General features: G+C 48.5%; 5 protein-coding genes, 1 non-coding gene and 1 pseudogene across 6 annotated transcripts; all 7 read right to left on the reverse strand.

The window, feature by feature from the left end:
• Positions 1–30,707: 30,707 nt before the first annotated feature.
• LOC125535270 (uncharacterized) lies at positions 30,708–33,338 on the reverse strand (annotated as a pseudogene).
• A 305-nt stretch (positions 33,339–33,643) lies between these two features.
• LOC147984169 (uncharacterized) lies at positions 33,644–34,835 on the reverse strand. The gene has a single exon (XM_087543414.1). The coding sequence runs from the start codon at positions 34,527–34,529 to the stop codon at positions 33,828–33,830; it is 702 nt and encodes a 233-aa protein (XP_087399540.1). The 5' UTR covers positions 34,530–34,835; the 3' UTR covers positions 33,644–33,827.
• Positions 34,836–34,982: 147 nt separating this feature from the next.
• On the reverse strand, positions 34,983–37,227 carry LOC125536129 (RNA-binding protein CP29B, chloroplastic). The gene is made up of 4 exons (XM_048699272.2): positions 36,802–37,227; positions 36,043–36,144; positions 35,435–35,752; positions 34,983–35,310 (listed from the first exon to the last, which is right to left on the reverse strand). Exons 1-4 carry the CDS (start codon positions 37,147–37,149, stop codon positions 35,242–35,244), a joined length of 837 nt encoding a protein of 278 aa, XP_048555229.1. The 5' UTR covers positions 37,150–37,227; the 3' UTR covers positions 34,983–35,241.
• Positions 37,228–37,735: 508 nt separating this feature from the next.
• Positions 37,736–41,652, reverse strand: RRP41L (3'-5'-exoribonuclease family protein). The gene is made up of 7 exons (XM_048699273.2): positions 41,369–41,652; positions 40,163–40,241; positions 39,263–39,365; positions 39,040–39,160; positions 38,486–38,574; positions 38,241–38,390; positions 37,736–38,105 (listed from the first exon to the last, which is right to left on the reverse strand). The coding sequence occupies exons 1-7, from the start codon at positions 41,523–41,525 to the stop codon at positions 38,016–38,018; spliced, it is 789 nt and encodes a 262-aa protein (XP_048555230.1). The 5' UTR covers positions 41,526–41,652; the 3' UTR covers positions 37,736–38,015.
• Positions 41,653–45,423: 3,771 nt separating this feature from the next.
• Positions 45,424–45,505, reverse strand: TRNAI-AAU (transfer RNA isoleucine (anticodon AAU)). The gene has a single exon. It is a non-coding gene; the product is annotated as a tRNA-Ile (tRNA).
• Positions 45,506–47,803: 2,298 nt separating this feature from the next.
• On the reverse strand, positions 47,804–48,776 carry LOC125541195 (putative calcium-binding protein CML46). Its single transcript, XM_048704661.2, has one exon. The coding sequence runs from the start codon at positions 48,622–48,624 to the stop codon at positions 48,004–48,006; it is 621 nt and encodes a 206-aa protein (XP_048560618.1). The 5' UTR covers positions 48,625–48,776; the 3' UTR covers positions 47,804–48,003.
• A 16,680-nt stretch (positions 48,777–65,456) lies between these two features.
• Positions 65,457–66,524, reverse strand: LOC147984171 (putative calcium-binding protein CML46). Its single transcript, XM_087543415.1, has one exon. It carries the CDS (start codon positions 66,333–66,335, stop codon positions 65,724–65,726), a length of 612 nt encoding a protein of 203 aa, XP_087399541.1. The 5' UTR covers positions 66,336–66,524; the 3' UTR covers positions 65,457–65,723.
• Positions 66,525–70,598: the final 4,074 nt, after the last annotated feature.

A 70,598-nucleotide genomic window follows, 5' to 3' on the forward strand; every position in this document is an offset into this window, starting at 1 on the left:
TGTAAATAACTGGAACTCCAGATTCCTCTAAACATGGAGCTCGGTTTGCCTCGCTTCCAAAAATTGCACTAGGTCCCAAGTTAGCTTCGTGAAGTTTAGCTTGTTGGAGCTTATGTGTTTGGGTTGGTTTCTCGCTGAGAGTTTATGAAGTTGGGAGTTGGTGGACATCAGAACATGTCCTAAGTGGCTTCATATAAATGGTTGGAGGGAGAAGTATTTTAGAACCTTCAACCTCATCTACATTCATAAAATCACACTTGACATTTCCCACCACACCAAAAAGGATGTTGAAAAAATTGTTTCAGAAAATTCCACCACTCAAACACACTTCCCTAAAATATGGAACTTCCTCTACATCAGAACAAATTTTTAAAAAGATCTATTCACATGATTTTTTTAATCATAGGGGCTTCCCCTGTCCCAACTTTTATTAAAGCCAAGGCAACTTACTAAGGCGTCTAGCTTAGACCAACATGTTGCTTGCAGGCTAAAGTGTGATCCTTCATAGGAAGCCACCTCCCGCTTGACAAAAGTGAGAAAGTTGAGAGAAGGGGGGAGAAAAGGTAAAGCTGAATATGTCTTAGGTGGGCCAAATGAAGCAACTAGTTTGGGTGGTTTGAGGGCATGTATTATGTGATTGCCTGTATCTGCGTTGGTATTTCCCCGAAGAGGAGAGGATGATGCAACACAGCAACGGTAAGTATTTCCCTCAGTTATGAAACCAAGGATATCAATCCACTAGGAGAACAAAGCAACACTATGTACATGTTACATGTACACAAATAACAAATACTTGTAACCCAACGCGTAAGAGGGGATGTCAATCCCTCCTCGGTATTGAGATAGATTAAATTCTATGAGATTAGATAAATAGATCTAGCGAAAACACAAAATAAAAAATAAAGAAAAAGTGTAGCAAGGTATTTTTGGGTTTTTGGAATGATAGATCTAAAAACAATATGATAGAAAATAGACCCGGAGGCCATAGATTTCACTAGTGGCTTCTCTCAAGAAAATAGCATACGGTGGGTAAACAAATTACTGTTGGGCAACTGATAGAAGAGCAAATAATTATGACAATATCCAGGGCAATGATCATGTATATAGGCATCACGTCCAAGATTAGTAGACCGAAACAATTCTGCATCTACTACTATTACTCCACACATCGACCGCTATCCAGCATGCATCTAGTGTATTAAGTTCAAGGAGAAACGGAGTAATGCAATAAGAACGATGACATGATGTTGACAAGATCTATTCATGTAGGAATTAGACCCCCATCTTTTGTTCCTTAATAGCAACGATACATGTGCGTCATATCTCCTTCTGTCACTGAGATTGAGCACCGCAAGATCGAACCCATCACAAAGCACCTCTTCCCATTGCAAGAAAAATCAAACTAGTTGGCCAAACCAAACAAAAGTTTTGGAGAACAAATATGAGGCTATAAATCATGCATATAAGAGATCAAACAAGACTCAAATAATATTCATAGATAGAACTGATCATAAACATGCAATTCATCGGATCCCAACAAACACACCGCAAAAAGTCATTACATCAAATAGATCTCCAAGAACATCGAGGAGAACATTCTATTGAGAATCAAAAAGAGAGAAGAAGCCATCTAGCTACTGCCTACGGACCCGTAGGTCTGTGGTAAACTACTCACGCATCATCAGAGGAGCACCAATGAGGATGATGAACCCCTCCGTGATCGTATTCCCCTCCAGCAAGGTGCTGGAAAAGGGCTCTAGATTGGATCTCGTGGTTCTGGAACTTGCGGCGGCTGGAATTGTGTTTCATCGACTCCCCTATGGTTTCTGGAATATTTGGGTATTTATAGAGTTGAGAGGCAGTGGAAAGGACTCCCGTGGGCCCCACCACCAACATGGGTGCCCTGGTGGGTTGTGGGCCCACGGGCCTCCCCTCTGGCACTTCCTTGGCTCCCAAGTTGTCTTCTGGGCAGAAAAAATCTCTAAAAAGTTTCATGGCATTTAGACTTCGTTTGGTATTGATATTATGTGAAGTAAAAAAACAAGCAAAAAACAAAAACTGGCACTGGGCACTATGTCAATAGGTTAGTCCAAAAAATGATATAAAGTTGCTATAAAATAAATATAAAACATCCAAGAATGATAATATAACAGCATACTAGTGCAGAGACATGATATACAAATGGTTTTTACCCCCTTTCCATGACGGAGTTTTAAACCGTCGCCTAGTGAGTATGTGCGATAGGGGGGTCCTTCCCACACGACCCAGAAACCGTCGGAGATAGGCCCTTCGGCCACACAGGCGGGGGCGAAATGAGCTCGTGTGCGATCGGGCAAGGCATCGAAACCCAATCATTTCCGTTCGTATGTACATCCCACACGGTGAATCCCAGAAAAACATTTATGTTCGTATGTATATCACACACAACTTTTTTGTGTGGAAACGTTTGTGCAAGGTGGCATAATGCAAACAGTTCTCTACCGGAAGCCGTGTGTGATTGTTAGTTGATCCAACACGCCTACTTTCTAGATAACGTGTGGGTTGTTTGAGCTCATCGCCCATGGTGTTCTCTGAGTAGCCGTCTGTAATAGAAAACCCCAATTGGCAGGGTAATTAGCCTATTATTGATAATCCATGTAGTAATCAAATTGACATTTCTTATAAAATACACCAGATATTTCATATTCGTATAATAGCAACCAGGATTTCATAATTGAATTACATCAGATAGCTTCAGCACTCAGTTACGCCATTACACGACAGCACCAAGTTTCACATGCAACATCGAAAACCTTTGGAAAGTAGCATCATACACGGTAAATAGAAAGATGAATCTCATCTAGGAAACTGCAGAAGCGGAAGGCAAATATTGAGCCTTCAGTGATGTTGAATGTCCTTGTAACTTTAGGCCACTGGCTATGGATAATTGCCCGCCCAAACTTCGTCCTCTTCGGGAAGACTTTAATATTGTACCGTGGGTGTTGAATGAATACCTTCCTCGCCTCTTGACCATGCAGGTGATTTGAGAGGTAATAATCGGTGAACTGCTTTGAAAAGTACTGAAAACAAAGATATGCATAAATCATCGTTATAAATTTTGAAATGACGCAAGGGGTAAAAACAAGGAAAAAGAGTTAGTACCATCCTATAGTTGACTGATGTCTTCTTCATTGTGCAAACAAAGATATTGCTGTTATTTGTCGCAAGTTTCTTCATCCAAACAATCTTTCTGAGTTTCTTGACTTGACTGATATTCATGGACATCTCATTTCCCATATGCAAAATGGGTCGAATAGTGGGTCTAAGCCTCTGACAGGAGGACCTACATGTGCAAGACCAAATTGTAAGACACCTAAATATCACAATGATTCCTTGTCGGGGGTTTGGTGCGACATATGCCAACGGATGGCTTATCATGGTGGGGGCGAGTAGAACGTCGCCGGTGCCTGGAAACGGGATGAGGTGAAGACATGCACGCGGGCGAATCTTACCCAGCTTCGGGGCTCTCCGGGGAGATAATACCCCTACTGCTGCTCTGCGGGGTCTCCGCATGATCACTATGGCCAAGTGTTTACACGGTGGCTCCTTGAGCTGTTTCTGGTGGTAGAAGAGGGCAAGGCTAGCTCTCTCCTTCTATCTGGTATGGTCTAGAACTACTGGGATCCAACCCCTTGCATGGGTGCCCTGGGGGGTTTATATAGGCCTACCCCCCAGGAGTACAATGGTAATTCGACTGGGCGCGGGCCCATTCGTCAGTGCCTCCGACCTCCGACTTCTCCGCCGACTGCTGGGGCCCGCCGACTGGTGGGCCCCGCCGACTGGTCTGGTACGGAGCCGACAGGCCACGTCCGCCGCGGGCGGGTCTTGCCGGCTGCTGATTACTGTAGCCGTGCTTCTGATGACGCAGGCTTGGTCATGGGGTCGTGGCAACAGCCCCGCCGCCTGGCGGGCGATCACTGTGGCCACTCCCCATCTCATCTTGATTAATGGCGCATGGGCCCCGGGGGAGGGCTCGGCCGACTCCCCCGGGCCGACTCTCGACGGGTCCGACTGGCGGTCCTCCCGCCGTCTCCCGAGGTCTCGCTGACTGGTGGGCCCCGCTGCCTCCAGGCCGAACAGACAAGCCGTTGTGGGCGCAGGACTTGGTACTGTGGTGCTGATGTCAGGGCCGGGCGGGCAATAGTGCCACGCCGCACGGAGATCTTCCCAGGTACGGTGTGCTGTGGCCATGCCTGCCCTTGGTAAGGGGCGGGGAGTGGGCTTCACTGTAGCCACGCCCCTGCCCGTCCCCTCTGATGAGGTCATGGTTTGTTGGAGTCTCCGGCCGACTCCCCAAAGCGGGCTTCTCTGGAAGTCGTCCCTGGAACTCGGCCGTGAGGAGGCAGTCGGCCGCCCTGCCGTCGACTCCTCAGGAGATGGCTCTTCGTCCTGGGGTCTTGAGGGGCGCAGCCTGCCCCGATGTCTTGAAAGGTCATGGGACCCGGGTTGGCCTACCCGTGGCCCATTACTCCGATAGTAGTCCCCGAAGCTGGTGAGGCGCCATGGACGATCGGCCGAGAAGCCTCAGCAGTTTCTCTTTCCGGGCGCTCAACGCATGGTCTTGATTGACTTCTGCCGGGCCGTCTAGAAGGAGTCGGACTTGCTCAACTCGGACTTCACTCAATTTCGACTTGCTCGGTATTTCGAACGTCGTGGCGGGATTTTAAGTGGCATGCTAGCTAAGCCTCCAGGCCGCCGCCCGTTCTTGGCCTGTCACGCGAGGGCACGTGGCTAGGCCGTCCTGCCAGCCCACGCGTGCGACGGGACAGGCCCACAGGCGGGGCCCGCCACTACCGCGCCTCAGCGCCCGAGCGGATCCGCTGCGGCCCCGGTGGACGGTTGGGATTCCCATGGAGTTACTACGCGCAGTAACTTTACGTGGATCGTGGGGGTCGCGGGGTTGTGGGTGCAGTAAATCCCCACGTCCGCCCCCTGGGCTTCGCAGCCCACAGGGCTATAAGTAGGGGGAGAGGGGGGCACGCGCGCCCCTCCTTCCCACTACTCCTCTCTCTCTTCCTCCTTGCCGCTCCTCGCACTCCTCCTTCCTCTTCTCTTCTTCGCTCCGCCGCACGCCCAAGCTCCGGCGAACGCCGCGGTGACAGCTCGCGATGAGTTCTTCCTCCGCTGTCGCGCCTCCCCCAGTGCGTTCCGGCACCTGGGACGGTTCTGAGGTTCATGAAGACCACATCGAGTTCCTCCGCCGGACCCGTCGGCTTCCCGGAGAGGATCGCGTGCAGGTGCGTCTTGCGCCAGAGGGGGAGATTTCCCCCGCCCCGCAGGAGGGCGAGCGGGTCATCTTCCGCTCGCACTGCCTGCGCAGACTGGGGCTGCCGGCGAGCAGCTTCTTCCGGTCTTTCTTGGAGTTCTACGGCCTCCAGCCGCACCACCTCACCCCCAACACAGTGGTGCTGCTGTCCGCCTTCGTGGCCTTGTGCAGAGGCTTCCTCGGAGTCCTCCCCACCCTCAAGCTCTGGGGGGAGTTCTTCTTCTCCAAGCTCGGCACCCTGGCCGCGGGCGTGCCAGCTCAATGCGGTTCCTTCATCGCCGTGCGAAGGTCAGGAGTCGACAACCCCTTCCCCTCCATCTCGCTGATAAAGTCGGTGAAGATGTGGCAGAGATCCTACTTCTACGTTAGGAACGTCGCCACAAGGGGCGACTGGGTCAATCTGCCAGCTTTCGAAGCCGGCCCGCCGGCTGGGAGACTGCCCAACTGGTCGTACCGGGCCAAGTCGCTGACGCCAGTGGGAGCCGGCGCCATCATGCGACTCCGAGTGCTGATGCAGTCGGAGGGTCTGACTGGTCCGGACCTGCTGGCCGCCTTCGTCTCGCGCCGAGTTCTCCCACTCCAAGGCCGACCTCGCATGATATGCCAGATGAGCGGGCACCGCGACCCGAGTCGGATGTGCACCAAGGACATGCCTCAGGAAGAGGTGGCCTTCATGGTGAACTACCTCTCGGACAGCAGGCTCCTGGAGGACTAGCGATTCGGCAAGGAGCCGTACTCCCGCGCCAACCCCCCGCCCGTGGTGAGTCGCCTTTCTTTTCTTTCTTTAGATTGTCTTCTTCTTGCCGAGTTTTGTTTTGACCAGTCAGCTTTGGTTAGAATCCCCTTCTTCACCCACCAGCCGGCACCTTGGGGCCGGCCCGTGAGTTCGTCGCCGACCGGGCGGAGAGCGACGTCGACAACCCCGATCTGGGGGCGGCGGCTCTGGAAGACGACGCCGAGGGAGGAGGAGGGACAGCAGGCGACTTCAGGCCTTCGGCTACCTTCGCCGACTGGCCTGAAGACAGCGCCGAGGGAGAAGTCGCCCCTCGCCATCGGCCAGGAGCCAGCCAGCCTGGCGCGGGCTCTTCAACCGCGCCGGGCGCTCCAGGCGGCGGGAAGAAGCGCAGGGCCATGCCGACCTTGTTCGGCAGTCGACCGAAGAAGCCCAAGGGCTCGGCTGCGGCGACCCGGCGGGACGAGGCAGCCGCGAAGGCCATCCGCTTCCGTAAGGAAGTGAAGAAGCCGCCGTTGGTCTCCGCGTAAGTATTATGTCTTCAAAGTTTTATTCTTTCTTCGTGATTTGTCTAAGTCTCTGCTTGCCCTTCTTTCTTCAGGGCTCCCCTCTCTCTTGAGCGGGTCGCCGCCGACTCCGTCATGGGGTCAGCGGAGACGTCCGCCACCACTCGGCGGATTGACCCCGCTGCTGACCTCCGGGAGGCGACGGAGCGGAATGCGCAGGACAGGCGCAACGAAGAAGAGGCCCTCCGCCTGGAGAAGGCGGAAGCCGACAGGGCGGAGGCCTCCGCTAAGAAAAAACTAGCGGAGGCCGAAACCGCCGCCGCGGCGAAGCAGCAGGCCAAGGAAGCCGCACGCCGCCAGTCGGCCTTGCTCGTCACCCCGCTGAACTCTGCGTCGCCGCCTCCGGAGTTCACGGGGCCAACTAGAGAAGCCGGCAGGGAGAACCTCGTCAAGGAGAGGGAAGGCGGCGACCCCTCTACTCCTGACGCGAACGTTCCGCCGCCGCCTCCGCCGCCGTCTGAAGGCGCCCAAGGTGAGCAGCCAGCGGACCCTCCGGTGCCGCCGACCGAAGACAAGGCCGTGGCGAGGCTACTCCTCCAAGTCAGCTCACCAACGCGCCGTCGTTTGGAGAAGGCGACTTCGGCACCTCACCCCCTGGAAGCCGGCACCGCCAGCTCGGCGGCCCCAGATGCCGAAGCGACGAGCGCCGCACCTGTTGGGTGGGTGCGAGGAGGCGGCACAGGGCCACTGAACCAGGCGCTCCTGGACGTCCAGGCGAAGCTCCGTGCTGAGGGCGACGCTCTCCAGAGTTGCACCAAGGCGTTCCTAGTGTCGCGGGCAGCCGTCCGGGTATGTTTTTTTCCTTTGGTCTTTGTTTTCTTGCTCCTCTCTGTGGGGGCGCGCCAACGCACCCACTGGGTGTAGTCCCCGAGTTTCGGGCCGGCTACTGAGCAGGTGGCCCAGAACTCCAATTGATGAACTTCTGGGTACTAACTTGTCTGAAATGCTTGTCGCAGGATTACCACAACCTCCGCGTCACTGCCTTCAACCGTAACGTTGAAGAGCTGGGCAAGCGGACCGCCGACTTGGCAGAGAGCCAGAGTAGGTCCTCCCTTTTTTTCTCTGCGGGGGCGCGCTAGCACACCCGCGGGCTGTAGTCCCCGAGATTCGGGCCGGCTGCTGAGCAGCCGGGCCGGATCTCCTCGGCGACCTATTTTATTGACGATTGTTGTCTTTCTTCCTTTCCTTCAGGAGCCAACGCTGCTCTTCAACAGCAGCTGAGCGAAGCCAACTCCGCCCTGCGCGCCAAAGGGGAGGAGTGCAGCAAGCTCGCCACAGAGCGCGATCTGCTGGCCACTCAGTTGGCAGAGCAGAAGGAGCTGCTTGTGAAGTCGCAGAGGGAGGCGGAGGAGACGGAAACCGCCCTCTTGGCCGAGTTCGCGAGCGAGCGCTCCTCCTGGTCTGACAAGGAGGCGCTGTTGTCCTCCGGCTTCCACGAGATTGAAGACATCGTTGATGGTGAGCCTATTTATTTTCTTTCTTTGAGCTACCGACTTAGATCGTGTCGACTCCTAGTTTTTGACTTGCTTCTTCGTTTCTTCGTGTCTGTGCAGACTTCTTCCCTGGGCAGTCGTAGGCCGCCATCCAAGCCATCGAGGCTGACCGTGAAGGTCGGAGGGCGGAGGGCGCAGAGATCGCCGCCGATGCCCCCCGAACACTTGACGAGCACATCCCGAGCATCGAGGCTCGCCTCTGGCCGGCTCACCGAATGTTGCGCCGGCTCCAGCGCGTTGGTGCCCAGGTGATTGCCGCCCTTTGGCCGGATGTGCAGGCTCCGCGCACCCCCAGCCTGACGGCCAACTGGCTGGAGGTCGCGGCTGGTCGTCTTGAGGCCTAGAAGGGCTCTTCGGCCCGGGCTGGAGCGTGCCGGGCCTTGGAGTTCGTCAAGGCGTGGTACCCGGGGCTGGATCTAGACCGGTTGGCCACGCTTCGGTCGGAGGCCCACCCGGAGCTGGCAGCTGTGGAAGACGCCCTCGTCAAGCGTGCTGCGGCGATCGCCGAGTACACCGACACCAGCATCTTCGTCCCCGAGCGGTCTGAGGACGGCGAGGAGGTACCGCCGGAGTGGTTTGGGATGAACCCAGACTACGGCGAAGACTCGACGGAGGTGATTGGCTCAAGCGTTGAGGAGGAGGACGAAGCGGAGGATGGAGGCGAGGCGGAGGCACCAGAAGACGGAGCAGACGGCCAGCCTCAGCCCGACCGCGCCTCCAGCAACGAGCCGCGTGCGACCGAGTCAACTGCCGCCGGAGGTGATCAAGCCGAGACTAGCCAGCCGGCTGCCCCGACGCCTGACGCTGGCGCCTCCTCCGACCCTCCAAATCCGTCTGCTGCCTCCTAAGCTGCCGCTGTATCTTTCATTTTATCTGCTTCAGTAGTCTTTGAAGAACTTGTTAATTCGCACAATTCCACCCGCGGGGTGTATTTTGAACCTCTACTCGACAATTTGGCCAAAGGCCTATGTTATGTAAATATATATATCTATCTTTTCTTGCTCATTGTTCTTTTGGCTTTTTTCCTTTGCCGCTTTCTCTTAGTTGCCTGCCTTGCCAATCGCACAGCCGCTCTGCGGACTGTTGCTGGATCAAGTGCTAGGCTACTTTGGGGAAGCAAGTACTTAGCCGATTTCAAGATTGTTTGAGCAAGTTGGATAGAAGACGACAATCCGACTATCCGACAGTCGGTTTGCGAGAAAGGCTGGAAGCCGTCTTGAGCTATGTTTTATGCTTTGAGTCCTTAGCCATTTTTCATGCGAACACCCATTCTACCTTACCTCTACCCACCGTACAATCGCTCTACGAGCTGCGGCTTTTGACAGAAGACGGTTTGGGTGTTACACACTACTTGTCCGGCTGCAGGAAGCATTTCATAGTGCAAGGTGGAAAGTCCCCGGGCCGACTTGTCGAACCCGGTGCCAAGCGGCATGACAAAGAGTAACATGCTTGTAGGCATAATTTTTATCATACAGACAAAAGAGGGCAATCCCCGAGCTCGTCTCGAGGGGCCCGAAGTCTTGGTACTTTAATACAAAAGGTAGCATGGTACATACTGCATCAACTGTAAAATCTTCGGAGGAGATTTGCATTCCATGGCCGCTCTGTCTCCTTGCCGGAGTCGTCCCTCTTGCATGCTCGGGGCTTCTGAGCGTCGATCAGGTAGTAGGAATCATTGCCCAGTACTTTGCTGATGATGAAAGGGCCTTCCCAAGGCGCCGACAGCTTGTGTTGGCCGGCTATTCGCTGAATCAGCCGGAGCACAAGGTCGCCTTCTTGGAAAGATCTTGGCCTGACCTTCCTGTTGTGGTATCGGTGCAGGCTCTGCTGGTAGATGCTGGACCGGCTGAGTGCCAACAGCCGGCCCTCTTCCAGCAGATCGACGCCGTCTTGTCATGCTTCTTCTGCTTCCTCCTTGGTGTACATGGTGACTCGTGGGGAGTCAAACTCTATGTCCGTTGGGATGACGGCTTCGGCACCGTAGACGAGGAAGAAGGGCGTGAAGCCGGTTGACTTGTTTGGAGTCGTGCATAGACTCCAGAGGACGGCTGGTAGCTCGTCGAGCCAGCAGCCAGCCAAGCGCTCCAGAGGCTCGATCAACCGAGGCTTGATGCCGGACATGATGAGGCCGTTTGCTCGCTCCACTTGGCCGTTTGACTGCGGATGGGCGACGGACGCTAGGTCCAGTCGGATGCCCTGTGTTGCGCAGAAACGAGCCAAAGCGCCTTTGGAAAAATTTGTGTCGTTGTCGGTGATGATGCTGTGTGGTATGCCGTACCAAATTGTGATATCGGTGATGAAAGTCACGGCAGTCGGGCCGTTCAGTTTCTTAATTGGCTTCGCTTCCACCCACTTGGTGAACTTGTCCACTGCGACAAGTAGGTGAGTTAAACCACCTCGTGCTGTCTTGAATGGTCCCACCATGTCTAGACCCCAAAATGCGAAAGGCCAGGCAATGGGGATGGTCTTGAGCGCAGAAGCCGGCTGGTGCGGCTTGGAGCTGAACTTCTGGCACCCTTTGCATTTTTGGACCCACTCCTTGGCATCTTCCAAGGCAGTCGGCCAGAAGAAACCGTGCCGAAAGGCTTTGGCGACGAGTGCTCTTGAAGCCGCATGGTGGCCGCATTTGCCTTGATGGTTGTCTTTGATAATCGCCTGGCCTTGCTCTGGCTCTACACAGCGCTGGTAGACACCAGTGACGCTACGCCTGACCAGCTCTCTGTTGACTATGGTATAGGCTGCCGCCCGGCGTTGTACTTGCCGAGCTGAGGTCTCATCAGTTGGTAGCTCTTTGTTCACCAGGAATTTGAGGATGGGCTGAGCCCATGAGGGTGCTGCTATTTCTTCGACTATCAGAACTGTGACTTGGACGAGGGTGGACGGGATGGGAGGCGGCGGGTTGGAGTCAACAGCCGCTTGCTGGGTTGATGAAGTCCCCAGGCCGACTGGCGCGGTCCTTGGGCTGAGTTCTGGAATCTTCGAGTCCGCCACCCCAGTCCCCGGGCCGGGCTCGACTGTGGCGGCTTTGGAGTCATCCGCCAAAGTCCCCGTTCCGTCTGCCGGAGCTCTGGAGTCGGATCCGCCGTCTTCGGGAGGAGCCGGCACAAAAAATGGAGTCTGATTCTGGTGAAGGCTTGACAGACAGCTTGAGGAGGCGTTGAAGGGCGACGCCAGATGGTATTGCTTGGCGGGTAGAGCCGATTCGTGCCAAGGCGTCTGCTTGGTCGTTGTCGTTTCTTGGCACATGGAGGAACTCGCACCCTTTGAAATACCCGCTGAGTTGCTGCACGAGGAAACGGTAGCTCGCCATGTTTGCGTCTTTCGCGTCCCAGTCGCCAGATGACTGCTGGACCACTAAGTCCGAGTCGCCATAACACAAGATCCGGCGGATGCCAAGTTCTTTGGCAAGCCGGAGCCCGTGAATGAGCGCCTTGTACTCGGCAACATTGTTGGAGGCGGCAAAATGGATTTGCAGTGCATATTTGAGCTTGTCTCCTTTTGGAGAGGTGAGGATGACGCCGGCTCCCAAGCCGGTGCGCATCTTGGAGCCGTCGAAGTGCATCCGCCAATGGGTGGAGTCAGGCGCTGGAGGCAGGTACTGGGTCTCGGCCCAGTCGACGAGGAAGTCGGCCAGCGCTTGTGATTTGATAGCGGTGCGGGGCTGGTAGTAGATGGTGTAAGGAGCCAGCTCTATGGCCCACTTGGCCACTCGACTAGAGGCATCTCGGCTACCGATGATCTCGGCAAGTGGGGCCGTGCAGACCACTATGATTGGATGCTCTTGAAAGTAAGGCTTCAATTTCCTGGCAGCAAAGTGTACGCCATAGCACATCTTCTGGTAGTGGGGGTAGTTCTGCTTGGAGGTCGACAGTACCTCGCTCAGGTAATATACTGGTCTCTGGACAGGCAGCGCCTTGCCTTCCTCCTTGCGCTCCACTACCATGACTGTGCTGACTACTCGGCTGGTGGCGGCGATGTACAGGAGCATAGGTTCCTTGGGAGTCAGAGCCGCCAGGACGGGTGGAGTAGTCAGCATCTTCTTCAACTGGTGAAAAGCTTCGTCCGCCTTATGGTTCCACTCGAAAAAAGTGGTCTTCTTCATGAGTTGGTATAAGGGGAGGGCTTTCTTGCCCAGTCGACTGATGAATCGGCTGATGGATGCTAAGCAGCCGGTGAACTTCTGCACATCCAGCAGTCGGCTGGGTACCTCCATTCTCTCGATGGCCTTGATTTTTACTGGGTTGCATTCTATGCCGCGTTCAGAGACAAGGAAACCTAGCAGCTGGCCGGCTGGTACTCCGAAGACACACTTCTCGGGGTTGAGCTTGATCTGGAACCGGCGCAGGTTCTCAAAGGTCTCTTTGAGGTCTTCCAGCAGTGTTCCATGCTTTTTCGTCTTCACCACCACGTCATCCACGTAAACGTGGGCGTTCCGGCCGAGCTGCTTGAGGAGACACTTTTGCATGCAACGCTAAAAGGTGGCGCCGGCATTCCTCAAGCCAAACGTCATGGTGAGGTAGCAGAATGCTCCAAATGGCGTGATGAAGGCGGTCTTCAATCTATCAGCCGGGTTCAGCTTGATCTGGTGATATCCTGAGTATGCATCCAAGAAACTCAACAACTCGCATCCGGCTGTGGAGTCTATCACCTGGTCAATTCTTGGTAGAGCAAATGGGTCCTTGGGGCAGGCCTTGTTGAGGCTCGTGTAGTCGATACACATTCACCACTGCTTGTTCTTCTTTAGCACCAGGACCGGATTTGTCAGCCACTCCGGGAAGAAAACTTCCATAATGAAGCCAGCTGCTAGGAGTCGGGCTATCTCTTCTCCGACAACTCTTCTCTTTTCTTCTGATAAGCGGCGCAGGGGTTGCCTGACCGGCTTTGCACTAGATCGGACATGTAACTTGTGCTCGGCGAAATCCGTCGGTACACCTGGCATGTCTTTGGGAGACCATGCGAAGATGTCCCGATTCTCACGGAGGAAATCGACGAGCTCGCCTTCCTATTTGCTGTCGAGGTTTGCACCTACGACGGCGTACCTCTCTGGGTGCTCCGGATCCAAGGGTATCTTCTTTGTCTCTTTGGCCGGCTTGAACGAACCTTCGGCTTCCGACTCCTTCGGGTCGGGCGATATCTCCGGCTGCTTGCCGGCCATCGCCACAACTCGTTCAAGGAGTCACTTCTCGGCTGCGATCACCAGGGACTCGGCCAGCCGACTGCTCTCAGCCACGCAAGCGGACGACTTCCGGTAGTCGCCGGCCACAGTCGGAATTCCCCTGGAACTGGGTATCTTCATTGAGGTAGGCGTAGTGGGGGACCGCCATGAACTTGGCCAAGGTGGGCCGGCCAAGTAGCGCATGGTATGGGCTCTCAAGGTCCACCACCTCAAACCAAACAGACTCTCTTCGGAAGTGATCTTTGTTCCCAAAGAGGACGTCAATCAGGATCTTGCCGATTGGTGAGCAGGAAAGCCCGGGAACAATGCCGTGGAACATAGTCCGGCTGTTCTGAAGCTGTCTTTGCTTGATTCCTAACTTCTCCATGGTGTCCTTGTACAGGATATTGATGTTGCTGCCCCCGTCTATCAGAACTCGCGAGAAACGCGCGGCCCGTTTGTCTGTGGCAAAGGTGGCGTCCAGGACCAAGGCGTAGGAGCCCGGACTCGGCATCACTTCTGGGTGGTTAGCCCTGCTCCAGCTGATGGGCCTCTCAGACCGGTGCATGAACTCTGGCGTCTCTAAGGCTACTACGTTCACCTCTTGTCGCTGCAGCCGCCTGCTGCGTCGATCATCAGCCACACTAGTGAACACCACATTGGCTCCATGCTCTTCAGGATATTCGTCTTGTACTGCGCCGACTGGCCTGACTGCCGGCTGCTGGGGCGGAGGCGGCTGCCCAGCAGGCGGGGGTGGCAGGAGGTCGTCTCCCTTGGCGATCCTGGTGAGCCAGTGGCACTTCCGGGTGGTGTGATTCGACGGCTTCGCGCCGCTGTGGAACTTGCAAGGTCCATCCAAGGTCTGCTCATAGGAGAAGGCCGGCAACCAGTTCAGCTTGCCGCCTTTCTGTCGCTTGGGCGGAGGATGCTCTTCTGGCTGCTGGGCTTCAACGGTCGCGACCTGCCGGCTACCGAAAGCCGGCTGCGGGGCCTTGTGCTTGTTGTCGCCCTGCTGTTGTCGCCGCCCGGCGTCTGCCGCCGGAGTTCTTGGAGCCTGAGGAGCTACTTTGCCAGTCGTGCTGATTTGAATTTCCGCCTTCATGGAGGAGTCGGCCGTGGCGTACTTGTCCGCTATGATCAGCAGCTCGTCGAGGGTTTCTAGCTCGTCGCAGAGGAGCTTGTGCTTGAGGAGGGTGCCTTCTTGGCACCCGGCTGTGAAGTACTCGATGGCCTGCACCTCGTGCACGCCCTCGCAGGAGTTCCGGAGCTCAGCCCAACGCGTGAGGTAGTTGCGAGTCGACTCGTCAGGACCTTGCACGCACAAGGAGAGCTGACGAGGCTTGGGAGGACGCTTGTACGTGCTGGTGAAGTTGCGGACGAACGCTTTAGTGAAGTCGATCCAGCTGTTGATGCTGCGGGGCTTTAGGCTGTTCAGCCATGTCTGGGCCGTGCCCTGGAGCATGAGCGGAACGTATTTTACGGCGACACGCTTGTTGCCGTTTGCTATGCTGACAGCCGTGGAATAGTCGACTAGCCAGTCTTCCAGCTTCACGGAGCCGGTATACTTGGGCGTGTCTCTTGGGAGCGTGAACCCTCTGGGAAAGGGCCCGTCCCAAATGCGGGGCCCGAAACAAGGCGGACCCAGCTCGTCTTCTTCCAGCGCCAGGGACCGGTGAAGTCGGTCGATCCGGTGGCGGGCATCATTCTCTCCAACTCCCTCTCGGCGGCCAAGGCGGTCACCGAGAGTCAGATGATCAACAGGCGGCAGGGAGACTCGCCTCTCCTTGCGGGGAGGGGGAGGCGGACAGTCGTCCCGTCATTCCACTGCTCTCGGGCGGCCATGTCGGTGGTGCTCTATGGTAATGCGAGTCCGACTGTGGCTGACAGCCAGCTCCTTGTCTTTTCTTCCTCGGGCGCCGCCAGTCGGCGTCCGAGACGTCGCGCCTTGATCTCGGTGCGGGTCGTCGTTTGGCCGCTGCGGCGCCTCCGTGCGGCAGCCGGCCTCGTTCTGCGCGGCGGCCGCGTCGAGGAGCCGCTGGACTCGCTCCATCATGAGGCGGCGTTCTTCGCCCTCGAAATTGTCCGGCTCTTCCGCCGCTGCCTGGGCGGCTCGGATGTTCTCCGCCGGTGTAGCGTACACGGGGCGGCTAGCCCCAAACAGGCTGGCAATGGCTACGCCGTGCTGCTGGACCGTGCCAAGGCGGCTGGGCCCTGCCGGGGCCGGCGAGCCGCCAACGGCACGATCCATCTCCCGCTAGTAAGCTTCTGACAAGCGTCTCATGCTGGCCAGCTTCTTCGCGCCTTCAACGAGCTGAAGGCGGCGCGCTTCTAACGTTTCCGCGTCAGCATCTTCCGGAATGGGCGCAGTCAGGTCTTGCAGCGCTGCGCCGAGTGAGTCGGGCGCTCCTCCGCCAGGGAACTCATCGTGACTGATGACTAGCACCTCAGTGACGGTGCTTCCATCGCTTTCTGCGTGGGGGAGAGGTTCATCATAGACCACCACGTTGGTGGGGAACACGTCGATCGACGCGGTGTCGGAGTCGACCAGCATCGGGTCGGTGGAGCCTACGGACTCCAAGTCTACGGCAGGCTCACCAGAAACGTGGAGTTGATCGAGGAGGCCCGTGAGGAGGTTTTCAGGGCCGCCCGCACCTGCGTCGGACGCAGGTTCGTCGGAGAGGCGGACCTCGCCGACAAGTTCGGCCAAGGAGCTGGCTGCGCAGGCGATCTCAACACCGCGCAGCGCGTCGATGCAAACTTCGCCTGGCGTGCCTGGCTGGCTGCGCTCGCCAGGGAGGAAAAGGGTTCCTGTCCAGAACAGATCTCTGGACGGCGGTGCACCAGGCCCCACGGTGGGCACCAAATGTCGGGGGTTTGGTGCGACATATGCCAACGGATGGCTTATCATGGTGGGGGCGAGTAGAACGTCGCCGGTGCCTGGAAACAGGATGAGGCGAAGACATGCACGCCGGCGAATCTTACCCAGCTTCGGGGCTCTCCGGGGAGATAATACCCCTACTGCTGCTCTGCGGGGTCTCCGCATGATCACTATGGCCAAGTGTTTACACGGTGGCTCCTTGAGCTGTTTCTGGTGGTAGAAGAGGGCAAGGCTAGCTCTCTCCTTCTATCTGGTATGGTCTAGAACTACTGGGATCCAACCCCTTGCATGGGTGCCCTGGGGGGTTTATATAGGCCTACCCCCCAGGGGTACAATGGTAATTCGACTGGGCGTGGGCCCATTCGTCAGTGCCTCCGACCTCTGACTTCTCCGCCGACTGCTGGGGCCCGCCGACTGGTGGGCCCCGCCGACTGGTCTGGTACGGAGCCGACAGGCCGCGTCCGCCGCGGGCGGGTCTTGCCAGCTACTGATTACTATAGCCGTGCTTCTGATGACGCAGGCTTGGTGATGGGGTCGTGGCAACAGCCCCGCCGCCTGGCGGGCGATCACCGTGGCCACTCCCCATCTCATCTTGATTAATGGCGCGTGGGCCCCGGGGGAGGGCTCGGCCGACTCCCTCGGGCCGACTCTCGACGGGTTCAACTGGCGGTCCTCCCGCCGTCTCCCGAGGTCTCGCTGACTGGTGGGCCCCGCTACCTCCAGGCCGTACATACAAGCCGTCGTGGGCGCAGGACTTGGTACTGTGGTGCTGATGTCAGGGCCGGCCGGGCAACAGTGCCACGCCGCACGGAGATCTTCCCGGGTACGGCGTGCTGTGGCCATGCCTGCCCTTGGTAAGGGGCGGGGAGTGGGCTTCACTGTAGCCACGCCCCAGTCCCATCCCCTCCGATGAGGTCATGGTTTGTTGGAGTCGCCAGCCGACTCCCCAAAGCCGGCTTCTCTGGAAGTCGTCCCTGGAACTCGGCCGTGAGCGGGCAGTCGGCCGCCCTGCCGTCGACTCCTCAGGAGACGGCTCTTCATCCTGGGGTCTTGAGGGGCGCAGCCTGCCCCGATGTCTTGAAAGGTCATGGGACCCGGGTTGGCCTACCCGTGGCCCATTACTCCGACATTCCTGCAGTTGCACAATAATGTGCTATTAGCAAAAAGACCATGCATGAGCAAACCTTGATGGTAAATCGCAGTGTCTCCCATTGTTTCCCTACAACACATATAAGGAAGATCTTGATCAGGTTAACTGAGAGTTGCCATACTATCAGTAGAATATGTATTGAGTACAGCCAAATTCGATTTATTTCTCACATGCATAACAATACAAAATTGTACCCACGGCAAATGAAAATCAAATTGCAAAATTGAACCAGATAGTTAAATGGACAGTAGACCAAATGAACCAAAATAGTTAACTGAGCATGACATTGCAGAATAGAAACATGTACTAGAAGATAAGACAGGTAACAAAACAAAGAATGCTTGAGAATTGTACTACAAAATGTAGCAATTGTTGGACCAAACTATTAACTGAACATTACATTTCAGAGGACCAAACTTTTAACTGAACATCAGATTGCATATTAACATTACAGAGGACAAATCACTAGAAGGCACTGGCGGTGGCCTCGAGAAAACAGCACGAACTGTATTTTAAAGTAGACAACCGTGTAGCGGTGTCCACGGTGGCCTCGAAGAAGATGTGCTCCTCCAAGATCTGGTGGTCGGCACGCATGGAAGCCATAGCGACCTCGTGCGCGCATGCGGCCACGATTTGCTTCTCCGCTGCCAGATGCAACCAAGCTCCATGTTATACTGTGTGCAAAATGGCTATGTGTGGCACTTAATTGGAGGTCAGGGCCAGTGATTTCGGCGGAAGGTGTCGCGCCATCGAACGGGGCATGTGGGACGGGGAAGAAGGAGAGGTGTGGGTGGGGTGTGGATTACCTGACCATATTGACGAGGAGGCGAGGAGGCCGCGCAATAAGAAGAAGGGTCGGCAGCAAGGAGGCGGCGCTGCAAGAAGAAGGGTCGCCAGCGATCGAGGAGGCGACGCTGCAAGAAGAAGGGACGCCAGCGAGGATGTGGCGCTGCAAGAAGAAGGGTCGTCGGCGAGGAGGCTGAGCTGCCAGTAAGCAGTAGTGAAGGTTTGAACTTGGAAAGCAAGGAGGAACAATGGAAATGTGGCTTTTGGTGGGAGGGAGGGGCGGGCAGATAGATATTTTCGCGGTGGTACAAAAAATTTGCTCGGTGCCGCAAGAGACTAGCGCACAAGTGTGGTTCAAGAGCGAGCGGTGGACTGTAGACGATGAAGCTTCGGCGTAAGCCAGACAAGACGGTGCACCAAGATATTTTATATCGCATCCCACACGATTTTTGCTAGTAAACTGTTTGTGGTATACCTTATTTTTTCATGATGTTTTGAAAGACAAAATGGTGTTATGGTGGGAAAGGATGGTGTTTGAATTGCTAAATCATTTATGTACAGTGAACATGCAACTACATGAGTGTCATGTTTAAATTTGGAATTATTCCAGGTTCGCTTGGCATTTTTATGCATTAATTGAGTTTCTAGGCATTTAATGTGCATAATTCAAATTTGAACTACAAGCACATGCTCTAATGCACCAAATTTGAACTACAAGCACATGCTCTAGTGCACCAAAGTTCGGAGTCCCGGATGAGATCCCGGACGTCACGAGGAGTTCTGAAATGGTCCGGAGGTAAAGATTTATATATGGGAAGTCATCATACGGTCACCGGAATAATTGAGGGGTTACTGGTATTGTACCGGGACCACCGGAGGGGTTCCGGGGGTCCACCGGGAGGGTCCACCTGCCCCGAAGGGCCCTATGGGCTGTATGTGGAGAGGGACCAGCCCCTTAGTGGGCTGGGCGCCTCCCCCCCTAGGGCCCATGCGCCTAGGGTTTGGGGGAACCCTAAAGGGGGGGCGCCCCTTGCCTTGGGGGGCAAGGCAACCCCCCTTGGCCGCCGCCCCCTCCTCAGATTGGATCTGAGGGGGCCGGCCCCCCTCTCCCTTGCCCCTATATATATGTGGGGGTTGGGAGGGCAGCCGCACCCAAGTTTTGGCGCAGCCCTCCCCCTCTCCCAAGTTCTCCTCTTCTCCTACGCTGCTTAGCGAAGCCCTGCAGGATTACCACGCTCCTCCTTCACCACCATGCCGTCGTGCTGCTGCTGGATGGAGCCTTCCCCAACCTCTCCTTCTCCCCTTGCTGGATCAAGGCGTAGGAGACGTCACCGGGCTGTACGTGTGTTGAACGCGGAGGTGCCGTCCGTTCGGCACTAGGATCATCGGTGATTTGGATCACGACGAGTACGAATCCATCAACCCCGTTCACTTGAACGCTTCCGCTTAACGATCTACAAGGGTATGTAGATGCACTCCCCTTCCCCTCGTTGCTAGATTACTCCATAGATTGATCTTGGTGATGCGTAGAAAATTTTAAATTTCTGCTACGATCTCCAACACATGGCACTTGAAAACTTGTTGCTCCAATGCCTCGAGCCTTGTCTCCATGCTTCCGGTCCTCCTTGGTCCCTCAACATCGCGGATATGCAGCAACCCCTCACACATATCAATAGTTTGAGGGTGTTGCAGCACCTCCGCGAGGTAGGGGTTGATGACCTTCTCGAAGAACTTGTCCTTGGGGGCACTTGAAGACACCGTGGCGATCTAGATTTGTCAGAAAAACAGCTCGAAACAAAGACAGAGGATATTTGCGTGATACGGTGGTCAAAACCTTCAGGAGATTATATAATGAATTTTTACCGACCAAAAGAAGAATCGTGCAAGAAAACGGAGTCCGGAGAGCACACGAGGTGCCCACGAGGCAGGGGGCACGCCCTCCACCCTCGTGAAAGCCCCGTGTCCTTTCCGGTCTGCTTCTTATTTTCCTATTTTCTTAAATATTCCAAAACGGAGAAAAATTGCCATTAGAACTGTTTTGGAGTCGATTTACTTATCGTACCACGTACCTATTCCTTTTTGGATTCTAAAACGTTCTGGAAAGTGTCCCTTATGTATTCCTCCGGGGTTACGGTTTCAATAACATTGGTTTCAACATTTATGGGATTACCTGACATATAATGTTTGATTCTTTGACCGTTCACCACCCTCGGATTTGTGCCTTCGAAGTTGTTGATTTTTATGGCACCAGAACGATAGACCTCCTCGATGATGTAAGGGCCTTCCCATTTAGAGAGGAGTTTGCCTGCAAAAAATCCTAAACGAGAGTTGTATAACAATACATAATCACCTACATTAAACTCACATTTTTGTATCCTTTTGTCATGTCATCTTTTAACTTTTTCTTTAAACAGTTTAGCATTCTCGTAGGCCTGAGTTCTCCATCCATCAAGTGAGCTGATGTCAAAAAGCATCTTCTCACCAGCCAGTTTGAAGTCATAGTTGAGATCTTTAATATCCCAATGTGCCTTATGTTCTAATTCAAGAGGTAAGTGATATGCATTATCATAAACCATTTTATACGGAGACATACCCATAGGATTTTTATATGCAGTTCTATAAGCCCATAATGCATCATCAAGTTTCTTGGACCAATTCTTTCTAGATCTATTGACAGTCTTTTGCAAAATTAATTTAAGCTCTCTGTTGCTAAGTTCTACTTGACCACTAGACTCTGGATGATATGGAGATTCAATTCTATGATTAACATCATACTTAGCAAGAATTTTACAGAAAGCACCATGAATAAAATGTGAACCACCATCAGTCATTAAATATCTAGGGACTCCAAACCTCGGAAAAAATAATTTCTTTAAGCATCTTAATAGAGGTGTTATGATCAGCACTACTAGTTGGAATAGCCTCTACCCACTTAGTAATGTAATCAACAGCAACTAAAATATGTGTATACCCATTAGAGGAAGGAAAAGGTCCCATATAATCAAAGCCCCGGACATCAAATGGTTCAATAACAAGTGAATAATTCATAGGCATTTCTTGACCTCTACTAATATTACCAATTCTCTGACATTCATCACAAGACAAAACAAACTTACGGGCATCCTTGAAGAGAGTAGGCCAATAAAAACCGGATTACAATACCTTGTGTGCAATTCTGTCTCCAGCGTGGTGTCCTCCATAAGCTTCGGAGTGGCACTTGCGTAGGATCTATTCCTGTTCATGCTCAGGTACACAACGTCTAATAACACCATCTACTCCTTCTTTATAAAGATGTGGGTCATCCCAGAAGTAATGTCTTAAATCATAGAAGAACTTTTTCTTTTGCTGGTATGTGAAACTAGGTGGTATAAATTTAGCAACAATGTAATTAGCATAATCAGCCTACCATGGAGCAGTACGAGAAGCATTTATGACAGCTAGTTGTTCATCAGGAAAACTATCATCAATAGGTAGTGGGTCATCAAGAACATTCTCTAACCTAGACAAGTTGTCTGCAATGGGGTTCTCAGCTCCCTTTCTATCAATAATATGCAAATCAAATTCTTGTAGCAAAGAGAACCCATCTAATAAGTCTAGATTTAGCATCTTTCTTTTCCATAAGATATTTAATAGCAGCATGATCGGTGTGAATAGTTACTTTAGAATCAACAATATAAGGTCTGAACTTATCACAAGCAAATACAACAGCTAAAAATTCTTTTTCAGTAGTAGCATAATTTCTTTGGGCACTATCTAGAGTTTTACTAGCATATTGGATAACATTTAATTTCTTATCAACTCTTTGTCCTAGAACAGCCCCTACAGCATAATCACTAGCATCACACATAATTTCAAATGGTAAATTCCAATCAGGAGGTTGAACAATAGGTGCAGAAACCAAAGCTTTCTTAAGTATTTCAAATGCTTCTACACAGTCATCATCAAAGACAAAAGGGACGTCTTTTTGTAAGAGATTAGTCAGAGGCCGAGAGATTTTAGAGAAGTCCTTAATGAACCTCCTATAAAAACCGGCATGACCAAGGAAACTTCTTATACCTTTAATGTCCTTAGGACACAGCATCTTTTCAATAGCATCAACTTTAGCTTTATCAACTTCAATACCTCTTTCAGAAATTTTATGCCCCAAGACAATACCTTCATTAACCATAAAGTGGCACTTCTCCCAATTCAAGACAAGATTAGTTTCTTCACATCTCTGCAAAACTCGATCAAGGTTTCTTAAGCAATCATCAAAAGAAATCCCATAAACAAAGAAATCATCCATGAATACCTCAACAATCTTTTCACAAAAGTCATAGAATATAGCAGTCATACATCTTTAAAAGGTAGCAGGTGCATTACATAAACCAAAAGGCATACGTCTATAAGCAAAGGTACCGAAAGGGCAAGTAAAAGTTGTCTTTTCTTGATCCTCTTTTGACACAGGTATTTGAGAAAAACCAGAATAACCATCTAGAAAGCAAAAATGTGTATGTTTGGATAATCTTTCTAGCATTTGATCAATAAAAGGTAAAGGTAATGATCCTTTTTAGTAGCTTTATTTAATTCGCGGAAATCAATTACCATTCTATAACCTGTAACAATTCTTTGTGGGATCAATTCATCTTTATCATTAGGAACAACAGTAATACCTCCCTTCTTAGGGACACAATGGACAGGACTTACCCACTGACTATCAGCAACGGGATAAATTATACCTGCCTCCAGAAGCTTTAGTATTTCTTTTCTTACCACTTCTTTCATCTTAGGATTTAACCGTCGTTGGTGATCTACAACTGGTTTAGCATCCTTCTCCAATAATATTTTGTGCTGGCAGAGAGTGGGACTGATGCCCTTAAGATCATCGAGAGTATATCCAATAGCAGCACGGTGTTTCTTCAGAGTTTTCAATAATTTCTTTTCTTCATGCTCTGAAAGGTTAGCACTAATAATAACAGGATATATCTCTTTCTCATCAAGATAAGCATATTTAAGTGTATCTGGTAAAGGTTTAAGCTCAAACACAGGATCACCCTTAGGTGGAGGGGGATCCCCTAGGATTTCAACAGGCGAGTTGTGTTTCAAAATAGGTCCCTGTTTAAAGAATACTTGATCTATTTCCCTTATTTCATTCATAAACATATCATTTTCATGGTCTAGCAAATATTGTTCTAAAGGATCAGTAGGACCAATAATTTCATCTTTAATAGGCAATTCTTTATCATGGGGTTGTCTACGAAATTTAGCAAAATTAAACTCATGAGACATATCCCCTAAACCAACAGAAACAATATCCCTATTGCAGACTATCTTAGCATTAACAGTATTCAAGAAGGGTCTACCAAATATAATGGGACAAAAGTCATCTTGTGGGGAACCGAGAACAAGAAAATCAGCAGGTTATTTAACTTTCCCACACAAGACTTCAACATCTCTAACAATCCCAACTGGTGAAATAGTATCTCTATTGGCAAGCTTAATTGTAACATCTATCTCTTCTATCTCAGCAGGTGCAATATCATGCATAATTTCTTTGTATAAGGAATGAGGTATTGCACTTGCACTAGCACCCATATCACATAAGCCATGATAGCAATGTTCTCCTATTTTAACAGAAATAACAGGCATGCCTACAACAGGTCTATGTTTATTTTTAGTATCAGGTCTAGCAATTCTAGCAGATTCATTGCAGAAGTAAATAACATGCCCATCAATATTATTGGCCAAGAGATCTTTAACCATAGCAACACTAGGTTCAACTTTAATTTGCTCAGGAGGTTTGGGTGTCCTAATATTACTTTTGTTGACCACAGTTGAAGCTTTAGCATGATCCTTTATTCTAACAGGGAAAGGTGGTTTCTCAATATAAGCAGTTGGAACAACAGGATCATTATAAGTAATAATCTTTTCTTCAACTTTAATAGGTGCAACTACTTTTACTTCAAATGGGGGATTATATTTAAACCACTTCTCCTTAGGGAGATCAACATGAGTAGCAAAGGATTCACAGAAAGAAGCTACTATCTCAGAGTCAAGTCCATATTTAGTGCTAAATTCACGGAAAGCATCGGTATCCATAAAAGATTTAACACAATCAAACTTAGGTGTTATACCTGACTCCTTACCTTCGTCGAGGTCCCAATTTTCAGAGTTGCATTTAATTATTTCCAATAAATCCCATTTGAATTCAATAGTCTTCATCATAAAAGATCCAGTACAAGAAGTATCGAGCATGGAGCGATTACTGAGAGAAAGCCGAGCATAAATTTTTTGAATAATCATTTCTTTTGAGAGCTCGTGATTGGGGCATGAATATAACATTGACTTAAGCCTCCCACAAGTTTGAGCGATTCTTTCTCCTTCGCAAGGCCAAAAATTATGTATATAATTGCGATCACGATGAACAAGATGCATAGGATAAAACTTCTGATGAAATTCCAATTTCAATCGTTGGTAGTTCCATGATCCAATATCATCACATAGCCTCAACCATGTCAATGCATCTCCCTTCAAAGATAAAGGGAAGACCTTCTTCTTGATAACATCCTTGGGCATACCTGCAAGCTTAAATAATCCACAAACTTCATCCACATAGATTAAGTGCAAATCGGGATGTAATGTTCCATCACCTGTGAAAGGATTAGCTAGCAGTTTCTCTATCATACCCGAAGGAATTTCAAAGTAAACATTTTCAGTAGGTTCGGTAGGTTGAGGAGCAACTCTTTGATCTACTGGTCGGGGTGAAGATACCCCGAACAATCCCCTCAAAGGATTATGTTCCATAGTAACAAGTGATAGTAAATTTCAGCACACTATATAAATTTTTCCTTACCAAATTCCACCTACCAAAGGCGCTTCACTCCCCGGCAACGGTGCCAGAAAAGAGTCTTGATGACCCACAAGTGTAGGGGATCCATCATAGCCTTTTTGATAAGTAAGAGTGTCGAACCCAATGAGGAGCAGAAGGAAATGATAAGCGGTTTTCAGTAAGGTATTCTCTGCAAGAACTGAAATTATCGGTAACAGATAGTTTTGTGATAAGGTAATTTGTAATGGGTAACAAGTAATAAAAGTACATAAGGTGCAGAAAGATGGCCCAATCCTTTTTTTAGCAAAGGACAAGCCTGGACAAACTCTTATATAAAGGAGAGCGCTCCTGGGGACACATGGGAATTATCGTCAAGTTAGTTTTCATCACATTCATATGATTCGCGTTTGGTACTATAACAATTTGATATGTGGGTGGACCGGTGCTTGGGTACTTCCCTTACTTGGACAAGCATCCCACTTATGATTAACCCCCATTGCAAGCATCCGCAACTACAACAGAAGTATTAAGGTAAACCTAACCATAGCAAGAAACATATGGATCCAAATCAGCCCCTTACGAAGCAACGCATAAACTAGGGTTTAAACTTCTGTCACTCTAGCAACCCATCATATACTTATTACTTCCCAATGCCTCCCTCTAGGCCCAAATAATGGTGAAGTGTCATGTAGTCGACGTTCACATGACACCACTAGAGGGATGACAACATACATCTCATCAAAATATCAAACGAATACCAAATTCACAGGACTACTTATAGCAAGACTTCTCCCATATCCTCAGGAACAAACTTAACTACTCACAAAGCATATTCATGTTCATAATCAGAGGGGTATTAATATGCATAATGGATCTGAACATATGATCTTCCACCAAGTAAACCAACTAGCATCAACTACAAGGAGTAATCAACACTACTAGCAACCCACCGGTACCAATCTGAGGTTTGGATACAAAGATTGGATACAAGAGATGAACTAGGGTTTGAGATGAGATGGTGCTGGTGAAGATGTTGATGGATATTGACCCCCTCTCGATGAGAGGATCATTGGTGATGGCGATGGTGATGATTTCCCCCTCCCGGAGGGAAGTTTCCCCGGCAGAACAGCTCCGCAGGAGCCCTAGATTGGTTCCGCCAAGGTTCCGCCTTGTGGCGGCGGAGTTTCGTCCCGTGAGCTTGCTTATGATTTTTTCCTCGACGAAAGACTCCATATAGCCAAAGATAGGCATCAGAGGGCCACCAGGGGGCCCACGAGGCAGGTGGTGCACCCAGGGGGTAGGGCGCGCCCCCCACCCTCGTGGACGGTGGGTGGCCCCCCTCTGGTACTTCTTTCGCCCAATATTTTTTATATATTCTGAAACGTGCTCCCGTGAAGTTTCAGGACTTTTGGAGATGTGCAGAATAGGTCTCTAATATTTGCTCCTTTTCTAGCCCAGAATTCCAGCTGCCGGCATTCCCCCTCTTCATGTAAACCTTGTAAAATAAGAGAGAATAGGCATAAGTATTGTGACATAATGTGTAATAACAGCCCATAATGCAATAAATATCGATATAAAAGTATGATGCAAAATGGACGTATCAGGGCTCAGGCCCACGATCGAGTCCACGAACAGCCCACGGTCCAACGTCTCGGACAGTGGCACTTCCGTAAGCGACTCGTTAATTAATTTGAAATTAATTAATCATTCCTGATCGGAAAAAATAAGCTTCGGCTCGGCTCATTCCCGCAACCTGCGGCGTGACGAGGCATGGCGAGGCGGGTGGTGGAGGAGAAGGAGCGTGTGTGTACATCTCCTATTTCCAAGCTCACAATAGCAAGTGGCAGACCAGCCCTTATAAAGAGGTCTCACTTTTCTTACTATAACAGTATGGTACTAACTTCCCACCACTTGTCGTGCACTTTTATGGACCTTAGATATTAACTAGGGATTATTGTCTTATATGGACCTAGGCCCATCCATAATCCATCAACATGGACTACCAGGTCGATTTGTCTAGCATCTCTCGAGCATCTAAGATGGAGGTGGAGGACGATGCCCAAACACCCTTGCACAGACTCCACGTAGGCCTACCCAACCTAAGCCTTCAAGATGATTATGTTGTTTACTACCTTGCCAAGATCGACTACCGAGACAGCGAGCGCGGGCCACGGGGCATGGGTGTTGGCTTTGAATTCAGGAACAATGCCATACGGGAAGTGACGAAGTATAATGCCATGCACACAGGCGGTTTGATCCTCGGCTACGGTGCAAGTAGGACCTCCAAATATCTCAAAGATGCTCAAGCTACTTGATCATTCTTTGTCGGTGCCTAACTCTGCTATTGCTTTCAAAGATCTTCCGCCCCTGTCACGCATTCTTTCCTCCTCCACAAAAAAAATCACATGCTCTCCTTCTCCTGTCGGTGTCGTCGCCGGTCTGCCCTGTCTTCGACGGCCTACGGGCCATGGAGATGCAAAGGACCTGGGCCCCTCCAGCGCCAGGCAGGAAGAACCCCTCTCTCGTTCTTCCTAGGTTTAACGTTGGTTGGGGTTGTGCGGCGACGGCAATGTCCCTTGATAGAAATAATATCTCCCATGTTCAATCCCTATCCCGGTGGTGCGTCTAGCGACGTCGGAGTGTGTGTGAAGGCGTGTCTCCGTAGGATCTCGTGAAATACGGTCTGTGTTGGTCATTGGTGGATCTGTTTAGATCTGGTCTTCGTTTGGGTGTATAGGTTTGATCCTTTCAATCTACGACTCTATTTAATGGCCATGCCCGTGCCCTGTCTCCAGCGCCACCACAACAGACACCAAAGAAAAAAATGACGGATCGGCTCCTCACCCGATCTCGACACGGTTCCATCACTGATATGCAACTTTATGGACCTCCAAAATGGCTCGCCAAAGACAAAGCCATTGTCGTTGAACGAATCAGACCAGGGCAACACACTAGACATGTTGGGTTCTACGGTAGGGTGCGCGATTGCAAATTGAAAATTCCTACCCATAGAACATCCAAGAACATGCTATGAGAGATGAATCATGGATCCTTACCACTAGACGAGCAGTATCGTGCAGCGAAAGTAGAGCTGGTGCAGCGCGTCCACGTGGATCATCTCCTTGTCTGATCTCCCTCGAACAGCCGGTCATTGGATTCCACATATTGGTTCGCCGGAGTGGCGCAAGTGCACCGCCCCTAACGGTATCCGCGCATGCAGGAGGAACACCGTGCATCGGACTGCTAGGTCCGATCACACAGTCGTCGGCGAGTGGAGGTGGCTACTTGCAACACATGCAAAGCCCTAGTGGTGGCGCCGAAGTGATCAACCCAATGAGTGTGTAGCACCTCCCTATATATATAGGCATCCGTCATGGGCTCAATACTTGGGCCTCACACGGATCCTAAAGCCCAAATTATGTTCGGCCTAAATCCGAGTCCAAGTAGGATCACATCTGACTTGTGGAGTTTGATCCAGCCTCACAGGTTCCTTCCCTTAAGCGTGCGACCCCTTAGGTTCAAGTCGGCTTGGTCGCAGGTCGGATCACCTCCGACCTGCTCGGCCGATAGCGGCCTCTAGCAAGGCGTGCCGACCACCAAGTAGACAATGAAGCCGGTTGGCGAACCTGTACAACATGTCACAGTTATGTTCCCTTTGCCACACGATATATGTTGTTAGGCTTAAGGCAGTATGTCATTCTTGTGCTAGCCCAACATCTTTCTCGTTCTAGTGATGCCGATCACAAACCGGATTATCTCATAATCCTTGTCGCCTGACCATGTTTATCTTGGTTGGATCACACGAGGGGCCTAGAGTATATCTCTTCTGATCGGAGGGGCAAATCTCATCTTGCTCGACCATGTCTCGCAGCATGGGTTTGGAAAAGCCTGAAACCTACCTTTGTAACTACCCAGTTACGGAGTAACGTTTGGTTGGCCCAAAGCAGGGTTGTCACCATCACGAGTACATGCGCCAGCTTAGGTCTTAGGACATAGAACGTATGTTGTACTAGAGACTCATAGATGATATATCGTTGCGTCTCATAGTTGGGTCTGCCTGACTCAGATCCGACTATGTCGTATCCTACCAGATCCTTCGGAGTCCATATTATCCGGTTAGCATCAAATGCTCCATGACTAGTGAGACCAAGCCATCGACCATGTCATATGCTAGTCTAGTCGACTGCATGTCCACACAGCCCTTTCGAGTAGGGACCTTTTAGGACAGTCATCATATAATGCATAGTCTCACAAACAAGTCACGTACTTGTTGATACACATCATTGATAATGTTTAAGGACTATCTTTATTCATAAACACATAGAAAATATCATCATACATGATTGCCTCTAGGGCATATCTCCAATAAGACATGCCATCAAACTCCAGATCTGTCACCCCCGTATGACTAAGACGTCGGAAGAGGAAATCATACATGCCTACCACGAACCACAATCCAGACACATGATACAACATATTCCAGATGCCGACGATGCATACCACAATTTGCATCTGCTCCTCAACTACCTCCCAAGCTCCACACTGGCGCTGGAGCAAATGTTGGTGCAACGGCGGAGCCCGAGGACACAAGTCCACCACGAGGATGCCACCGCCGCCAAATCATCATTGCTTGAACAGACTGGTTTCCAAATTCAACCCCGACCATATCACGGATCGCCTCGTCGGGAAAGGATCTAAAGATTCTTTATTCAGCGCCGCCATCGCCATGGCCGAGGCCATGTCATTGAACAACCCAAAAACCTAAGCTACTAAAGCCGAAAATGATCCACAAGCGTGGATCCGATGGCCCCCCTCGGCACCGATGACCGAGGTTGCCGGGGGACGGAGGCAGCAGACAAGATTGCCTTTCTTTCTTCTCCTAGAAGAAAGAAAACGATCGAGGAAAAAATTGCTTTGTGTCTTTGCAAACCTAGTCGTTGAAAACCATGGCATGATGATAAATGCGAGTGCCCCCCCCCCCCCCCCCGCCCACACACGCTTATTTTTAATGCGGTGTCTACATGGTAAGTTAAGTCAATAAAATTCCAAGTGAGGTCAAAGGAGAAAGCTCATGAAGAAAGAAGCCCATCATAGTGGATGGATGAAAGTGTTGAAAGTTAGATGGTTTTTAGGCACATATAACAAATAATCTCTAGATAAATCGCATATGCCCATTTGTAGTTTCATGATTCTCTGGGAAAAAAATGTGGTTTCACTTCCATGACATGATGTGAAGTGACTAAATCTCTCCCTAATAATAATAAAGCACGGATTAACTTTGTCGGGTTTATCGTCCCAATACGCTTTCTTCTCATGTCATAATACGCTTTTACGATTTGTATAGACAAAATCATAATATAAACGAGGTGATACTAATAGCATGTTCGTCCGTCCGTTTCATGGTTCGTTTTTGGTTTGGTTTCATGGTTCGGTCCGTGATAAAAATTTACGTACGTCTCTCACACGTACGCATCGCAAGCTTCTCGCCCGATTCACACACACACGTCATACCCGTTTTGCTAGCGTGGCTATTTTTTATTTTGTAGGCCCAGATCGTCTCAATCTCATATCAGTCCATGGACCAAGACTGCTGGGCCTTAAAATGATATCCGCTCATCCTCTCGCTCACATCTATCTCTCCTTAAAATCTATAAAGAAAATTTTGTCTCCCCGTGCGATCTTCTCCACGAGCACGGTGCCCTACCGGGGCCGACTCGATCTCCTCTCCCGTCGACCCCGACACAAACTCCTATTCCGATTTGAGCACACGCCCATGGGATGACCGGCAGGGGCTCCTTTTCCCGTTTCATAGGCCGACGGGGGCATGTATAAATCAAACCCCTGCTCGTTTGCTTCTTGTGCTTAACGCTGCTTCAATCTCGTCGTTGCGGCAGTGCTCAACATTGATGTGTCGCTGTTCTTCCAACCTTACTAGAATCTTGCCGTTCTGACCTTGCAAGATCTTCGTAGTGAGGGCTACACCAAGTAGATACGTATACGCAGTTGTACGCAAGATTTGGATCTCTGTTCTCTCCGCCGCCGCCGCCTCCTACGACCGGAGCAGCGATGCCATCCGCAATCCCGCATCTGTCCTCCAACGGCTGGAGCCGCACCACTGCCTTCCATCCCCACGCTCCACACTGCTGCTCTCGGCTCCATTGTCGCTCGTGCCTGCCTTTCACTCGTACAACGCCGCAGCATTGATGGCTTCAGAGACCACGGCACCCCGGCTGAGACGCGGGCATGCTTGGCGCTGGTTGGAAGGGGACCGGCAAGGACGTCCTGGTCCTCCCGGCTGAGCTGTTTCACGGCACCCGCAGTGCGACCGGTGCTTACTTGGCCGTCGGCTGGAAGGGGACGCACATACGTCCTAATCCTCTAGGCCAATCTCCTTCATGGCGCATGTGCTGCGACCCAGGCCTGCTTGGCGCTGTATGGGGGGACTCTGATGGGTGAGGAACTAAGGACAAAGGGAGCTCGGTAGGCAAGGAATGATGGATCTGTGAGAAGAAGGGAGCTCCATTATAAAGAAAACAAAACTGAGAGATAAAAGGATTATGGGTTATTCTGATGGTTGTTGGTAGTAGCAGGGATGGTGAAAATAAATCTGCGCCATGTCCTTTTGAGGGCTGCATGAAGGAGCTGAAAGCCCCGTTCAAAAATGAAAGGAACTGAAAACTCCAGCCCGGCCCATCTGTGTGCGAGAGAGCAAAACCAAGTTTAGCAAACGATGAGCAGGTGAGTGTAAGATGTTGCAACACAAGATTGAAATCTGGTATTCAATCAGTCTTGTATCACGATTGCTTCAGTGGACAGTTTAAATTACAGTCTACTTTTATTCGGATTTTTTTACTGAAGTTGCCCACTATTTGTTACGTGAGGATCAACAAAGTTAGATCTTTGTGGGAATAGTGAATTTCCTTTTTGTTTGCATGAGTTACACTTACACTTAATTAGTATGGTCAGATTAGGTAAAGTACACATGGTGATTTTATATGCTCTGACAAAGAACTTTTAAGTGGGTCAAATTATCTGTTAAGTTAATCTATTTTAGAGATGAACATAATAGCACATGTATCTCTAATTTAAACATGTTATGTCCGTTTATTTCCATCTACTGTGAAAGAGACAAAGATACAAGAAGAGGATCTGTCGACATATGGACTTCCAAATCTTCGGTTCAAACATCAAGAGCGGACAGGATTCATTATCTCGTCAGCTCAGGAACATTATACTCACCCGCTCTAAGGTCGCCAAGAATGCAGGGAAAAAGATGACGAAGGTACTGGTCATGACCCCCGTCTTGTGCGGCCACCATGGTGACAGTACACGACCGGGATTCACAACGGGGCTGAGGTGGATCCATGGCAGGATCTTAAGCAATTGTGCATCTCATGTCATGTCGATGTACACGTTGCAGAGTGGAAAGAGTGTCAACAGCGACACAGTGAAGAGCTAAAAACATACATAAGGGCATCTCCAGCCGGCCCCCCAAGACGCCCTCCCAGGCCACTTTTTAGACGCCGGCGGGCAAAAAAACACCCCACTCGGGGCCCCCAGAAAGCTGTTTTTCGCCGGATTTGACGAAAGTTAGCGCCGGCACACCCACCCCAATCCCAGACCCCTGGGGGCAGCTGGGGATGCCGGCATGTCTTTTTTGCATGCACAGGCCCACTTGCCAGCCCCTCTTTCTTCCCTCTCTCTCCTCTCTCCTCTCCTTTCTCTTTTTTCTTTCTCTTCTCTCCTCTTCTTTTCCATCCGCCACCTACCACACACACAGCCAGAGCGGAGCACGCATGGCCGCGGAGGGGCTCGTGCCCGGCGCGGAGCGGACAGCGCATGGCCGGGGCGGGGCTCGCGCTCGCCGGCCATCTTCGACGTCGCCGGCGAGCAGTCCCCTTGCATCACCACCAGCAGCTTCCCCACCGCTTCCGGCGCGGCTGCCAGCGCCTCCCTCATCTTCCGCTCCCCGCCTCCCGCGTAGCAGGACAGCCACAGCAACGCCACCACGGCCTCGCGCCCCATTTGCCCATCACGGCCGCCGGCGCGGCTGCAGTGGGCCGCCTCTACTACAACATCAGCGCGGACTCCGCCGCGGCTGTGGGCGCGGCCGCCACGGCGAGCGCGAGCGCGGGCACTGCGTCGGCTCGGACCATCGACGCTCGGGCGGGCCACGCGCGTACCTGCACAGCCGCGGCCATGCACAGGATGGCTGCCGGTGATGCGGCCTCCTTGAGGATCCTCACCAGATCGGTTTCTTGGCATCTTCGCTGACTCCGCCCGCAGACAAGACGGCAGCCATGGCCTCCACGGCCATCTTGACCCGTCCATGCTTCTCCGTGTCGTCCCGGGTCAGGTAGGGCACCATCTCCGGCGCCATGGTGGCCAGGATCCTCACCGTGTCGACGTGCGCGTCGGTGCCCCTGCCCGCGCACTCCGGCGCCATGGTGGCCAGGATCTTAAGCAATTGTGCATCTCATGTCATGTCGATGTACACGATGCAGAGTGGGAAGGGTGTCAACAGCGACACGGTGAGGAGCTAAAAACATAGAATAGTCCTTTCATGTTTTCTTCCTCGTTCGTTTTCATAGCGGTTATGTTCTAATAGTATAACCCCGTTGCTACACATGGGCAATTTTCCTAGTACATGTCAAAGGATGCAACTTATATACAACAAAACCAGACAACTTACAAATATCAAAGAATATTGCATAAAAGTTGGCCGCTTTTTCTAAGAGCATTTATAACACGAACCAAGTAGGCGTCGCTTACAGATATTTGAGCAATTTTTCATGTTGATTTTTACAAAACTTCCCCCTTGGATGCTAAACTATAGCTCTAACTGAGTCAAATACCCCTAAAAAAATCGAAATACAACATCCATGACAAACACAATCGATCAGAATTCAGACTTCACATAATCTCAGTCCAGCAATTTAAAGCCAGACGCTTGTCAATGAGCGCCCCAGTAGGGTATGACGCCCGCGTTGACGCCGACCATAAAGCCAACCCACAAAAAGAGAGCCACGTAAAACAGGCCGGTCGCCAGCGGCGAGCAGAGCCACGGGCACGCCGGCTCGAAGCCGTCGCCCTCGTCGCGCACGCCGTCCTCCGCCTTCGGGTACGCCTTCCTAGCCGCCTCGTACTGCCGCTCGTCGTCGAAGTACGCCGCCGAGCCGCTGTGGTACCAGTAGCCGCCCACCGGTCCCTGGAACGCGCCCAGTGGCGACAGCCTGGGGCACGCCCGCGGCCCGCCGGCGCCGGACCTGGTGACGAGCACGGTGGGGCAGGGCTCCCTACAGATGCAGCACCGGCGGCTGGCTTGCTGGGACTTGGAGCCGGCGCGCATGCGGACCGCGCAGTCCGAGCAGACCTCGCGGTGGCCGCACGGCCCGATCGCCACCCACTCGAGCGGCTCCATGCACACCCCGCACTCTGATGGCTCGGCGGGCGCCGCGTCGACGTGGCAGGGATAGGCCGGAGACGCGAGCTGGTCGCCGACGTGCTTGGCTCCGCCGACGTCGATGTCGATGACGTGGCTTGGATTGCTTGGAGAGGCGAGCTGATGGCCGGCGAGAGGCCCCGTGTGCTTGGCGCCTCCGCCGACGTCCATGTCGATGGCGTGGCCGCCGTTGCCGCCGTCGACCTGAGCCATGGTCGAGTTTACTACACGATCGATGGAGAGTGGTTACGTCGATGTACCTCACTACCTCTATGCCCTAGACTAGCAGAGCCTGGATTCCCATGGCGCCGCTTGCTAATTGCACCCAATGTCACGTACGTACACGCCATATATAGGCTCGTGATCCGACATCCGGCTGAACTGGCTTCCGGTTCGAATTGACGTGGGGAAGAAGCGTTGATGATCGGAGTAGGAAGAGGGTTAGACCATCGATCCGACTCGACCGTGTCACCAAAGCTGACCGCAGTGCGCACGGGACGAAGGGGATCGATGACAATTTAGTGGATTTATTATTACGTTTATTAAAAAAAGCACAGCAATTCAGTGGATTTACGAGTCTTCCTTTGCAAAAAAATAGGAACTTCATCTAGAAAAAGACATTCAGAGAAACAGTGGGCATTATATCGAGGGGGGTAGAGAGAGCCATACACAGCATCAACAAACATTCAGAAGGGTTTTTAATGGTATCGTACATCATCTCTGCTGCTAAGCATATAAGAATGACTTTGACAAAATTTCTACTTTTTCTATCAAGAGGCGCAACGAGTTGCACGGCTGACAAAAATCTTCCGGTATACAAATTCACTTCCCAGTCTCTCTCATCAACCGCGAGAAAATAGTAGTAGAAACTACAAACTAACACTTACGGAACACATGATTAATCTCTAACCAGCGTCAGGATCTCTTAAAACCGCCTTTGCTCCCTCGGCTTCGACTCTGCGACGGTAACCCGGATCTGCCTGCCGTCGAGGTCCTACAGAACAAAACCATGTGCTCAATTAGCATAGCTATTCAGAAAACATTGTGAAGGAACTGTACAATTCACATCAAATTATTCAAACTTGACACTATGAACACAGTAATATACAAGAACTTACCACGCCGTCGAGGTTTGAGATCGCATTGTTGACCTCGTCGGCAGAGCCATAGGTGACGAAACCGAAACCCCTCGACCTGCCACTGTCGCGGTCATAGATGACCTTAGCATCAAGCACCTTTCCTTGTTCGCTGAACAGGTTCTCGAGCGTTGAGTTGTCAACACCCCAGGATAGGTTTCCGACGTAGAGCTTGTTAGCTGAATCAAAGCTGCCGCCGCCGCCACCGCCGCCGCCCATGGTCCTCGGTGTTCTGGGTGCGAATTCATCTCTGGGTGGTGGTGGTCCGGAGTTAACCCTGAGAGGTCTTCCTTGGAACGTCTAATTTGAGAGATAAAAATCAATTAGTCAACAGTCTAATACTCCAACAACTGGACTACATATACAGAAAAACAAATAGTCCCAAACAATCAGCAAAGTTCGCACTACAATGCTTAATTATGCTGGAAATCAGATTTCATGTTTGTATCAGTAAGCTGAACATATCTGAGCATCATTGCTACATAACACTACATGAAAAACAAACACCCAACAATGTATACACACATAGTCATTTAAATCCATGTAATGTACCAAGATAAGGTGGTTTAAAACAGATGAAGTCTGCTTACATAGCCATTGAATTGCTCAACGGCGGCAGCAACTTCCTCAGCTGAACCCATTGTGACGAATCCAAATCCACGGCTCCGTCCGGTCATTCTATCATATACAACCTGCAAGAAATGAGATAATATATCATTCTGAAAAAATAAACTATCCAAGGCTTAGGGTGCAGCTCTGCTACAATTGAGCATTGATTTGCAGAAGTAATTTACTGAAGCAATTCAAGCTTAGTTCAAGCCAAGACCATTTTAGAACATCTTATCTTATCCTGAAGAAAAACAACATATACTAGTATAACAACTCCACGACCATGCGCAGCTCTGCTGCAATGGGGCATTCATTTGCTGTAGTGATTTACTGAACCAATTCCAACTTAGTTCAAGCTGAGACTATTTTACAACATCTTATCTTATCCAGAAGAAAAATAACATATACCAGTATAACAACTCCACGTCCATGCGCAGCTCTGGTACAATTGAGCATTCACTTGTTGTAGTGATTTACGAGGCCTCTGAAGTACTGAACCAACTCCAACTTACTTCATGCCGAGAAAAATTTACAGTACCTTATCCTATCCTGAAGGACACAATCTACACACCAACAATTCAACATCCCTTGGACAACCTGACACCACACTGAAACAAAACGTCCCGACTCCGAAGTCTCTATCCTAACCATGCAATGCCCAGCGGAATTTCAATTTAGCCCGTTATAATTCGCGCCAATCTAACTGTTAGTCAACAAGAGCAGAGAGTGTGAATTTATACCTCGACCATCTCGACGGAGCCGGCCTGCTCGAAGAGCCCGGCGAGCTGCGCGCTGTCCACGGTGAAGGGGAGGTTGCCGACGAAGACCTTGAGGTCCTCGGAGTACTCGGCCTCGGAGTCGCCGCCGCCCTCGCCCTCGCTCTGCTCCTCCTCGGCGTCCTCCGTCCCGAACTCGGACGACACGGCCACGGCCACGGGCAGCAGGAGCCGCCTCCGCGGCGCCAGCAGCGCCGACACGGCGCGCAGCGGGCCGCAGGCGAAGGAGGCCGAGGCGGCGGCGGGCCTGGCGGCGGAGGGGAGCGGGATGAAGTGGTGCGAGAGCGCGGTGGAGAAGAGGGTGGCCGCCATTGCAGAGGGGGATAAGACTCGCAGGGGATAAGGTTCTGCCGCTGGGGTTTGGAGGCGAAGGGAAAGGGGTGAGTGTGGGAGTGAACTGTGGAGGGGGTTTTATAGTGTACGGGGACGATGGATGGACGGCCAGCCGATGAGCCACACCAACGGCTGGATATTTCTCTGGGGAGATATTTCTCTGGGGTTGGGATAAGAGGGGCTGTGACCCACTGGCAGTGTGAGAGGCCAGCCAAAATGTTTAGCTGGAACCTGGCTGTATTAATATTTTGGAATTGGATGGGATAATGCACTCTCATCAAGATCTTCTATTTTGCGGCTTCATGATAATTCACCAGCAAGCATCATTTAGCACCAACATTCTTGTTGAAAATGTTTCTTTTCCTTTAGAATTCACAAAAAAAAAATGTTTCTTTTAGAGGAACTCTTGCTGAAACTGCAACTGGAAGGTGAAGTGGTAAATACAAGCTGCTCGTACCAGCCGAACAGCAACGAGATACATCCCAGGCTCCCAGCTCAAAATTTTATAGCATCCCAGGCTCCCAGCCCAAAAATTTATAGCATCCCAGGCTCCCAGCCCAAAATATAGGGCAATAGCTTTGACATCATAAACAATCCATGGAATAATACAAAGTTCCGAAAAGTCTCAGGTTCCGAATTCATAGTACTCTACAACACATGGCATGTAAACCTAGGAAGCGTTTTCTCTTGCCTTAACAACAATTTGCTCTTTTGCCAAAAGAAACAATCACCACGGCCATGTAAAATGTGCTCCTCCAAACATCAGGCCTGGCCTCCCTTGCCTACAGAATTTCTACAGCTAAGGATATCTGTTGTGATTCTGAAAACATGTGTCTGCTCAAATGTCATTCGCTCGCCAAGCTCGCAGGGTCTTTCAAGCGCTCCCGCAATATCTCGCAGAGCTTACTGCAAGCATCCATACAGAGCTCTACTGCCTGTTGATGATCAAAGACAAAGAAGTTAGTATGATTGTTGTTGCTTTGGCATTTCTATATATGAGAGTCAAGCAATTCTAATCGAAGCATCAAGAAATTGTGTATCTCAGATAATGCAGTAGATAGATAACACACATTGGTGATTTTGCCGTCAGTCCACTCCCCAGTCAGCGTAAGTTGTGTAATCTCCTTGCGGGCCGGCATGTAAGATACCATAAGGCCTCCGTCTTGCCATGCCTCCTCGTCTGAGGTTGGATCGATGAGAACGTTCTTCCCTAAACAGGACTGGCAGATCGAAGTTGAAACTGATCAGCTTCCAGTTTAAATATCTCTCGGCAGAAGTACATGTGTCATAAAGCAGAGAGAGTGTGAGGGCATACCACGGATACTGATGTAACAAGGTCATACATCATAATCCCAGCATCTGCCAGTGCAAGACTAGCACAAGATATTATAATGGGAAGATCGCCTGAAATAAAAGAGAGTGGTAAGGATGACAGTAGTTTCTTCTTTTTATCAGGAAGTATGGTACCGCGGAAAGAAATGGTGGGGGATAAAGGCTTCTGTCAAATAATATATGGATAGAGAATTAGAGATACAAAATGTATCGACAAATGTGATGAAATGCAGACTCAAAAGTAATAACTCATTACTTACCTACCTAAATATGTTCACTTTTCCTCAAATTAGTAATGACTACGAGAAAACAGCACATTCATACTATGAACTTGTGAGTAATATAACTCAGCTTTAACTTATATTACAAGACCAAGAACATACTGCGTCAGTGACGCTAAGATGAGTAAGAATATGAACACAATTTCTGAATAAGCACTGGAAAATTAATTTAGGAGCATTTCCAAGTAGAAAGATGCAATATGCAACTAGTGTAATATACTGAAAACCAAAAGCAAAGCCATGAATAGTATCATACTGCCACCAGACTCAAGAACCAACGCAAAAACATCAACAGTTGTCTTCGGAAAAGTATGTAGCATTACTGCGCCTTCCAGGGCTTTGTGAAGCATTCCAGAGTACTCCTTGTTTTCCAGCCCCTGAAATGAAGATGCATGCTATCAATCTTTACTTTCAAATATATGTGATTGACTAAGAATATTCTCCAAATAGAATCGATGAGAGCTAATTAAACAGCATACCTGTCCACGTATACCAGTGGCAAATGTTGTATAGCTCACACTGCAATTGAGCCTACCAGTGTCACTGTACAGCATTGCTTTCTTGCTCTCCCTTGGGCCAAACCTGCAAAGATGATAAATAAATAAGCATGACTGACCAACATAGTTTTAAATAGCAGGATATGCCTCTTAGCGGTGGACCTCTTCTAAACGCTATAGCATGCTATAACAATGCTATAGCACGCTATTAAAGTGTGTGTTCATGTGTTTAGACCAGTGCCCCTTAGCACAGGACCTCTTCTAAACACTATAGCGTGCTACAGCATGCTATTTAAAACCATGCTGACCAATCAATCAATAAGATAAATCCAACAAGACTGCACAATCCAATACATCGAATTGACTACAAAGCTAGGAAGCACATGTTGAAGCTAAAGGACTTCAAAGTTCAAGATATCTTTGTGAATTTGAGATTTTGCCTATTGAGAAAGATTTAGCCATGTAGTCAAAACTCTGAAGTGATAACTGATGAGAGCACAAGATTATAAAATACTTGCATGTCTTTGCACACTCAGAATGATAGGAAATAAATGGATTCAAGATGAACATGCAATGTTCTCCGTTGCTTAGCAAAGTATAAGCATTTTCGAGTCCAAACAAAGAGCTTGTAAATATATATCAGTTGACCTTAACTTGGTGATATTTTATTCCATCAACACTCAGATAACTACTTAAATTGTCAATCTGGAATAACCTCCAAGGATGAATTTGGCATACCTCTAAATTTATGTTGAAATAGAAAACTGAAGTAACGGAAGATATATTTTTTCTAGAATAAAATATAAGACATTTATTTCACACTTGCAATCAAAACCATACAACATACATACAATGAGAAAAGAAAAATGCTGTTAAACTTACACTGACACAATGACCTTTGTCTTCCCAAATTCTGCATAAGCAGACCCTGATGCAGCAGTAGTTGGCCCTGTTTGCATAACTGCAACATACAATTAAATCAAAAACGACTTAGAATTGAAGATACAAACGCAGTTTCGACAAAGTTTATAGAACAATAAGCAATATTTTCTGGTCAAGGTTACGAGAAGAGAGAGGGAGAGGTTGTGAAGCAAACTTTCAGATAATATATCAAAGAAATGTGTGCAAGCATGTTATATATCATAATAATACACACACGCAAAATTGTATTCAGCCCTGAAAATTGTACGGTGTTTTACTACAAGCAAACTGGTTTAGCATATATCTACAAATCACCATGTTTTGAACATTTTATAACTAAAATCAAGCATTGAGAAAACTGGCACAAGGCTAAGCATAAATCCGTCGTGTTCAACACTTTGCAAGTTGAATCCATGCATGTTTTTCGTTCAAAGCAGAAAAGCACAACATCAGTGTAAGGCGAGTGAAGGCTAGAAAAGCCAGCAGGACACATCTAGAATGCTGTAGAAAATCATCATCTAGGGCAAACTGTCTTACACCTTCAGTATTCCCCAAGAGCAATAGCATTATAGCATCATCTGCAGAAACAGATAGCAGAGTACAGATTCTCCGAAGGAACACCGTTGAACATAACATATAACCCTTTGGCTGAGTACTGGAGAAGCACCACGAAAGCATGAAATCCAGGAGTTCCATCATCTAGTCAACTGAAAGTGCAAGTGGCCCATAGTCATGGATCCAATTCAAATTAACAAAGCATCTGTCCAGGAGTGCACAAGGAACGCCAGGCGACAAGCCATGACAGGTTTAGCCTGAATAAATCACTAGCCCAGGAGTGCACAAGGAACGCCAGGCCGCAAGCCATGCCAAGCAACATGTCTGTCAAGAGATACGGCAGCATACATGACACAGGACACACAACAAAACGACGTGGTCACACAGGCATTCCACAGTACAAATCCTAAAAGACCGCAGAACCCAAAAGAACTGGATATCAGCGTTGCATCAGACATGCGCTCACTGCTCATGCATAACGTCGAACACCACAGGTGCTGTCCAAGCAAAGGGACAGGCGCTCAACGGAGATTGTTGAGCACGAAGCAGAGCATTATACGGAGGTGCGCACGCAAGGAATGACATAGAGAGATGCAGGAGTGGGGTAGTTACATGCGGGGCGGCAGTCGTGCAAGGAGCGGCCGTCGGCGCGGGGCCAATCGGCGTCCTCGGCGAGGTGGCGCCGCAGCTCCTCCCTCCTCTCCCGGCGCTTGCTCCCAGCCTCCGCGGCCGGGGAGTACGTGTCCGCAGCTGCCGCCGCCGCCGACATGGCCGGAAAGTGTGTCTGCGTCGCCGGCCGCGCGCTCGAGCAGTGCTAAAACCCTAGGGCTTGTCTGTGCTGTTACGGCGAGGGTGGAGGGATGAGGTCGCTGCTTTTAGATTCGTATAAACGGAAAGCATACAGCTCCGGTTCGACCCAGTGGAACGGCGACCGCCCAGGGCCCCCGGACCTCAGGCCTCGACCCAGTTTTTTCTTGTTTTTCTCTTTTAGAAAACCACTGATTTATTCATTAACTGTCAACGTAATACAAAGAACACCAGAAAAATCCGTAGACCATCTAACAACGACTACAAGCACTGAAGCAAGCCAAAAACGCGTCACCGTCTTCGTCCCTCTCTCATTAAAGCCGAATTGTAATAGACAGCCGGAAAGTCATGGTGCTAAGGCCTTATAGGAGCAGCACACCAGAACAGCAATCGCCGCCGATGAAGAAAAGCGTTGATCAAAAGGATTCAGCCTACAGACACACACACATAGACGAATGAAGACAAGATCCACGTGGACCCACTGAAGACAAATGCCGGCCGAAATCCCGCAAGATCCGTCGGAGACAAATCTTCACACTCCCTTCGACTATGTTAGAAACACCACCGGGACGGGGACTAGACGGGGAGAATTTTATTTCATCTTCAGAGAGTCGTTGTCGTCTCATCTCTCTAAGCAGGACACAAACTCTTAACAAAACCAAAAAAAACATGAAAAACGGAGTTCTTCCATCGGCAAGGACCGGGATCCACCATACCTCCATGGTCCTGAGATCACAAAAGACGAGGTAGACCGGTGGTGTCACCGGCGGAAGGCACAAGAAACTGTGAAAACTTTAGACTGAGATTACGCGTGAAAAGATAGACTTTTTACGTTTAACAAATTTCATATACATTTTCTAATACACATTTAATAATTTTCACGGTTAAGGTATTTTTCCCAAATAAGGATTGTCGACATGGCAAGTCGAACCCAGGATTGTTCAGTTCGGCAAGCCCTAGGATGGTCGGTTGGGCGCGGCTCGTGCGTAGAAGTTGGCCTGGCCATAGCGATCCACCCCGTCCATCCTTATTTTGTGTATATTTGGAATATACATATATATTTATATTTATAAATAAGGAAAATACATCCTATCACCTAGTAGTAATTACCATCATGCCCCATGTCCTTTATAAATATATATACATTTGACATGAAATTTTGAAAAATGGTAGACATGTACAAAAAAATGTTTCTACTATATACAAAAAATGTACAAAGTATATAATATACATATATATTAAAAAAATATGAAAAAATGGTAATCATGCATTTATATTTTTTAAATATATATATACTCCCTCCATCCAAAAATACTTGTCATCAAAATAGATAAAAAAAAGATGCATCTAGAATTAAAATACATCTAGATACATCCCCTTTCATCCATTTTGATGACAAGTATTTTCAGACGAAGGGAGTATAATGTTTCTCATGTATACAAAAATTGACAAGGTGTGTGTAAATGTACAATGTGTTTTAAAAAGGTAGACATCAAAACATAAAATGAAAAATGCTAATAATATATTTAAAAATGTCAAACATGCGTAAAAATGGTTATAATGTATATGAAAAATGTACAACATGTATGGAAAAAATAGACATTAAAACATAAATATGAAAAAATGTTCATCATGTATTCTAGAAATATTAGACAATGCTCCTGATGTATACAAAAATGTATAAGGTGTATGTAAAAAAGTAGATATAAAAACATATATAAAAATGTTGATCATGTATTTGAAAAATGTTAATTATGTGTATAAAAAATGTTCCTGCTGTATATAAAAAATGTATGATGTGTATGAAAAGGGAAAATTGGCATCAAACATATATTTGTAAAAAAAAAGGTTAACCGCGAAATTGTTGAACATGTGTTAAAAATGTACTTGATGTATACGAAAAATGTGGACTTGTGTTGAAAAAACTCAAAGAAAATTGAAGCAGAAACAAAAGAAAAACTAAGAAAGAAAACATAAAAAAAACACAAGAAAAGGAGAAGGAAACAAAAGAAAACAAGAAAACCAGATAAAACCGAGACAAAAATAAAAGGATATAACAAAGAAAACATAAAGAAAGGAAGAAAACGGCGAATAAATAAAAGGAAGTGAAAATGAAAGAAAAAAAGGGAAGCCTGAAACAAGGAGTAATCAGAACAAATGGAGGAATGCACGACTCAATCAATGATCTTAGGGTTTGACTTGCCACATTAGTGAATACCAGCTAAACACTCTTAAGGTTCAAAATAGACCGAGATAATAGAGTTCGGTTTGCTAATTTGGGGGATTAGGTGTTCAGGGGTCGATTTAGCTTGTGTCTACAAGTTCAAGATTTGTTTTCAACTCTTTTTGTATTGTGTACACCAACATTCGCTTCTCAGCGTTCGTGGCCGAAGGTGATGTTTACTATTGGGTTCTTCATGCTCACTCACGATCTCCTTGACTAACCATAGGCGCATGTTCACCATGACTTCACTCTTCAATATCACGGACTACACCCGCTCAGTCCACACAACAATCATTCTTTCATGGAGATCTTGCAATAAAACATGGAGCTTTATGACTAACCCGACCCAGTTGTGTAGCCCGACCCAATTGCGTACATACAACAATAATTTGTTGGGATCCAAGTACTACGGACTACTCCCTCTGTCCCACAATATAAGAACATTTTTTGCATTAAACTAGTCTTAAAAATGTTCTTATATTATGGGACGAAGGGAGTAGTAACGAACAACAAAGACAGTGGTTAGCACCTTCTCTGACTTAGATAGACTAGAATTCATGTTTCGGGCGAAAGTGGTCATAGGATTGACTCAGACAAAGCGTTAGAAGTCGATCTCCGAATCTATAAGCATTGGTCTGCCATCTTCCCTTATCTAATCTCTCAGGCAATAAGAAAGTTGATCCATGTGGCCATAATATTCATACTATTAAAGGCAGATATATATGTCGCCTCATCCATCCATCTCCACTCCAACTCATGACCTCCATATCCTCACCGTTTTTTTTCTAGCTAAACTGCACCTCCCGTTTTGGTTTTCCTACTTTTTTTCTCAAACCAAAAAAAGAAAATGGTTCATATTTTTTTGCTCCCGTTGCAACGCAAAGGCATTTTCGCTAGTTGAGAACAAAAAGGAAAATATATAAATTTTTTAGAATCAGGAAAATATATAGCTTTTTTAGCAAAGATTATTAGGGGAGCAAAGAAAAAAAATATAGTTCACTGCAGTGCATTGGCTCACCTTGTGCTAAATGGGCCGGCCCTCCGAGCTCTCCTTGTGCACGAGAACACTGAACTTTGATATTGGGCTCGAACTGCACCTTCTGTTTTGGTTTTCCTACCTTTTTTCTCAAACCGAAAAAAGGAAAACGACTGATATTTTTTTGCTCCCGCTGCAACGCACGGGCATTTTTGCTAGTGAGGACAAAAAGTATAATATATAGTTTTTTTAGAATCAGGAAAATATATAGCTTTTTTCGCAAAGATTTTTTAGGGGAGCAAAGGAAAAATATATAGTTCGCTACAGTGCATTAGCTCACCTTGTGCTAAATGGGCTGGCCCTCCGAGCTCTCCTTGTGCGTGAGAACACTGAATTTTGATATTGGACTCGGCCGGCTCTTAGAAATATGAAGAGGCTGAAAGGGAAACTGCTAAAAAATTATGGAAAACTGTTACAAACAATAATATTAAGAAAATAATAAAAATTTCAAAAAATGTTGGCACATGCAGGTCTCGAACTTCGATATTGGACTCGGCCTGCTCTTAGAAATATGAAGAGGCTGAAAGGGAAACTGCTAAAAAATTATGGAAAACTGTTATAAGCAATAATATTAAGAAAATAAAAAAAATAAAAATACGTTGGCCCATGCAGGTCTCGAACCTGCGACCCTGCGACCTTCGCGTTATTAGCAAGACGCTCTAACCAGCTGAGCTAATAGGCCTGATTGATTTAATTTATTTAGAGATTTTAAAACAGTGAACTGGCGATGGCAGGGTCATTTAGAATTAGCTGTTGGATTCCTTCGTGCTATTTAGATCCCTTGGGATGTGATAAATCGACTAGATAATAACTTTTGATCTGATCTCCCACTAGACTGGACCAATCCAAGATCTTTTGAATCAGCAGCCTTTGCAAGGGTTTGATTGTCTGTAAGAAACGTGACTTCTTGAATCCATAATTCTTGAGCAGTTTCTGCAACAAGGTGGAGCGCTTTCACCTCAGCCAGCATAGGGGAGTTAGCAGCATCTTTATACATGCACTTAAGGATGTCGATTTTGGATCCATCGGCTTTCATAGGAACTCCAATCCATGCATATGTTGGATTGAAATATTGTGAACCCCTGCCTAAGATGTGCCTGTGCAACCTGAAAATTTAGTTTCCTAAGATGGCCCGGTTTACGTCCTCAATTTTTTTATTTGATTATGAAGATGAAAAAAATGTTCACACAAATACAATTGAATATTGTTATATATGAAATAAAATACTCATCACATATTTAAATAATATTGTGTATACAAAAATAAATTTCATTATTTAAAAAAGTACATGTACTTTTAAGAAGGAAAAAAACATATTCAAAAAATATATTCATGCACGTGTGGATATATGTTCATGTACTATAGAAAATTTTGGAAATTAAAAATTATAAAACATAAACAAAGATAAAAATAAAAAAGTTAAACATGGGTAGGAAAAAGTGAAAGGAGAAAAACAGAGGAAAACCACCTGAAACCGGCAAATGGGCCGGCCAAAGGACGCAAACGATGAAAAACAAAAGCATTGCTCGTAGTCGTTGTGCCTTTCTGGCCCAATTATATCACAAGAAAAGATGGTAGTCATTGTGAGGTGCATGTATGTGGCGGTTTAAGAAGCTGGACCCCTTAAATCTCCTGTACATATCCGGGCGGACAGTACGATTACTATCAAGTCACGAAATTGCCACTTAACCGGACCCACATACTCAACTCAAACACCCGGACTGTCCGACACCCTTCAAACCCGGTCCATATGTGGGGGCAAATATGGAAAGGCCAGACACATCCCAAATCACTTCAAATCGTCCGACCTGCCATATTCCTCTCCTCTCTTCTGCCTTGTATGCACTGACGCCAGCATAGCTCCGACGCTCCGGCTGCAGTCAAAGTCGGTGGTGGTGCCTACGGGTGTCATTCCTTTTTTAGAGGTGTCAATGTTGGAGTCCTCCCCCCCCTGAACATATTTTTAGGGAAACCTTAGATCCGGTCTCCCAGATCGAAAGATGGCGATGTTATTAACTTTGCTCGGCATCATTTCGCTCTTGGGGACATTGTCATGGAGTTGGATTCAGCTAGAGAGACTGGGGCTCGCAGAGGTTGTCGGCGACTGCTAGCATGACATCTCTGTGAGGGCGGTAGGAGGACCCTCCACATGCAAGAAGGCAAGGAACGTCAAGCAAGTTATATTTGCCAACCTTGAAGGATTGGGGCGGCATAAGTTCACTCTATCGGACATATCAGTCCTCTCCGGTATTGTCGAGGTTCGCAAACATGCTTGTGTCAGCTTGGTATAATACGACTATTTTTTAGTGTGCCACCTGGTAGCGGCGAAGTCGCTCGAGTGCCTAGCCGGGAGTGACATGGGCGTGTTGGCCTTTTGATATTTATATGTATTGTGATGTTTTAGACCTAGTTTAGCTAGGCGTTGTTTAGCTTCTCGTCCTGTTTTGACTCGATAAACCGAGTAAGCCTTTTCATTTCTATTTTTTGGCACTCGCCTTAATGTTGTGCAATCTTTCTTTGGGGAGGATGTTCTTAATACCCCTATTTTTTTGCGGTTGCTTAATACCCCTTTCTAATGGCTTTTTTTTTTGCGGGGTGCTTCCACACACTTAACGGGGGTGGCTGCGCAGCCTCGGACCCTTCTGTAGGTGTCAACCTCACCAAATTTTCCTAGTTCGTACACCGCGAGCAGCTCCGAGGAAGCTTCCTTGTGATGGCGGGACGAAATAGCAGCCTGCTCCGAGGAAGAGATTCGCCGGGAGTCGGTGGCCTCTTTGTTTGTATCGTGTTGCACAGGGACCCAAATAATATGCTCTCAGGTCTGAGGATTGAACTGTCAGGCTTGATTTATCGACACGATTTGGCAGAGACAGATTCGATGACTACGCCAAAAGGCAAGATCATTGGTACGTGAAAGTGAAGCAAACCACCGGTCGATTTTGGGAGCAATGTGTATAATCAAAGATTTAGTTATGATCAATTGGCGAAATCAGTTCGATTCCATTAATAAGCTCGAGAATTAGTGCGTTAATTTGTTGCACAATCCATCCACCCCCAACTCGTCGCGTGGCAGAAGGAAAAACAGGACAATCAAGAACCCCCATCTTCTGCCGCGCGCCAGCTGAGCGGCGCACCGTGCACCGGAACGAAAAGAGAGGCTGCCTCGGCTCGGCCGATCCGTCAGCAGAGGCCGTCCTCGAGGAACCTGACGAACTGGAACAGGTTCATCCTGCCGTCCCTGGACCCGCAGCTCGACGAGATCATGGCCCTGCACGCGGCGGCGTCGACCTCCGGGAACCCGAGCCTCGCCAGGGCGCCCTGCAGGTCCGCCGCGCCGATGAACCCGTCCGCGTCGCCGTCGAACACGGCGAACGCGCGCCGCACCTCCGCGAAGCTCGGCTCCTCGGCGTCGAACAGCCGTGACACCTCGGCATGGCCCAGCGTGGCACTCAGACCGTCCCCGGCGGCGGTCACTCCCAGCCCGATCCTGGCCATGATCGCCTCCACCTCTTCCTTCCTCAGCTCCTCGTCCTCCTCCTCCTCCTCAGCGTGGACGTCCTCGCAGCACGGTGCGACGTGCGCCGCCGACGAGGTTGCGTACGCGCACTTGGCGTAAGCGGCCGGCGACGGGACGACGATGGACCTGGCGAAGGACTGCAGGAAGGAGGCGTAGCTGTGGAAGAAGGCGGACGCGACGGTGCCGAGGAAGCCGACGAGGTAGGGGATGAGCTGGAGCTGCAGCGGCTCCCGGAACGAGAGCACGCGGCGGAGGAACGGTCGCGGCGCAGTCGCGTCTGCCATCGCTAGACTTGAGAGTTCACTGGTGTCGAACAAACAGTTGGCGCCGGCTAGAATGGACAATGCTGCGCGCGTGTACAAGGTGAGGTGAGGACGAACGATGGTGTGTGTGAAGACGGAGGGAGGGCGGGGGGTTTATATGAGAGGCCCGAGCTCGATCATGGAGTAAACAAGTCGTGGAGGGAGGAAGCTCCCTTTGCATTGCATATTTGCATGGTGTTGTGGAGTTGGCAACTTGGCACGGCGCGCTCGAGGGAAGCTGCGTGCGTGCTTCCCCAGGCGTGAGAGTCATGGTTAGAGCATCTCCAGCCGTTGACCCGTAGGGGGCGCCTAAAATCGCCGTCTGGGGTAGCTGGTGCAAAAAATCGGCCCGAGGACGAGTTGGTCCCCAGCCGTCGGCTCCAGGGCTGCCCCAGGCGCGTTCAAAAAATAAAAGTATATAGCAAAGTTCGGCGAAGTTCGGCTAAACACGACAAATTTTGGCCAACTAGGGCATATATTTCGACAAAGTTCATGGATTTTTATTACATATCAAATATATAAACTAATTTAAAAAAGAAACTGGCTGAACGTCGAGTAGTCGCCGTCGTCGCCGCCATCGTCACCGCCGTCGTCATCGTCGCCCTTCTCCTCCTTGACGCGGGCGCCCCTGCTGGACCCGGCGTCGCCATGGCGGACTGGTGGCGGCGGCGACGCGTCGTCGTCGTCGTCGCTGTCGTCGATGACGACGACTCCTCCTTCGTCGCGGCCCCGGCGGCGCTCCGCGAAGCGCCGCAGGGAGGCGCACTGGCGCTCCCTCGCCATCTTCAGGGAGTCCCGGCGTGCCCATTCAAGGGCCGCGTCGTCGTCGAGCTCGACCTCGTCGTGCTCCGTCTTCATGGCGGGGAGACCCGGCTCCGCCTTCACCGGCGCGAGCCCCGGCTCCGTCTTTGCCTTGACAAAGCGCGGAGGAGGAGCCGATGAGGAGGCGCGCCGGCCGCCCTCGTTGATGACGATGCCGGCGCTGCGAGTGGGCCGGCCGAGCGGCGTCTCCGCCGCAGGCTCGGCATTGAAGCCGAGCAGCGCCGGAGTGCCGGAGGAGTGCGAGGAAGAGCGCGAGGAGGAGGAAGAAGAGGAGGCGCCGAACCCCCTTGTCGCCCATGGCCCGTCGCGTCGGCGGTGCGCCTGGGCGGTCGCCCTTGCCGGGGGGTACGCCAACGGCGGGTTGTTGCCGCCCTCGAGGTGCGTCAGCACGCCCTCGAGTGTGCGACCGGGGACGCCCCATCACAGGTGGTGCCCCTCGCTGTTCTTCAGGCCGCTGACCACCGCCGCGCCATTGGTGGATGCCAGCCGCTGCTGCTGACGGCACTCGAAGTACGCCGCCCAAGCCGCGTGGTTGTCGGCGGCGCACTGGGGGAGGGAGAGCTGGGCGTCGGTGAGGGAGGCGCGCATGACCTCGACCTCGTCGGCGAAGTAGGAGGGTTTGGCCACGGCGTCGGGCAACGGGGGAATGGGCACTCCCCCGTTGCTGAGCCTCCAACCCGTCGGCCCGGCGCGCATGTCCGGTGGCGCCGGGATGTTCATCTGGAACAGGAGCCACGCCTCCTGTTCGCGGAGCATGTGGCGGCCGAAGCCGTTGGCCGCCGCCTCGTCTCCGAGGAAACGCTCGGCCATCGGGAGACGGGGAGGGAGGGGATGGGCGGCGGCTCATGGGAGAGGGAGAGGGAGAGGGAGAGGGAGGGCTCGACGGCGGCGCTCGGGAGAAGTAGAGCTCGGCGGCGAGGGCGGGGCTGGTGTGGCCACAGGAGAGTGAGGCCACCGGCTTATATAGCCGCGCCGTGCCCGTGTGTATACGTGCGAGGGAGGGGAGGCATCGGCGTGCCGTCCCGTGACGCGCCGCCCGTGAGGAATCAATGGCAAGGCTGACCGGCGACAGCCTTGCCATTGATTCCCCGCGGAAAACCGATGCGTTGGGGGACGACGAGGCGCGGTGTCACTGACGCGGCTGGCCCGCGGCTTTTTCACACCAAAACCTCTCTCCCCGGCGCGCCGGGTTCGGCCTGGGTCCACCGGCGCTGATTTCGGCCTAGGCCGACGAAAATCGGGCTCTTGGAGGCGCGACTGGGCCTTTTTTTAGCGCCGGCGCGAAAAAATCGTCTGGGGAGGCCTCCCTGGGGGCGCGACTGGAGATACTTTTAGGGGTTGGAAATACAGCAACACTAATTATCAATGGGTGTATAGAAAGAAAATGGAAAGAGGGATTTTGAAGAATCCTTCGAGAATTAGATCCACTTTATTTGAGTTGCAAAATTCCTGCTATGGATTTCAGGAAATTCGTTGTGTCTCTGGATTCCTGAGAATCCGAAGTTGTCTGTTTGTTTACTGTGCCGTTGTGCAGCTGTAGGAGTTGTATGTGTGTTGTGAAATATCAATAATATGACTTGTTGATGAGTATGATGTTTATATGCAGAATAAAGAGCAGTTAGCTGTTTTGACTACATGAATGGAGAATTGGCAAAAAAATAACCATATATGAAATATTAAATAATCTACAAATGTAATGATTGTAGAAACATATTATCCAAAATATGCCTATGAAACATGGCATCCAAATAAGCATGAACCATCATAGTCTTACATATGAAAAATATCCTTTAAAATATGCATTAACCATCATAGTTTTACATGCGCACATATCATCCAAAATATGCACCAATGATCGTAATCTCATCAAGCAATATGTCAAACTATGGTTGATCCTCCAATGATCATTTAGCAATGGACTCACAAGTTGCTTGCATGGTCGCATAATCACCAACCACAGTGTTAGAAACATGGCCTATGGGTAGGGGTTGTAATTTCCCTGGCTTGTACTCTATGTCTCTCATATGGCTTTATCTGATGCAATTATGAAGTGACATGCGTGAAATGATCCGAGCTTGCTTGTCACAAGGATAACTTGGCATTTTCAATAAAATACGACGTTTCATCACCAAATGCACGCTCAACGACATTGCGCATGGATGAATGTGCATAGATTAAAAAAGATCCTTCGGTGGGAGAGCTTGGCAAAATTCCGGCACATGATACTTTTGCATTTTGTATGGAGCTAAATATCCATCATAACGGGGATATTCTAAGCCAACAAGATAGTACCTTCTAGCATAAAGCAATAGGTTTATACATGAAATCAACAAGATGAACGAGACAATATTGTGATGCATACATAAAAAAATGGATATCTATAGATGTATGCACAAACCTATCTACATACTTGACCAAAGTATCTCTAAATATGCTTGGGTTGACTGCTCTTCCTCCTCTGTTTCGTCATTTTCAACATCGTGCACTTCACTTACAACCAGGCATGATAGAACTTTCTCCTGTAACATTGATATTCTCAAAAATGATACATAGTTCCTCCAATTTTTAGGACCACACTTATGAAACTGCAAGATGTCCTTATTTCCTAGATAAATAGTTTGGCACTTGTCAACAAAAAGTCCTAGTGGAATATTAGTTACATAACAATTTGATCTTATTAAGATAACTTACTTCACCGATTTTTTCCCACCATTCATCGTCATCTATCACGATGTTACATAATTCCAACTTAGTTCAGTTGCTTTGTTTTTAAGGATCAACCAATCCCTAGAAAAAGTCCTTAGGCTGCTCCCATTAGTTTCTGTACCACAACCTAGTGTAATGTCTTCCGATCTTCTCTAGAATCCAACTTCTACGTTCTTGTACCTAGCAACATTCAAAATTTTGAGAGGTCTATTCCCCTTTTGTTTCTCAATAGCAGCAAGTTTGCAAAACACTGTGGTCACTTCCACATTTCAGTTGGCTTTTGATCTTTTGACATCTATGCATATGGCATTCATAAGTACAACTAACCCAGTATATGAAATTTAATCAAACTGAACACACCACATATTGTAGCTAGGAGAAGAGAAAAGAACATATTGTTGGGGAGGAAAAATATGACAGAACAAATCTCACCTTGCAGCGTTGGATAGGGGCGCGGAGTTGGAGTAGCTTGGGGCGTCTGATACAAAGCTCGTGCAGGTAGTGGCTTCAAGGGAGCTTGTGGGCAGTGCGTCCCTGCTTAGGGGTGGCCAGTGACGCAACTGCAACTGGAAGCGACGACGGATGCAACTGCAGCTCGTAGATGGAGGTTGGCCAGGAGCGAAGGACAGTGGACAGAGGTAGGGGAGAGGTGGAGCATCCAGATCTATGGAGAGCAGGCGAAGGTAGACGGCGATGGCGAGGCATCAAGGAGGGGTGGAGCAGTGGGAGACGGTGCACGTGCAGCTCTCGGGCGGCATACGCCGAGCTCTTGGCTGGAAGTGACGACTAGAGATTGACATGGAATCAGATTGTTTGCAGGCAGCCTCACTGGCGAACAGTCTAATTAGTAATAAGTCCATATTTGCTTTCTTGATTGAGGAGATCAAGGTGAATATGGAGGAACATAGTTCTTCTATTACCCACATTGGTCTTACTACTAATATTGCTAGTGATTATATGGCAAACTTTGGTAGAATCCAATACCGAATTGCTTTGTGGCTGGGCTCTGGACTCAAAGGCATCATTGACATTATCAGATGAGATTATAATCCCTAAACTTTAATTAATACAAGAATTATTCTTGAAAAAAGAGGTCGACCTAGGTTCTGGTCATTTTGGTTTACAAAATTGGCTAACGTGGGTGTGAAGGCTCCATGCCTTGATGGAATTTTCTAACAAGGAAGTTGAAGCTAGGCTACAATGGTAACTTCAAAAAAAACACGTTAGGAAGTTTCCCAAATTATCAAGATAAATAACATTGTATGCTAGAAAAATAATGTTCCACAAACATGTGGGTTTTAAAGTTCAAACCCATGTTTACATTATGCTGAATAGAGATGTCATATTGTTTGACACTATTAATTGTTATTTTTTCACACTTGTCAAACCAAGATCCTCCAAACTACAATCAGCAAGAACATCCCAGAAGTTCTCCATCATTTTAACTCGTCTAAGATTACCACCCTCCTTCTCATGAGAGTAGAGGATCTCGTTAAAGTCACTTGCCACAAGCCATGGAAGATTAGCTTGGTGGTGTAGATCATGCAAATTCCTCCATAAGGGATGCCTCCTCTCTCATTTTGGTTCCCACAAAAATAAGTAAATCTCCATGTTTTTCCATCATTGTTCTCTAACCGCACATCAATAAACCCAGGTTGAGTGAATTGCGGAAAAACCATGAACGACTTTTTCCACATCAACTTCAAACCTCCCATCAATCCATCACTTTTCGAGCATTCAAACTAATCCAAATATAGTCGCTTGGTAAGCTTTTCTACTTTGACTTTTTTAGGTGCGATTTAGGCAGAAAAACTGCATCTGGCCAAACTTGCTTCTAGATTTCTAGAAGCAATCTCTTTGCCGCAACACTGGCCATACCGCGACAATTCCACACTAGTATTTTCATTACATTCAGTCACCCCCCCCCTTGGAGGCCACCAATATCTTATCGGTTAGGGTTTTTTTGAACAAATCAGTTAGGTTGTTGGTCACTCTACCATCATTCATCCTTAACTTCTTTTTGTTCTTCAAATTTTTGGGAGTATTTTCCTCCCTTTCTGGCATCTCCTCTGGATCAATTGGTACATTCTGGCCTCCTTCAAGCATGTCTACCATAGTCAGAACCTTCGATCTACCCTCCATGTTACCAGTGATCAAGGGTGGGTTTCCTTTTTGCATCGAGTCTTTTACCTAGCAATCTTGCACCGTCTCATGTTTTATTATCAACCACTTCATTACCAGTGCTCGTAAGCACCAAAGCATCATTGGACTTGGCAGCAGTATCATTCCCATCATGGTCCATGTTGTCTTTGTACACATCCTCAATTACAGTATGCTATGAATTCCATCTACCACCTCTACTGCCAAATAGCCCAGCTGTATCAGCATGAAAACGCCCACAAAAACCACCTGCATTGCCTCAACCTCTTCCCCTACTTGTATCTCGGCTAGGGCCTAATCCTCTTCCTCCTTCACGCCTTCTCTTGGTTGCTAAATGAACGAACCCCACTCCATATCATCTTCATTGAGCTCTGCCATGCCACACTCCTCATGACAACGCCCAAACTACCGCACCAATAACAGACGCGGGTAGCTTTTGAAATTTAACTTGATAAAAATCAGTATTCCCGGCCTTGGTGAAGCTGGTAAATCTGGCCAGTATCTTATTCACATCAAGCTTAACCCTAACTCGGACGAACTAAAAAATGAACCTGCTAGGTAGGGTAATTTGCAGCCCCTGCACATCTCCAATGCGCTTAGCCATGTTCTCTACAGACTATTTCCTCTTCAAAACTCCATCTGGCAGGCTATGTATTTGACACCAGGTTTCGATCTTGTCCAATTTAGCACTTTCCAGATTAGTAAAACTGTCATATTCAGCAATTATCAGAGTCGTACCTTGGAAATCCCAAGGGCCTTGGTCGATAGCCTTATTCCAATCAGCTAAGCAATTGAATTGCACCGAGAAGAGGTCGGCACTAGTCCTTCTCCACACCACATCCCTCGTTGAGTGCCATGCGACTCTTACATCCGCAATTAGTGCTCCTTGACTAAAAGTTTTTATAGTCAATAGTCTTGCAAGGGCTAACCACTTCGGCTTCTTCTCCGGGTCGTCGACTTCCTCCTCCCAGATCATATTATCAAGTTCGTCATCCTCCAGATGCAACCTTTCTAGTAGAGCGCTGGGATCATCATCTTTCTTGTTACGGGACTAGACACTCATGCATATCTGCCATGATGATCAATCTCCCTGTTGCTTCCTCAAAACTTTAAGTTCCCAACCAACCAAGACTGGGCAGCTAACCAGGTCATGAGTGGAGGAGGACTAAGGGAAAACTCCGGGCATCGGCCGCCGGACGACTGAAGAACCCTAGGTGGGAAAACAAAATACTAAGATAGTATTTCCTTGTGCACTTACAAAACTTAGAAAATGAAATTGGCATCCTCAAAAAAAACCATGAAACCATGAAATTGGCGTCCTAAAAAAACCATGAAATTGGCACAGGTTCAAATGCAGCTGCAAAAGAGAATCCCTCGAAATTACGATCTGAATCCGGCTGCTTCCGCAAGAGCAACTCCAACGGGGCGACCCAAACAGACACAGATTTGTCCGTTTTTTTGTCCGTTTGGCTCGCCCGGCCGCCTAGCAGACATGAGGCGGACACGCACGGTCTGCGGATGCACCCAACGCGCCGCTCGTGGATGACCCAAAGCAGACAAGCAAGATGCAGATTTCCTACCGGCGCCGCTGTATTCCTCCGTCGCCACAGCCTGCACTGGGAGCATACGAGATCAAGGTGGGCGGGCGGAGTCGACAGCTAGCTCCGACGGCGACCTCCCACCCCTGCTTCCACGCGCCGCCGTCCACGTCGTCGAACTGGATCCGGTGTAGAGGTCCCTGGAGGCGACGGCGGCCGCGGCGGCCTCTGCCTCCATGGAGTCGCAGCGAACGGCCGGCCTGCGGGGTGAGGCGGGCGCGAGGGCCGGCGGGGGACGGCGCGATGGACAGGGAGGAGGGGAAGTTCAGGCGAAGGAAGGCGATGAGGAAGAAGAAGCAGGCGGCGGCGAGCTGGAGGACGTGGCGGGAGGAGGAGGAGGCAGAGGCGGGGTGGGGGTCGCGGCCGCCGCTGCCGCCTGAGAAGAGATGCATCGTCGCCGACAGGGAGTTGCTACTGGTACGCCTGTGGGAGGAGGCGGAGGTGGGGTGGGGTCGCGACTAGGGTGGTTTTTTCGCTCGGTCACTGATACGTGGGTCAGGGACGGACACGAGAGGAAGGCAGTAGACGAGAGCGGACGACGAGAGCGCCCGCTTTTGTCCACGCGGAACCATTTATGTCCCATTTTTACGTTTAGTTTGGGTCGGGAGGGATGACAAGCGAACAGTCCGTTTAGGTCGTCCCGTTGAGCCAATTTTTGTGTCCGAATAATCCAAACAAACGAAATGGGTCACCAAGTTGCTCTAACGACCTTAGCCGGTTTCCTGCAGCTGGCACACTTGGATCGCACGCACGTCCTGCTGTCCAAACTGGCACAAACCATATTTGTTCCTAGAGTAAACGTAGTACACCGATCCGGATCCATTCTCGGGCTAACCGCGCTTAGCGCTAAGCAAAGGGTTAGTACCCGCCGTGCGTGTACATGTCGGGGCAGTGTCTCTGCGGATCCGGATAATCACAAGGGTTTCGCGGTTTACGAGTGGCGTCCGTACGTACTTAAGTCCAAGTTGGTCCGATGGAGCTTTAAAAGGCGAGCCCCCGTGCGGCCGTGTGTGCTCGGTCGGTCGTACAGCTGGTACGTACGTCCACACAGGCAAAACCTGACGGCTTCACATGCATGCAGGCTTCGCTCGTGGGTGCAGGTTTATTTTTGTCACTGTGGGAGCGTGGTTTGTTTAGGCCCTAATTAGTAGCTCGTCATGGGCTTGATCCACCGGTTTAGCTGGCACCACGCTCGGATTCAGTACTGTGTCTGTCCGATCTGATCGGGGGCTGTAATGTGACAGCTAAGAGCATAGTTAAGGCTGGCCACAGTGGGAGTAACATCACTAGTAACATCATATTTTTCAAGATAATTTTGCTTATGTGACACATATTTAATGATGAGAGAGGTGATGGTGGTAATTTAGTCTAGTCATAGTGGGAGTAACTAGCTAGTAACATAGCGCACTTCAAAAAAGTTTACTTACATGGCATATAGTTAATGAGAAATGGTAACATAATATGTTATTGTAACATAGCGCTTCGCAAGAAAAAATGAGTCTACAGTTAATAAATGAAGTCATATATGACACTAGTACTCCCTCCGTCACAGTTTAGAAGACACAGTTAAATTTGCGTGCGTTTCCACAATAGACAAGGTGTGCGCATTGCATTTATTTCTAGTAGCTAATTAGTACTCCGATATACTATTTCTATATGCATGCGTAGTGTGAATGCTATTTTTTAGCCCATCTCACAACCAATAAATAACCATCTAGGTTTCAGAGAATTTCCAAAAGCGCCTTTTAAACCGTGATGGAGGGAGTACTATGTTACTTTGCACTATGAAGATAGTAACTTAGACTAGTGCATGACATTAGTATAAATTACTCCCCACTATGATCAGCCTTAACTAGTTACTGTAACATCACACATACCAAGATAATGAGTCTATAGGCTAATAAATGAAACATAACATGACAACACACATATTATTATCCACTGTGGAGGTAGTAACATAGCCTAGAAAAATGTGATATTATTAGTCTAATTTACTCCCCATTCTGAGTATAGCCAGCTGCTGGCTATAAGGCTGGTCATAGTGGGGAGTAACTTAGACTAGCACTAGTCTAAGTTACTATCTTCATAATAAAAAGTAACATGATAGTAGTATCATAGATGGCTTCATTTATTAGCTCGTAGACTCATCTTGTCTTGGAAAGCGCTATGTTACAGTAACATATTATGTTACCATCTCTCATTAATGACTTGCCACATAAGCAGAATTTTCTCGAAGTGCGTTATGTTACTAGCTAAGTTACTCCCACTATGACTAGCCTAAACCAGTGCCATGTCATCTACAGCCCATCCTATAGTCAACATGTACAATAATAGATCAAAAGAGTGTATTACTTTTTTTATTATGTGGCCTACCTTTCATTCTCACAAAGTGTCTAAAAGCACGTGCTAGAGCTGGCTCTTCACAAAAAGCTCGCTTAGAATATGGTTAATAATAAAGCCTGCTGCTGGCTATAAGCCAATGCCACATCATATACAGCCTTTATAAAAGCCCACTAATACAATAGTTTGACTGTAAGCTAGTTGTACTAATTAATGTTTGCATATAAAAGGAGGCAAGAACACACTTTTAATTGGTGGAAGGGCCTGCTCACACCGCTGCATGCATTGCTTTTTCTTGTTTCTCGCGTTGCAGCCGACGATACCTGGAGCGCCGCTCCCTTGTCTTTCGGTCCATCTCTCTCCTCCAGCAGTGATTTTTGATGACGTGACACTGCTTATAGCCGGCTGACTAGACCTATTGTACTTGTTCTTATCTTCTCTTTTTTTCTCTTTCCTCCAACTAAGCAGAAATATATTAGTTTGTTTCTTATAGCCTGCTGACTCCGCTCTATCATACTTACTTTAAGTAAGAGTCAGGAGACGGTACTGACGGTAATTAACAAGAGAGCATATGGACTTTAATCAATCAACTAACCTGTCTCTGCGAAACATATTGCCGTTGTCGGCCGTACGTCGCATGTGGAGCACGGTATCTATTGTATTACTTTTATTTACCTCGACATACATGTATGCATGCGTTTGTACTGTGTCGAAAAAACAGACACGTATGCCATTGCATCAACTTCGCTACTTCTATTTTCTCAAGATGCATATGAGAAATGCTATTTATAGTCAACATGCATAGAACCCACTTTATCAACCCTACTATTTTTGTTTCTCTCAACATGCATGAGAAATATAGTGAGAGAAACAACAAATGCATGCACGAGATTTTGGAACTATATAATTAACATATCGTATTTAAATTCCAGGCTACAAAATTTATTAATATAAAATATTATAATCAATTCCGACAGCAATGCAGAGGGTGTAGTATAAATAATACGGAATGCTCGAGAGTAGCTGCTGCAAAAAAAGCACTCTTGTTTGAGAAACCATACATCGTATGGTTTTTCTTGCGTGGACCTACAAGGAACTAAATGCATCGCATGAACCTAAGCCATGGTATTTTCAGGCTTTGACTGTTGCGGTCTGCATCTAATGGGCCTAGGGCAGAGATGCCTCATGAGACAATATACACGACTGCCTCTTCACTCTCTGGAAAGAAAAAAAAAAGTGAGCACTGACCCCTTCCTTCCCTAGATCGTAGAGAACGCCGACCGTTGGCGCAAGAGACGGGAAGAGGCTTCCGGTGACCAAAGAGGAGGAGTAGGAAGATGGAGGCCGGTCACGCACCCGTGCGATGCATTCCTATCTTCCCCCGCCGGAGATGCACGTACGGCGGAGCCACGAGAGGCATCGACAACCACCGACCGTGGTAAGGGGTACTCTCTGTACCCTTCTTTTTTTTTGCTATAAAAAAAGAGAAGAAGGAACTAATTTTCAAGCAGCGTTTTTCTATTGAAATTTGTATTGCGTCCCGAGGTAGAATGTGCTCAGTTTATTTATTTTTTAGCTTAGGCAAAAACACTGCCTTTTTCAATCTGATCAGCATACTGCTATGCATTACCCTCCTAGTTACCAAGGTATGAACATATGGCTAGCAGTTTTTACCGCTATGGTCATATGCCGTAGGACTATAAGAAATGTGTGAAAATATTAATGTATTTTATTTCCTTATGAAGTGGAGGAAGAAGTGAACTACACAACACCCCTCAATTAAACAAACACTTTGTAGTATTTCAGTACTAACTGAGAAAAGGAAAGAAATTAAATCTAATAGAAAAGAGAATAGTTTCTACTCCCTAGAAAGCGCTGATATGTCTCCAATTGCCGGCTCAGTCTTTCGGAGGTGCTCATACTGAAGAAGCGTTGGTGACCTCGATTTCCCAACTGCCGCAAAATAAAAGGAAATCGAAACCGAGCTTGACCTGAAGACCCAGTTGATTTGCAGAGACTCCATCCCGATTGACCAGTTTACTCTCTGGTGTTCAACTGAGCGTCCCGTTTGTAGCTCCAAATCCATGCGCCAATCATCATGCTCTTGTCTCGCTCGGACGCTCGGTGGCGCTGTTCCAGTTCCACCGTTAGTCTCGTTCTCGTTGGAACAATCAGGCGGCGACTTCTGCGTTAGATCACTTGGATGAAAAAGGAGGTGGCGACGAGACCAACCACACCATGGCAAGGCGGATTCGAGTGGAGTTTTGTTGGTTCAGTGCACCGGGCGCTAGCAGCAGCAGCACGCAGGCTGCCGGGAAGCGGGGCGAGCATCAGATACTTCGGATGTGTCCGCTCGTTAGTCTTCACTCGTGTGATGCTCGTAGACGGAAGGTGCACGCGAGCTCGGGCAGAAAGCGTTTCATCCGCGACTCTAAGGGTCGGATCAGTTCTTTAAAAATCACTTCTAATCTATTCGTCAAAATAATAGCAGTACGAAGAACACAAAAAGTAACAAAAAATCACATCAATGTCTGTAGATTAACCTAGCGACGACTACAAACATTGGAGTGAGTCAAAGGCTGAGTCGTCATCACCCCTCTCTCATTGGAGCTGGGCAAAACTTATTACAGTAAACTGTCATAAAATCGTCGTGCTAAGACCTCAGAGGATCAGCGCACCAGGACAGCAACCGCTGCCTATAAAGAGAAGCGTAGGTCGAAAGAATCCAACATGTAGACACGTGAACACATACGAACGAAGACCGGATCAATCAAAGACAAAAACCAACCGAATCTCGTGAGATCCGCCAGAGACACACCTCTACACGCCCTCGGACGATGCGAGATGCACAGCCAGGACAGGGGCTAGGATAAGAGAACCTTATTTCATCTTCAAGGAGTCGTCACCGCCTCGCCTTCCTAAGAAGGACACAAACCCTAAACAGAATAAAAACACCTAAAAACGAAGCATGAGCCCTCCTACTGGCAATATTAGGGATTCACCATGCCTCCATGGCCCTAAGGCCACAAAAGATGAGCCAGATCGGCGACGACGCTGACGGGAGGCAGGGAAACCCTAAATGTTTAGGAGCCTTTTTTTTCTTTATGGGGAACCTAGAGTTGCTCTAACTCCTCTTAACCCAGGCCATTCAAAATAGGGGGTGATGTGTGTGTATGTATTCCACAAGAATTCAGTTTCGGCCGTTGTGCCCGCCAGAGTCGAGTTGGCAAAATCCAGGACCTACTCCAAACTCTAAAGTGGGGCCTATCCTCGTAGAAAAATGAAACGTCCTTAAGGATGACAATGCATAGGATATGATGTGGTTACAATGATCCAATATCCATACCCATATTTTTTGTGTCATGAAATCTTACCCATACCCTACCCAGCGGGCATAAAATTTATACCCGTGTCCATACCCTACGAGTATCCATAGTTCCATGCCCACTGAGCATGTCAACACACCACTGAGTAGTGGCATAGTTGCTAGGTCCATTGACGCCACCGAGAGGTTCATAGGGTCGGGGAAATGGTGATTGTGAGGATAGTGGGGGTTGGGTATTGCTGGGGAATGCGAGCAGAGGATGGAGCTGGAATATGATATGCATGTCTAGTTCTTCACAACTTACATACAAAAACTCAGTAGCTTAGGTTTATGACAGATATGATCTACCCATATGTATAATGTAGAAATGCATGTTCTAGCCAATGCAACCAAAAGACCGATCTGATGAAAGAGACTAAATAAATTTATACGTCAACACTCCCCTCACGTACGTGTGGCTTCCTCAGGCCTAAACATGGACCGAAAGTGGGCTGCAATTTAATTGCGCCAGCCGGATCTTGAACTCAAGACCTTTTGGTGCTGATACCGTGTAGAAGTGCATGCTCTAGCCAATGCAACGAAAAGACCGGTTTAATGGAAAAGGCTAGGCAATACATTTATACGTCAACATATACTGATGAGACTATAAGGTATGATAAAATTAAATGTGGTTTTCTTAGCAGCACAAGCGAGCCAGTTCACTTAGAAGATGCTTTGTCTAATATAGAGCGGAAAGAAGCTATGGCAATGAATATTTGGAACTTATGAAGATAAGACATGGCATCTAGTCCCCCTAGAGAAAGGCAGAAATATAATTAACTGTAAATGGGTCTATAAAATTAAGAGAATGTATGATCGAATCATAGACATATATAAGGTTAGATTAGTAGCAAATGGGTTTAAGTAAAAGTTTGGCATTGACTATGAAGATATCTTCAACCCTGTTGTAAAATCAGCCCAACGGTACTATCGATTGTTCTGTCCAGGGGATGGAATTTTAGACAACTAGATGTGTACAACTTATTTTTTTTCATGGTGTTTCTGAGGATGAAGTGTTCATGCGGCAACCACCAGGGTACGAAAATAAGGATGCACCTCATTATTTGTGTAAATAGGCTAAATCCATTTATGGTCTAAAATATGCCCCAAGAGCCTCATATTTCAGGTTGAGCACTCAGCTACAACAACTGGGATTCACTCCTTCAAAAGCATATACCTCCTTATTCGTCCATAACAAAGGCAGTATTGTCATATTTGTTCTTGTTTATGTTCATCGTATAATTGTTGTTAGCTCACCTTCGGATGCCACAACAACATTGCTTCAGGATCTTAAGTTGGAGTTTGTTGTCGGGACCCGAGATATGATGTACACAATACTAGTTAAGAAGATCATACATGAAGCTGAGATTTGTACTTGGGCACACTGTCATAAAAACGGGTCCCTCAACACCATATACTCTTGGAGAGACCGGAATAAGTCTGGGCATCCCTCGTTCCCACACAAGTCTAGAGGCCGGCGGTGGCGGAACAAGGTTAGAGGGAGACGGGAGCGGCATGGAGGCATTGGCGTGAGTTGCTTCGGCGCACCGGCATGGTGTAGCTGCTAGGTGCGGGAGGGTTGTAGAAGATGGGTTTGTGCTGTTGTGATGAGGAAGGAGGGATGAGGTCTCTGCTATTAGATTTAATGGGCATGCTAGGCGCCGGTCAACTGATCTCATATGAGATTGGTCCCCTTCTACACCATTGTGTAGTAGCGATCTGAGCCATTGAAAAAGCCATCATCGAGTCCTCCATTCACCTCGTTTCGTCTCAAAACTGCGAGAAAAAAGCCCCTAGTTGTCACGTCAATGCAGCGGCACACAACCGCTCCGCGTGCTGTAGACATGACCTGCTTTGAGTGAATGGACAACAGCACTCATCGCCTTCGACACTTTTTCTCTCCTCGTCGTACATTTTTCGCATGCACGCTCAACATTTTTTATACAGTTGAACACTTTCCATATACATGATCAACATTTCTCCAAATACATGTTTGAAGAAAATGAGTACAACTTGAACATTTTCTAAATACACGTTGAATTTTCTTTTAGTATTACATTTAAAAAAAGAAAACAGATACACCTTGAACATTTTTTAGATACATGATGAACATTTTTATAAACACACTTTCAACAGTTTCTCGAATACACGTCGTATATTTTTTTGTATACATGCTTGATATTTTTGTTGATACACATTGAAACTTCTTTCAAATATATGATGAACACTTTTTAAAATATATGTTTGAACATTTTTTAATACATGTTAAACTTTTTTAAAATACACATTGAATTTTTGTTTTTGAACAAATGTGAATCTTTTTGACTGATATGAGTATTTTCCAAAATTTTCCCGAACCAAAAAAATGAACACTGCATGAATATATTTTTAAATGCATGATGAATGCTTTTAATATTTTAAGTAAATTAAATTTTGGAATACATGTATTTATAATATCTTGAAATATAAAAAAAAGTACAAAAACGAAAAAGAACAAACAAAAAACTGAAAGAAACAAACAAACAAAGGGAAAAAATGAACATAACGGTACTTGGCCAGGCTCCTGGAGCGTTCCTTGATGCAAGGCTATGCTCGGTCTCGCTTAAAGCGAGATATAGTCGCACTGAGACATAGAAGCCCACCCCTTGCTCCATTTCCGTCGCCCTTTCCTGTTGGAAGCTCGTTGCATGCAATAGTGGCTAGACACACGGGAAGTGTATGGATGAATCCGGGTACATCTGAACCCATTTAAAAAAACATATTTCTAAATGCTAAAAATATCTGAAAAATGTTGCACTGGTACGTCTTCATGTTTTATGTGCGTGCATAAAGTTTCGCGGAAAAATAACTTTTTTGTGGTGTGTGCAAAAAATACAAAATATTGTGTCGTGGAACGCTATTTAGAAGCACTGAAATTTGTCTTTTTTGTGGAGACAAAACAAAAAGATATTTTCTCACAAAACTTTGTTCCCTGCACATACATTTGCGACATGCATGCATGGAATTTTCTTTCGAATTTTTTGAGATTTTAAAACATGCTTAAAATGCATTTTTTGAAAAGTGGGTGCAGATGCCCTGGGTTCAGGACGTGCCCACTCCTAGACACACAGGGGTAGTTCGACTTGGCCAACCCATTGACGGTAATGTAGCATGCGGGTTTACTGTAGCAGATTGTCCAAAAAATTGCAAACCATTTTGGACAAAAGTGGATTTTTTTTGAAAAGATGGAATATTTCAAAGTTGGTGTTTTAATGTCCGGGTGAGCTGTCCGCCCGAACGTTTAGGGGGGAAATGGGGGTGCTCTAGAAGCCAGCCACAAGTAGCACTACCAGGTTCACCCCCCCCCCCCCCCCCCCCCCCCCCCCCCCCCCCCCCGGGACACGATGAGAACAACAGAGTCCAGAGACAAATACGTATACGCATGTGTCAAACGTACGGTCGAATGCAACGGCCGGCGCCAAGGTCTCCATCGCGCGCGAATCACGTCACGCAGGGTCGCATGCATGCGCCCCCGCTTCCACACACTTGTTAAACGCGGGTGGCTGCGCGGGCTTGGACCCTTGTGATCGTGTCAACCTCACCAAATTTTCCCACTTCGTACGTACACCGCAGGCACCTCCGAGGAAGCTTCCTCGTGATGGCAGGACGAATTGGCAGGCTGTGATGTCGAGTTGTCGACGCGCGCACGCACGCGACGGGATCGGGCCAGAAGGAGTAGGGAGATTCGCAGGGCAGCAGCGCAGGGGCGTCGGTCGCCTTTGTATCGTCTTTGAAGTCTGAGGGGTTGAAGTCTCAAGTTTGAACTGTCAGGGACTGCACGCATATAATCAAGGCAGCTGAGATCGCCAGAGTTTATTTATGATCAATTGGCGAAATCAGTTCGATTCCATTAATAAGCTCGAGAATTAGTGCGTTAATTTGTTGCACAGTCCGTCCACCCCCAACGTCAAAAAAAAAAAAAACTCTTCGCGCCGCAGAAGGAAAAACAGGACAATCAAGAACACCAGCACACACACACGCACACATCTTCTGCCGCGCCAGCCGAGCCGCGCACCGTGCAACGGGTCAAAAAAGAGAGGCCGGTCGGTCAGTCAGCAGAGGCCGTCCTCGAGGAACCTGACGAACTGGAACAGGTTCATCCTGCCGTCCGTGGACCCGCAGCTGGACGAGATCATCGCCCCGCACGCGGCGGCGTCGACGTCGGGGAACCCGAGCCTGGCCAGGGCGCCCTGCAGGTCCGCCGCGCCGATGAACCCGTCCGCGTCGCCGTCGAACACGGCGAACGCGCGCCGCACCTCCGCGAAGCTCGGCTCCTCGGCGTCGAACAGCCGGGACACCTCGTCGTGGCCCATGCTGGCCCTCAGCCCCTCGCCGGCGCCGGCCACGCCCAGCCCGATCCCGGCCATGATCGCCTCCACCTCCTCCTTCCTCAGCTCCTCCTCCTCCTCCACCACCTCCTCCTCGGCGTCGACGTCCTCGCAGCACACCGCCGACGACGTCGCGTACGGACACTTGCCGCAAGCCGCGGCCGGCGACGGGACGACGATGGACCTGGCGAAGGACTGGAGGAAGGAGGCGTAGCTGTGGAAGAAGGCGGACGCGACGGTGCCGAGGAAGACGAGGAGGTGCGGGATGAGCAGCAGCGGCTCCCGGAACGAGAGCACGCGGCGGAGCAGCGGTCGCGGCGCCGTCGCGTCTGCCATCGCTAGACTTTCGAGTTCGTCGGCGCCGGCTCGATTGGAGAATGCCGCGCGCGTGTACAAGGTGAGCAGGCGAGGATGAGCGACGGCGTGTGCGAGGATATGGTGGGGAAGGGCGGGGGTTTATATGGCGACCCGGGCATGGAATATCATGGGGTAAACAAGTCCGGTCGAGGGAGGAAGCTCCCTTTGCATTGCATGGTGGCGCGCGAGGGAGGGAAGCTGCGCGCGTGCTTCCCTCCGGTCCGGCGTGAGGGTGACGGTTCGGGGCTGGAAAATAATTATGAGTCGACGTCAGGAAAATAAATGGAAAGGGGGTTGAAGAATAGGAGGAGGACGATGGACCGGAGAGGAAATCGGGAGTGGTGGTTGCGCGGTCTGGTGCGGGATCAATTCGTGGATCGGTTGGCATTTGATGCCTTGACGAAGTGTGTGTGCATCAGCTAGCGTAGGAAGCTTCGGGGAAAGTGGTGTGTGTGTGTGTGTACTGTGTAGGTGTAGCTAGCCGGCAATAGCAAAGTAACCAACTGGGCTACGTGCGTCCGAGTCCGGCCAACTATTCGTATCTGGCCATTTCGGGTTACAAAATGAATTGGCTATTGAGTTGAGGGTGTGAAGGCGCCATGCCTCCAAGGAATTTTCCGGGGAGGAAGTTGAAGCCAAGTTACAATGGTAACTTCATGGAAAACGTCGTTTCGACACTATTAGTGTTACTATAATGTTCTACAAACATGTGGGTTTTAAAGTTCAAAACCCACATTCACATTATGCTGAATAGAGATGTCGTCAACTTAAAACAAAATAAAATAGAGATGTAATATTGTTTGACACTATTAATTGTTAACAAATAAATCATACTTGCTAAATGAATTTTATTTTGACCTTGAAATTTTACATGCTTACAGAACACCACCTCCTAACATACTATTTTTTTTTTTTGTAAACTACTCACTCCTTCCCGTAATCTAAGGTCGATTTGCAAGCTGTTTTAGCTTTGCAAAACAATCTTATATAATGGGATGAAGGGAGCATTTGAAACATAGTTTAAATGTGATGTTCACTGGTTTCCACCGGACATAGGTCTGGATAATTTGACTTTTTCGGCGTTGAATGTGATAATCTCGAAGCTGTGAAGATGGTGCAAAGTGGAGATTTTAAGAGATCAAAATGTACTTTTGATGGTGCAAAGTGGAGATTTTAAGAGATCAAAATGTACTTTTGATGGTGCAAAGTGGAGATTTTAAGAGATCAAAATGTACTTTTTAATCAGGGAGATTAATGGTAGTCTAGCTTAACATAGTTCTTGTATTACTCATATACAACGTAGTCAACATTTTGCTAGTCATTTCATGACTACTTTTGGTAGAACTCAAGTCCGAACACCGAACTGATGTATGGCTTGGAGTCTGGACCAAAGAAAGTATTTCACATAGTCGGTCGTGATGGCGAGATTTTCTCAAAAAGAAAAACATAGTCGGTCGTGACTATATTTCTTGAGTTTGAGTAATACAAGAATTTTCATGAAAAAAAGGACAGTTTATGTTTTTGCTCAGATTGCTTCGGGAGCTCCTAGACTACTTTTTTTGGCACTAATCAGGATTTGATGTTGCATATAAAACCTTTTGATTTTATATTGTGATTTCTAAATCTAAATGGCGTGTTTTTTTGGAACTCGGTACAGAGGCATGCGCTCATACATTCATCTTTATGAACACATGCACACACATCCTACCCCTATGAGCATCTTCGAGTGACTGGGCGTAGTCGACGGGAACGTCTTCTCCCACTGAACACATGTCGCCGAAAGGTCTGAAATAAATCCTGAAAAATTCAAGCACCAGTGTCAATTCTAGGACTTGAACCCTTGTGAGTTGGAATATCACTATCCTCCTAACCATCTAACCACATGTTGGGTCGCGGTGTGTTATTTTCTAATGCCTAAGTCAATGCTTCTCATGTCTCAATGTTATGATTCTTGCATGTTAAGGGATCATGACTGTATAAGAGGCGCGTCCTTGCAAAAAAGAAAAAGATTGGACAAGTAGAAAAATCTTATTTCTGCATAAATAAAATCGGGTCAACTTATGTTTTCATAACAACTAAACTATTTTATTTTTCTATTGACACATCAACATGGTAAGAGTATTGCTAATTACTTTTAATCTTTTTTTCTAGAGAGCACAACTGACAAAAATAGGGAGAGTCTAAAACTACGAAAAGAAAGGGGGGGGGGTTGTGAAAATGTAGTTTTTTTCTGTCAAATAAAAATTGTATATTTTGAATAATATTTTAAAAAAATGATTTTTAAAAGGAAACTGAAGGAATTTTAGCGATAACATGTCTATTTTCAAGAAGATAAAAGACAGGATATTTTTAAAAAAATAGCAAATGAATTTTTGAATCTATTGAAATTTATGGCTTTCTATAATATTTATAATTATGATTTTTTGTTACTTTTCTTTTCGTGGCCAACATGTGAAACCACGACAGCTTCGTCAAAACCGTCTCCGTCAGGGTAAAGGACCAAATGTAAATGTTTTGACACTTCTTTCCCTACTATAGCTTTTTTGACACTCGAGAGACTAAGACCGAACTCAAACTTTGACAATAATCAAGGGACAAAAAATGGACATTTTTCACGCACAAGACACTACTACTACTTGTAATAAACCATGAAAGTGGCACAAATTCAAACGCTCGTTTTTCTCTTCGCAGAAAAAAAAGTTCAAACGCTCGTTAGCTGTCACGGCGAAGGGAATCGCCTCGAAATTACGATCTGAATCCGGCCGATTCCCTAACGACGTAGCAACCTCCTGCGTGCAGCTGGCGGAGTTGGATCGCACGCACGTCCTGCTGGCCAAGCTCCACTAACCGTACTACTTAACCCTAGAATAATGGCCAACATGATCCCCCGCTCCCATTTTCAATGGACGCACGTACACCCATCCGGATCCACTGTCGGCCTAACCACGCTCCTCGCTAGCAAATGGCTCGTCGCTGTACGTGTGCGTGTCGGGGCAGTGTCGCCGCGGGTCAGGATAATAATCACAAGGAGTTCGCGGTTTACGAGCAGCGTCCGTCCGTACGTACTTAACTCCAAGTTTTCGTGAGGATACTCAAGTCCAAGTTGGTTCGGTATACAGCTGGTACGTACGTCGACATGGGCAAAACCTGACGGCCTCACATGCATGCAGGCTTCACGTACGAGCAAGGTTTATTTTGTCACTGTGCGTGCGTGGTTTGTTTAGGCTGTAACTAGTGTCTGGTTATGGGCTTGATCGACCGGTTTAGCTGGCACCACACTCGGATTCAGCACCATGCCCGGCAGATCTCATCGGCCTCTAATGCGACAGCTAAGTAAGGGTCAGGAGGGTGCACTGGCAGTGATTAACAAGAGAGCATATGGACTTTAATTAACCTGTAAGCAACACACACACACTGTCAAGCAAGTTGTTGCTGTCGGCCGTACGTCGCATGTGAGGGCACGGTATTTTGTGGCTTTGGAAGTGGTAAAAGAATTAGCCAAACTTGTTCGTGTCTGGATGACAAAACAAAAGATGCCGGCCTGGCCCTGGCCGGCAGAAGGTGGCGTTTGAACGGGTGTGGCTGCCTGCCTCCTGCCATAGGCTCGACCCGGTCGGACCAGCCATACGCGCGCAGGCAGCACAGCTTCAAACCAAATTTAGATTTGAAACTGGGAGACTGCGTGGCAATTTCCGTGCTGGAACGGCGGAGTTGTGTGTCTCGTGGGAAAAATCGTGTGTGTACAGTGCAGGACAGTTGGTGCGAAATTGCTGGTGCGGACTGCTCGGAGTTAACCATGCGCCGGGGCAACTGAACTAAAGAATGGCCAATCGTTCGCGGGCGACTGTGCCTTTCACTGACAAGTCTCACTCCGAAGAGCAGCCGGCTGTAGAGTAAAACTTGCTGTCCAACACGACCCGGGCGGGGTCAATGTATTCTCTCCGTCCCAAAAAACTTGTCCCTGATGGAGGGAGTACGTACGAGTCTGTTGTCGACCGGGTTCGACTGGCGAGGTTTTACACTGGAGGAAACTTTCAGACAATTCTGTATGCATCATCGAGAAGCGACCTCATCCGTAGTGTGGACCCGTACATATACGCCATGGCTGGCTGCTAAGCAGACGTACGTACGCGCGTATGTAGGGCCGGTGTGTGAGTGTGGATGCGTTGCGTACGCAAGGAGACGGGATGGTAAAGTGAGTGAAAGCACCGGCGGTTTCCCAACTGCCTCAAATGTTTTCTT

The sequence above is a fragment of the Triticum urartu genome, chromosome 2A, assembly GCF_056163025.1.
Source record: "Triticum urartu cultivar PI428250 chromosome 2A, HENAU_Tu73, whole genome shotgun sequence".
NCBI lineage: Eukaryota > Viridiplantae > Streptophyta > Magnoliopsida > Poales > Poaceae > Triticum > Triticum urartu.

Bases quoted from the DNA above. Each gene is read 5' to 3' on its own strand.
- LOC147984169 (XM_087543414.1), bottom strand. From the start codon at position 34,529: ATGGCTCAGGTCGACGGCGGCAACGGCGGCCACGCCATCGACATGGAC.
- LOC147984171 (XM_087543415.1), bottom strand. From the start codon at position 66,335: ATGGCAGACGCGACGGCGCCGCGACCGCTGCTCCGCCGCGTGCTCTCG.
- LOC125541195 (XM_048704661.2), bottom strand. From the start codon at position 48,624: ATGGCAGACGCGACTGCGCCGCGACCGTTCCTCCGCCGCGTGCTCTCG.
- RRP41L (XM_048699273.2), bottom strand. From the start codon at position 41,525: ATGTCGGCGGCGGCGGCAGCTGCGGACACGTACTCCCCGGCCGCGGAG. The intron at 38,391-38,485 runs GTATGCCCTCAC...TCGATCTGCCAG, and splicing joins TTGTTACATCAGTATCCGTG to TCCTGTTTAGGGAAGAACGT. The intron at 38,106-38,240 runs GTGTGTTATCTA...GATCATCAACAG, and splicing joins CTGACGGCAAAATCACCAAT to GCAGTAGAGCTCTGTATGGA.
- LOC125536129 (XM_048699272.2), bottom strand. From the start codon at position 37,149: ATGGCGGCCACCCTCTTCTCCACCGCGCTCTCGCACCACTTCATCCCG. The intron at 36,145-36,801 runs GTATAAATTCAC...CATTTCTTGCAG, and splicing joins GCTCCGTCGAGATGGTCGAG to GTTGTATATGATAGAATGAC. The intron at 35,753-36,042 runs GTAAGCAGACTT...CTCTCAAATTAG, and splicing joins TTGAGCAATTCAATGGCTAT to ACGTTCCAAGGAAGACCTCT.